Source organism: Mya arenaria, chromosome 7, assembly GCF_026914265.1.
Source record: "Mya arenaria isolate MELC-2E11 chromosome 7, ASM2691426v1".
NCBI classification, from domain to species: domain Eukaryota; kingdom Metazoa; phylum Mollusca; class Bivalvia; order Myida; family Myidae; genus Mya; species Mya arenaria.
In genome coordinates, this window is record NC_069128.1 from 49877912 (window position 1) to 49938859 (window position 60948).

A 60948-nucleotide genomic window follows, 5' to 3' on the forward strand; every position below is an offset into this window, starting at 1 on the left:
GTTTAGAGTCCCCTAAATGGCAAAATTGGTCCCAGCCTCGTCAGGTGCAGGGATGCTGAGATATCTTCGATCATGCATACCCCAGTTTTAGGCATTTTTCGCTGCATTTTAGAGTATAAAATAGCCTTATAGGCAAATGGAACCGGTGATCGAATATCATTCCAGGCACCCCGACGGGTGCTTCTTGTAGGGAATCGAGAGCCCTAAATTTCAAGACCTTAACGGACCTCATACCATTTTTGGGTACGGAGATATCTTCGAGATTAGCTCCCCCTTACAAGCTATATGGGAGCGCGTTAAAAGTACGAACAGTCGCGAAAATTGGCATACTTTGACGCGTTAGTTACCGGTGACCAAATATCATCCCAGGCACCCCCAGGGGTGCTTCTTGTAGGGTTTAGAGTCCCCTAAATGGAAAAATTGGTCCCAGCCTCGTCAGGTGCAGGGATGCTGAGATATCTTCGATCATGCATACCCCAGTTTTAGGCATTTTTCGCTGCATTTTAGAGTATAAAATAGCCTTATAGGCAAATGGAACCGGTGATCGAATATCATTCCAGGCACCCCGACGGGTGCTTCTTGTAGGGAATCGAGAGCCCTAAATTTCAAGACCTTAACGGACCTCATACCATTTTTGGGTACGGAGATATCTTCGAGATTAGCTCCCCCTTACAAGCTATATGGGAGCGCGTTAAAAGTACGAACAGTCGCGAAAATTGGCATACTTTGACGCGTTAGTTACCGGTGACCAAATATCATCCCAGGCACCCCCGGGGTGCTTCTTGTAGGGTTTAGAGTCCCCTAAATGGAAAATTGGTCCCAGCCTCGTCAGTGCAGGGATGCTGAGATATCTTCGATCATGCATACCCCAGTTTTAGGCATTTTTCGCTGCATTTTAGAGTATAAAATAGCCTTATAGGCAAATGGAACCGGTGATCGAATATCATTCCAGGCACCCCGACGGGTGCTTCTTGTAGGGAATCGAGAGCCCTAAATTTCAAGACCTTAACGGACCTCATACCATTTTTGGGTACGGAGATATCTTCGAGATTAGCTCCCCCTTACAAGCTATATGGGAGCGCGTTAAAGGTACGAACAGTCGCGAAAATTGGCATACTTTGACGCGTTAGTTACCGGTGACCAAATATCATCCCAGGCACACCCCGGGGTGCTTCTTGTAGGGTTTAGAGTCCCCTAAATGGCAAAATTGGTCCCAGCCTCGTCAAGTGCAGGGATGCTGAGATATCTTCGATCATGCATACCCCAGTTTTAGGCATTTTTCGCTGCATTTTACAGTATAAAATAACCTTATAGGCAAATGGAACCGGTGATCGAATATCATTCCAGGCACCCCGACGGGTGCTTCTTGTAGGGAATCGAGAGCCCTAAATTTCAAGACCTTAACGGACCTCATACCATTTTTGGGTACGGAGATATCTTCGAGATTAGCTCCCCCTTACAAGCTATATGGGAGCGCGTTAAAAGTACGAACAGTCGCGAAAATTGGCATACTTTGACGCGTTAGTTACCGGTGACCAAATATCATCCCAGGCACCCCCAGGGGTGCTTCTTGTAGGGTTTAGAGTCCCCTAAATGGCAAAATTGGTCCCAGCCTCGTCACGTGCAGGGATGCTGAGATATCTTCGATCATGCATACCCCAGTTTTAGGCATTTTTCGCTGCATTTTACAGTATAAAATAACCTTATAGGCAAATGGAACCGGTGATCGAATATCATTCCAGGCACCCCGACGGGTGCTTCTTGTAGGGAATCGAGAGCCCTAAATTTCAAGACCTTAACGGACCTCATACCATTTTTGGGTACGGAGATATCTTCGAGATTAGCTCCCCCTTACAAGCTATATGGGAGCGCGTTAAAAGTACGAACAGTCGCGAAAATTGGCATACTTTGACGCGTTAGTTACCGGTGACCAAATATCATCCCAGGCACCCCCGGGGTGCTTCTTGTAGGGTTTAGAGTCCCCTAAATGGCAAAATTGGTCCCAGCCTCGTCAGGTGCAGGGATGCTGAGATATCTTCGATCATGCATACCCCAGTTTTAGGCATTTTTCGCTGCATTTTAGAGTATAAAATAGCCTTATAGGCAAATGGAACCGGTGATCGAATATCATTCCAGGCACCCCGACAGGGTGCTTCTTGTAGGGAATCGAGAGCCCTAAATTTCAAGACCTTAACGGACCTCATACCATTTTTGGGTACGGAGATATCTTCGAGATTAGCTCCCCCTTACAAGCTATATGGGAGCGCGTTAAAAGTACGAACAGTCGCGAAAATTGGCATACTTTGACGCGTTAGTTACCGGTGACCAAATATCATCCCAGGCACACCCCGGGGTGCTTCTTGTAGGGTTTAGAGTCCCCTAAATGGCAAAATTGGTCCCAGCCTCGTCACGTGCAGGGATGCTGAGATATCTTCGATCATGCATACCCCAGTTTTAGGCATTTTTCGCTGCATTTTACAGTATAAACTTGCCTTATAGGCAAATGGAGACCGGTGATCGAATATCATTCCAGGCACCCCGACAGGGTGCTTCTTGTAGGGAATCGAGAGCCCTAAATTTCAAGACCTTAACGGACCTCATACCATTTTTGGGTACGGAGATATCTTCGAGATTAGCTCCCCCTTACAAGCTATATGGGAGCGCGTTAAAGGTACGAACAGTCGCGAAAATTGGCATACTTTGACGCGTTAGTTACCGGTGACCAAATATCATCCCAGGCACCCCCGGGGTGCTTCTTGTAGGGTTTAGAGTCCCCTAAATGGCAAAATTGGTCCCAGCCTCGTCACGTGCAGGGATGCTGAGATATCTTCGATCATGCATACCCCAGTTTTAGGCATTTTTCGCTGCATTTTAGAGTATAAAATAGCCTTATAGGCAAATAGAACCGGTGATCGAATATCATTCCAGGCACACCGACGGGTGCTTCTTGTAGGGAATCGAGAGCCCTATATTTCAAGACCTTAACGGACCTCATACCATTTTTGAGTACGGAGATATCTTCGAGATTAACTCACCTTACAAGCTATATGGGAGCGCGTTAAAAGTACGAAATATCGCGAAATTTGGCATACTTTGACGCGTTAGTTACCGGTGACCAAATATCATCCCAGCCACCCCCGGGGTGCTTCTTGTAGGGTTTAGAGTCCCCTAAATGGAAACATTAGTCCCAGCCTCGTCCGGTGCAGGGATTCTGAGATATCTTTGATCATGCATACCCCAGTTTTAGGCATTTTTCGCTGCATTTTAGAGTATAAAATAGCCTTATAGGCAAACAGAACCGGTGATCAAATATCATTCCAGGCACACCGACGGGTCTTATGTTAATCTATCAGTGTTTTTTCTTTTTGGCACTGCATATCAAAGCCATAGTATCATAAGGATATAAAAAGTGAGCCGATCAAATGAACAAATGCTGGACTGGATTAAATAATTTGATTATGTATCGTTAAAACCCTTAATGCATGATATTTAGAATGTAACAATGCTAACAAAGTCATAAACATGCCGTAACAGACTGTTATTAACATTTAGAGTCAAGCGGTAACATAACGCAGTTTGTAAGTGTGACAGTATTATGAATGAAACCGTTCCTACTCGGAAATAATGGTTGTAGGTACGTATTAACTAAAGGTGTGAGAGTAGTTAATTTGGAAATATAGTATACATAGGACACTACGCAATTTACATTTACAAAACATTATTATAAGTTTCTTGAGATATGTTCATGCACAACATGACCCCGAATACATGTAAACGCTATATTCCATGTATACAGTCTTCCAGGACTGGTTCTTAAAAATAAATTACAGTCAGGTTTTGATGCAGAAAAAACAAGATCAATTATCTCTTGTTATCCAACACATTGAGTGTTTGCGTAAATTTCAGTAGTACATAAAGGTACTAAATCCCTTCAAATCCGACCTAATACTCTTCTTCACCCCAACAGTTATGACATAGCAAACACAACTACAATGGACACATGGTATTATATCATACTTCAAAAATAAATCACACCATTGGTGTAGGACAGGTCACGCAGTGACCACATATGTTTCCATTTTTGGGCACCAATCTTTAAATCGTGCCAAAAGGTTGTATTTTTTCCGAGTCAAATGAAGAAATGAGATATCATAAAGATGTTTTTATTATTGTTGTCTTGAGAAATGTCGACAGGTTGTCGAAGTGAAAAATACATTTATATCTATTAATGACTTTTATCAGTCCTTTATTATTTATCAAGAGTGAACTGATCTACTGCCAAAATTGTATAACTTAAGAATGTTATGGACATCGTACACCATTTATAGACTTTCCTTGCGCTACACAAGTCGGGCCGCAATATTGATGTACACAATGCTGGTCTACACTATCTTTTCTTTACTACATATAGGGAACATTAACATTGGGAAATGTTTATATTATTTAACTTTAATAACGATGCGTTCTCATTAGCGTCAATTAATCAAGTACAGGAGCTATTCGATTTTGTTTATTTTGCCATTAATCATAATGTTAAATTGTTTGACATGATGAATCTCATTTTGGTAACATTTGAATGGGTATTGTTTGATACATTTGAAATAAACGCCAAAAAGTTTAATAAACAGATTTATTCAAGTTTTAATTTCGTTTTATCAATTAATGTAATATAGTTAACCATTTCTTTGCACATTTCGAAACAAATCGTGGCTTAGTTCCTTAGATGAAATTGACAACAAACTCGACTTACCCCTTTGCTCCTTGTATGATAATATCAACATCTGGGCCAATATCCGTTTTTCCTTGTTCATGATTGTCAAATTGCTGCTATTTTGGTGTTCCTATTATATGCATCCAAATTGATTATGCCACAATATGGACACAGATAATAAGCCAAATACTTAAGAGTTAATACAATCCATTCGTTCTTCGTATATCCTATTTTACACATTCATAGTGTACTGAAAAATAATCACGTTATGCTGAATGTTTGGCAATGCATAGAATGTTCATTTACTATGTGTTGTTAATTTAACATATCATATAAATTCTTAAATTGAATTCGAAACTTTCATTGAAATGTTTTAGGCACCTTAATTGCGTGCTTGCTTTGCAAAAAAAAATATATGGGTAACAAAGATCGACTGTCGATATATCTGAATGAAGATGCTGTTTTATTATACTAATGTATAACTAGTTCAATTTGCGTTTCACAAAATTTAAAATAGAATTAAAAGGTTCCAAATGGATGAACCAGATATGTTGTATTTATAACAATGGATTTTCAAACAGAACATTCTTTTTTGAAATAGAAAATTTTAGATATAGTTTTAATAAAAGAAAATATCTTGTCATATGTACTCACTAAGACATCCTGAAATATCATGATATTTGGGCAATCATTATTGACATGATTTTAACTTTTACTATAAAATGTTGCTGGATTAATAATCACATCCTTTAAAGAAATTAAACATTATTTTTTCCAGACCTAAACCTAAACTTAAATATTTTGCCATATGACATGCTATTATGTTTTACATCTGTTAAGCCAGTTCTGATGTCTTGCGTTAAAGCCATTTCTATTACCCAAACCCTTGGTCTAGTATTTGAAACATACAATCATTCGAATTATATTCCTTTTTATTATTCTTTAGTTTATATTGTTAAAAGATAATTCAACACGTCGTTTACATGTTATACCATCGTTCTCACAAGTAAATTATTTTTCATAAAATCCTTATATATATATGTATCCGAACTTGTAAAAATGAAACGATCTGCCTATCTGTAAAATAGTTTACTGAATTACCCATGCCGACGTTTTTTTTTTCTGAAATGAGCACGAAAATTTCGATCCTCGATGGGACTGTAATACTGGAACGCCACCTTGCGGTAACAAAGATGGTCGAAAAAGTATCAAATACCTTTATTGTACATATCGCCTAGGCAACTCTATAAATATTTAGCTATTTTAAATGCGATCATAAAGATGTGTTACCTGATATATTTGAATGACTGTGAAATAATGAGGTATGGCATAAAAAAAATTAACTGCGGTGTAATTTGAAGATGTCTGAGCAGATAGCATTTGCAGTGAACATTATAATTAATTAAACGACAAAATTGAACAATACCTGTACCACGGGCTCTTATCCCCAAGTGGAAAATTGCAGATGAATGTATTTGATGACATAAATGGAGACTGCTATCTCGTTATTTATTCACCCATTGTGAATTAATAAGCCATTCATCTGCCAGCAGGTAATGAGTTATTTGATTCTCAAGTCTATTCAAATCAAAGCTGTTTTATTTGAAACGAAGTCTGCGTGTCGCTTGTCCTGAGTATTTATTTTTGATTGCACAAAATACTATGCTCTGTTATTAAATATTGGAATATCGTTATGACTCACACCGCTGCAAACGCTTCAAATTTGTAAAGAAGGTTTTCATGCGTTCAAAATCACAATATCACCGTGTTTGTACAAGAAAAGGCTGGTATGTGATACTTCTACTCTAAATGCTTATAAGCTATTGAAATACATTTTATATTTAACAATGTCGCAATACTTAAAGTGCAGATATTAATAATATATATTTTTATTCCATTAAATAAATGTATGCAGACATGAAACACTACCACAATAATGAAATAAATAAATTTCACTTACAAAGCTTATCTCCAGTATTTTAGCGTCGTATAATGACTGTTATGTGTATTACAATTATAATATTACCAAATTGTGAGTCATCAGGTTCCACCAATAAAAAACAAACATTAAATTTGTAATTAAGTATAAACACTAATGTCTTACTTGGAAACCCTGTGATTTTATATCGACACGTCGCAATAATTACTTTAGCGACAGATAAATTATTCAATGTTCCATCCTTGATACATTATTTCAGTTCTTCTTCCAGCTTCATTCATAGTATATCAAGTAGAAAAAGATTTGTTAAATGATTATTACACTTTTGAACTATTATTACAATGTGTTATCTTTTTATTGGTATTACCAATACTGTAAACTATAAAAACAATACGTTCTGACCAGAAAATGTGATGCAAAAGAATAGCAAAAAAGAATAGTGAAGTTCGAAAAGAAGTTGAATTCGAAATAAGCTATGGCTGTTGCTTTAATATAGTATAAAATGTTTTTTGTCCAGTTGTGTCTTACTCTGAAACGAAAACGTTCACTGATGTTTTTTCCAGTGACCACATTGAATGTTTTGCCATAAAGCAATTGATACTGTCCATACTAATTAAATAGTGTCTTAGTGCATGTTGGGTAATAGAATCTGCTCCGTCAATTCAAGATTTGAACACCTCAAGCGCTAATGATTGTTTTGTAACACGAAAATGTTTTGCTATTACTTAGGTATTCATTTACGTTTATATGATAAGAAAATCGTGGTCTTTGTAAATGTATATTGTGAAGTTTTATGAAATATTTTTATTCTTGTTTATGATATGTGTTATGTGAAATAAACTTGTGAAGCAAATCGTTCTTAATGAAATGAGATGGAACCATTCTTGATATCGAATTGATCATTACAGCATAAACATCCATGCATTAAACGTAATAAACAGTAAAATAACATCCTATTTTATTTGTGAAATGTATATACAACATTTGTTGCTAAAACCGGTTCGAGATCATTTCTGTGTTACGTTAACTAGCATGTATATTTTGGTCTTATTCTTAGGGTACAGTTTTAACGCTTAAAAAATGCATTTTTTTCTGTTACGACAATTTACTAGCTGGTCGAAAGGAACACACGCGTACCTTTTATTTGTTTGTCAAGGGATATTAGTTTTGCACTGAACGACAGTGAGTTGATCCCGCGTGAATATTTTACACCAGAGGTATAAATGCCTTCTTGTGCGCGATGAACTTGGTTGAGGAAATGTTTGACATGTGCAATCTTTTGTGACATGTTAAATATTTTACCTTTGTACAATAAAATGCAATTTAAACCCACAGTCATATAGAGAAAACCTTTAAGTGTGTCTCATATTCATTTAATTCATATTTTGATAGCTTTACCTCTGATAAAGGTAGAATACCTTTTGCTTGCATCGTACACACAAGTTGCTGTTGGTGTCATATACATGAAATCATGACTTTAGTGATGTTGGTCTTTTTTTCGATATTATGTGCCAAAAAAAATCCAATGTAGTTTGGAGAAAATTACACCCTATAAACTTAAATCACCAATTGAAGGAACAGTGTTTTCAAAGGAGGTTTGAGCACATAAACTGGTTTAAGCCCCCAGTAGATTGACATTTTACTGACCGTTCCAAGGCGGTACCTAACAATCCTTGATAAACACCCCTAGTTTGTTGTTTTATTTTAAATAGTATACTGTGTACTGAGTTTGTGGAGTTTTTTGTGTTGTTCCAGGTGTCTGGTTTGTGATTGTTTGATTTTGTATTCTATGTCTTTGGCATTATTGTATACTTTGATAGGATACCATTTACGTTTTTACTTTAATCGGGATTGTTGGGACAAGAGTGAGGTTGTGCATACAAACTGGTTTAAGCATCCAGTAAATTTGCATTTTACTGACCGTTCCAAGGCGGTACCTAACAATCGTTGATAAAATACCTAATTTTTTATATATAGTATGTATGTACTGTGCTTCCATGTTTCTTGTTTGTGATTTTATGTTCTATGTCTTTGGCGTTTACCCAGTGCCATTAAACCGGGTTTATGTTGAAACGTTTTGCTACTGAGCTTGTTTCTGTAGCTTTTCGCATAAATATTGTTATATTTAGTTTTGTTTAAAGACTTGCATGATATTTAAATACATAGTCCATATCACGTATGTTTTCGTATATTTTAAAATCACTATAATCATGGTTAAAAAAATATCGCGACACATAGGCTACTTTACAATTCAAATCTACAGTATATCGTCACATGGTTTCACATGTGACTGGAGTATGCGTACCTAACTCTTTTGAATATGCCTCGTGTTGAAACATATATTGTTAAAAAACAATAAGCAAATTAAACTTCCCTTTGCGGTAGCACTAGGTCATCTCACTTGGTAATAATATCTTGGTCAGTATAATATTAAGAGGATATGAAAAAGTTCAACCATTTGAATAAGGGAATTTTGCTCGAGAAAATGCAATATTTGGTCGTTGTTTCCTTGGGATCCGACCCACCATGGGACAGAATTGCCGGAAAAAGACATAGTGAGGTTTATATTCCTTAAGTGAGTTTTATATGCGAATGTTTACTGACATGTGAATATGCAACTATAAATAGCATCAAAGTTTACGACATATTACGACCATTATATTGAAATAAGACAGATTCGTGAATTTTTCTATAAATCCTTGAAAAATAAACATACCTTTCCCTAGAACGATGAGGAATTCAAATTAAAATATAGATTGTTTCAATCTACAATAATCAGTCAAAAAAGTACAGGACAAAAATTAAACCCCAAATACTATCCAAATTGGCAAAAAAACGAAAGAAAGAAAAAAAACAGAATTAATCACAAATGCAATAAAGCGATATGATAGTTTTATTTCAGTGTTGCCCGATTTAGCAAGATTACGTTACATAACCCTTCGTTGAATGTAACCACATTCATAGCCAACAAATACAAGACAATATGCGTGAATATTATATGTGGAGTTTGGGCAAAAACGAGATCATCCTTTGGAAATACAAATTTATATTATTTCAGATACACATTCGCGCAAAAAAAGATCCATCTAATCAATAGTAATCATGATGCGTATATAATTTCAATCGACAGGGTAGTGGGTGAACGTTTTGTTGCATGTTGTCAAGGCCAACGTTAACGATAAAAGTTAATTGCTTTGTTATTTATTCGCTCGGTAGTTACGGTTACGGAAATCTTTTGGTAAACGCTCCGATATGGTAGTTAATGATCAGACGGAAACTAACGAAACACTCTCAAACAACATACAAATTAAGGATATTCCCCTATAGTGTAAAGGGTCGTATGTAATTATTAAATATTGATACTGATATTGATTGATTGAAATATTGGGACGAGAACTCCTACCTCAAAAACAACAAGTACAAATCATATTATAATGAGACCGCAAAACTTATTTTAAATAGAGGAGAGACAGTAATCTCAAGCAATACGATATTGATAATGAGTTTCATATAATAAGGAAATTGATAAATGCTCTATCACAATGCAAACACTCAACTACAATTGTTCCTGCTGAGAGTTGAACTCAGACCTCTTTTCATAACTGAAAAGTATTCTTCATTGAAATACAGGAACTGTCAACTGTTAGGATATCTGCATTGTCTTCATAAATGATCTTCTTTTCATAAAATGTAGATGAGGAATCAATATTTTCACTTATTAAAATAATAATTTACCTGGAGCCAATGCCTTCAATTGATCGACATATAAGTATATGTTAAACAATAGATACCCTACAAATGCGAACAAATCCGCAGACTTAGATTACATCATTTATTGAAGAAAATGCACAAAAATAATTAAAAAATGTACATGGTTTTTAAATAAATGTCTATGTTTTCAGGTAATATAAGATAACTGCTGTTTTAATTTAATACTTTGGTTTTGATATAAATGGAAATAAATACTCAAAATTAATCATCTTTAAAATTATTACGATAACCAGAATTTCGACGAAATCAAGATAGTTTTAGAGGATTTTTTTTCTGATTTTTGTTAATTTCATAAACCTATCTATCATTTTACCAGCTTATTTAGTTTTCAATTTATTTAAATAACTTTGTCGATTGATAGTAGTATGTTTAAATTTTAAAATAATTCATATAAATATCTATATAACTAAAGAGAATATGACAACCAACAGTATAAGCTCATGTTAATTCAATTTTACTGACATTTTCAGTTGTGCCATGTTGTTAAAACATGTCGTTAACAGCATTTCAATATTTAAATGTTAATTTGGTGCAAATTGAGTTTCGGAATATTTTTAAGGAAGTTTTTTTCTACACCGTAACCACTTATATTGGAAAATGTAAGATGTCAATTATGTAAATATATTGACCAACAGATACATTTAAAAAATAATAATGTTTATATAAGTTAACTTATGCACAAGAAAGGTTTGTTAAGTTATAAAGATATGTAAGAATTTATCATTTTCATTTCATGAGTAAGCGTTTTAGCTGCTGGTGTTGTAAATCTGTCGTATAGTATTTTGATACCATAATCCAAAAGTAAACCCAACATAATAGAGTTCAAACTAATTTTCAAATTGTTTGATTTTAAATACTCTTCGAATATTGGTACATGCTAACATTTTAGACACTGCATATTTGTCAGTGCCACATACTTTTTATACGATTGTATATAACTCCGTGTTCGTCCGTACTAATATTTCAGCATCTTTAGCGTACAGATATGTGAATTGCTTTAATTTTAGTGTACCCTAATATTTCAGATGCTTGAGTTTTTACATGCACTAAAGTTTTAGGTGCTTGATTTTTAGTGCGTCCTAAGATTTCAGCCGCTTAAATTTTCATAGACAATAAAAGTTAAGGTGCTTGAGTTTTGAGTGCGCCCTAAGATTTCAGTCGCTTGCATTATGAGAGGCATTTAATTTTTAGTGCGCACTTAAATTTTAGTCGCTTGGTATTTTTAGTGCGCGCGGAAATGTTAGGTACTTGATTTTTAGTGCGCACTTAGATTTCAGTCGCTTGGTATTTTTAGTGAGCGCGGAAATGTTAGGTACTTGATTTTTAGTGCGCACTTAAATTTCAGTCGCTTGGTATTTCTAGTGCGCGCGGAAATGTTAGGTACTTGATTTTAAGTGCGCATTTAAATTTCAGTCGCTTGAGTGTTTTTAGTGCGCTTTTAAATGTGAGGTACTTGCTTGTTTAGTGCGCACTAAGATTTCAGTCGCTTATGTTGTTTGCGTGCACTTCGATTAAAGGCACTTGCATTTTTAGTGCGCACTAAGATTTCATTGTCTTGAGTTATTTTGCATGTACTAAGATATTAGGCACTTGTTTTCTAAGTGCACTGTCACATCTCGGTAGCTTAATAATTAGTGCGTATAACCATTTCAATCGTTTGATTTTATAGTGCGAACTAACAAGTAAACTGAACAATCTGATATTTGCTGATTCAGATATTTTTATCTTAAAAAGAGAATGAAACAAACTTCTTTTTTATAAAACATCTGAATCATAAATACGTACAGATAAGTCTGAATTAATTTGACATGGGACCCAAAATTGACGATATTAGTAAAAAAGTTCGATCAACAACGTATAAAACAGTGACCAGTCCAGTAGCCTAACCTTTAGCAAAGATACTGTTAAAAACACAATATACACCAAACGCCAAACATTAACGTCTCAAAATGTTTTCCACCTACACATGAAAATGTATTTGTCTTAATTCACATAAACAATATTCGAATAAAAACATAGCAGTTTATATACGCCAAAAAGAAATATACTATTTTGGTGAACATTACATTAATATTTCTAAGTAAAATAATAATTGACGTTCTTTACTACTTCTTGTGATCTTTAAAGGTACATACGTTTATGATGAAACAGGAATTTGGCTTGATAGCATTTCTATTAGATATGCTTTAACCAAATTAAGGCAACAACATTTGGTTCATTCCTTTCTAACTTCCGATCAATGGTTTGCATTTATCCGTTCAGACACTGTGTAATAAGTTAAAAACGATTGCATTTTTTTCAATAAGAACTATATTTTTGGCAGATGTTCAAGCTTTTGATAAACGTAATGTTGGCGGCGTAGCGGTCAAGCGGTGATACGTTGCTGTCTTGGCTGTATAAAATTTGCGACCTAGCAGTCTCGCGCCGATAAGTTTGGGGCCTTTCATCGGGAAGTTTGGGACATAGCGGCTTCAAATAGGCGGTCTTGTGGCGTTAAGTTGACGGCCTTACGGCGGGAGGTTAGAGTCATAGCGGCGTTCATCGGGTGACTCATCGGCGGGAAGTTGAAAGCCTATCGCCTTGAAGTTGGCGGCCTAACGGCGGTAAATAGGCGGCCTAGCGGCATGAAGTATGGCATCTTGGCGTGAAAATGCCGGCCCAACGGCGTTATATAGGCGGTAACATACGTGAAGTTCGGGGCATAGCGACGTTGATTAGGCGCTAAAGCAACGTTAGTGTGCCGGCCTGGCGGTGGGATGTAGATAGCCCGGCTGCGGGAAGTTGGGGACCTGGTGGACGTCAAGTCGGTGGCCTCGTGCAACCTAGCGAGGTCAATATGCAAGCCTAGCGGGGTTAAGATGGCGGCCTGGCGGTGTTAAATAGGCAGCCTTGGTGAACTTAATTGGTGAACTTACGAGCTTAAGTAGGCGACCTGTCGGCGGGAAATTGGTGGCCTGGCGGTGTTTAGTTTGTGGCCTAGCGAGATTAAGTTGGCGGCCATACGGCGTCATATTGGCAGCCTAGCGGTGTAAAGTTAGCGGCCTGGCGGAGTTAAGTTAGTGGACTAACATAAGTAAGTGGTTGGCCTGATGGTGAAGTTGACGGCCTTGTGTCGTAAAAAAGGCAGCCTAGGGGCATTAAATTGGCTGCCTTTCGTTTTTAAGTTGACAACATGGCTACGTTTAATAGGCGGCCTGGTGGCATGGCGTTTGAGTCCAAGCGGCCTCGAGGCGTTAAATTTAGGGTCTAGTAGCATTGAATATGCAGTCTGGCGGCCTGAACCTAAAGGCCTCGCGGCATGACTTTTAAGGCATATTCGTTGAGTTGGAAACCTAGCGGTGTAAAACATGTGGTCAATCGGCATGAAATTGGCAACCAAACGCGCCTTGAAATGTGCAGTCTGATGACGTTTAATACGCAGTCTAGATGTGTGAAGCTGGCGGCCTAGCGGCGTAAATTACGCTAAACAGCGTTATTCAGTTGACGACCTGTCGGTGGGACTATGGCGGCCTGTCGGCGGGGAATTTGAGGTCTAATGCTAGGTAATAGGTGACGACCTTGCGGTGTTATTTTGGTGGTCATTTAGCGTTAATTTGGCAACCTGACGGTCTTGTGAGACTTAGTTTGTGGCCTGGCGTCGGGAAATTGGTGGACTGACGGTGTTAAGTTGACTGCATAGCGAGTAAAGACTGGCGGCCGTGCGGGTTAATTCGGTAGCCTTGTGGTGATAGGTTAGCGTCCTGGTAATATTACGTGGACTAACGGCATTACGCTGTCGGACTGACGGTGTAAAGTTGACGGCCTAGCGGCATTTATAGCCCAAAATAGAGGGGGTATATTGGCGGCCTGGCGGCATAAAGTACGCGACGTTGCGGTGTGGCTGCATTTTGTTGTGAAGTTGACAGTCTGATGGCATTAAAAAGGGGGACGAGTGGCAAGACGATCCGTCGGCGTGAAGTTGGCTGCCTGGCGGCGATAATTCTGTCAAGTTGACGCTACCTGACTGTCAAGTTCACGCTGCCAGACTATCAAGTTACAGCTGTCAGGCTGCAAACTTGACGATGTCAGGCTGCAAACTTTAGCTACCAATATTACGGACTTCCCACAAAGAATCTTTCAGCAAGTGTCAACAAGATATTTTTGAATACTTACAAAGAGAACAAGCGCATGACGATACCATATTTCCTACAAGCTTAACGAGCGTAACTACGTTACTGCTTAACACCCAACAAGTAACAGTGACGGAAATTTCGAGATTGCACTTTCACTGAAACAGGCAATGATTTGATATCTATAATAAATTATTTAAATTAGCGATTCATAGCATTTCTCTGAAAAGTTTAGGAACGAAACGTTTTTTTTAAAAATGACGCAGCAATTATACAACAGCCCTGTGTACGCTTACATTTGGTTATTGATAGCCAAATAGACTTGAAGTTTAAGCTCTTAACACATTTTTGTTGACATCGTTAAATCTGTTCAGACGTCATAACCGAAGAACGTTGGCAGCATTACGTTACTTGCTTTGATGCTCTACCTATTACTGCACTGCTTGTAAGTTGTAAGTTTTTACTTAATCCAATTATTATTTATGTCATGATCGGATAAGACTAGTTGAAATCATGAGCATCAAACAGATGGAATATAAACATTATTAAGTTATCGCACTTGTTATAGTTTGGATCCATAGATGACATGCCTTTAAGGTTCTATTTTTTAAACGCAGCATATTCAACTTTGTTCGCTAAAATAACACAATGTGAAACATTTTTTTCTTTTTCTATTTTAATAATTTTGTTATGCAAACATTCGTTTTGCAGTAATCCTTACGTGCGATGAAAATATGATTTAAAACCAAAACTAAACGTTTTACCTTAGGTTACAAATGTGACAGCCATAAAATGTATCCATTCACTAGAGTAGTCGTAAACTATATGATTTCACAAAGTCAAATGAGCCTGGTCCCGATACGAAATCAGAATAGTCATGTGATACCCACGTAATGCCTACGTCATAGTTAGGGGATATTTGATACCCCTGGCGAGTTTATTCTTTCCCTAATGCAAAAGTTAAGGTTTTTGTGGATCCAACCGTGTTATCAGATTATCGTTGACGCCGTCTGTTTGTTTTGACGACTTGATAACCATGGACCCTTTGAAACCACATTCTATAAGAGGCAGCACTCGGCCCTAGTACCTTGCAGTGACTTGTAGCTTCTATTTTGTTAACAAAAAAAGGACACATTAATAAATCAAGATGGATCTAAGGACGTTTGCCGCATTCTTGATCATGGCAGTCTGTTTCATTAAGCAGTCGGGCAAGTTGTTATTGTCTGTATGCTGCTAGTATGTGTTTGTTTTGATTGGTAATTGCATAATCATCTTAAAAATAGGAAAACATTTCTTTAGTATAATTACAATGTTTTTGAGGTGTTTTATTTCATACAAAATTAATAAATACCCTGCGAATAATACATCTTCATTGAAAAATGATAAAACATAATGACGCATAACGCTGCAACGCGAAAATTTTATAGACGGGCAAATATGCGGACAGACTAACGATATATGTACAAGGCACGGGCAAATAAGAAATGTGTAGAAAATACAGACAGAAAAAATGGTAAGACTGATGAACATGCAATCAAAGATACGAAAGGAGGGTAGCCAGACAACAAAAATAGACGTACGTACATATCAGCAGACAGATGAACGGACGAACACCCAGGCAGACGAACATATAGATAAATGGACGAACGCACAGACAGCGGAACATACAGATGAACGAACGAACACCCAGACAGACGAACATACATATAAACGGACGAACATCCAGGCAGACGAACATACAAATAAACGGACGAACGCACAGACAGAGGAACATGTATATGAACGGACGAACAATGTTTCCGGGATAGTTTGTTTAAGATGCTTTCGGTTATCAAATTGCCTGAAACATTATAACATATTTACTCTGTCGCGTTTTGTTTCATGTGTTTTGTCATAAATTGATGTCATACACGTTACACAATCATTATTATAAACAGTTATACAATGCATTGTATTAGTTTAATGATGTTCAATTCATGAATCATACATGCATAAAAGATGTTTATATATGACATTGCAACCGCAGTAAATGACATTTGTTCAAAATACTTCCTATTTAAAATATCAAATTTAGTATGTTCGCAACATATAGCTTAAACTCAATATGTGTCCATAGTATTGTTCTATTTTTAATTATGGAATTCATAAACTTTCCATGATACTATTTATTGTAAAGTATATATGCAGCTGAGCTGTCGTGTTTCTTTTTTTTATAAGAGACAATATTTTAAAAAGGCAGGCCAGATTCGTTATTTTGTTTTTGTTTGAGTATTGAAACACTTTATTCCATTCTGCCAGTGTCAGCATTGTTATCTAGGGAAACGTCTAGAAGTTAGGGTATATGATTTAGTTGAACTTTTGGGGATAAATTGCTATCAGTTTCGATTTTCCAAACATAACCTGTCTTTCCTACTCATTTTGTCTACATATTATTCAGAAGTTTAATAGTATTAAGTATCTTTTTATTTATATTTATTAACATGAAAGGGCCCAATATCAATTAATAAATCTGTACAGCGCATTTAAGTTTCAATTGGCAGTTTATGATAAAAAAGAACATGGTAACTTTTTTTTTTTTTCGTTCTTAAATTTTCTTAAACACAACAACAAACATAAATAATATTCATTATTCTTGAAATTAAGTAGGCTATAAAATATCAGTGAAAACAGTGATAACAAAAATGTGCGTAAAGTTACACTTCTGCTTTTTCGTTCTCTTTGTTTATATGAAGTTTGCGTGAAATCAACATGCTCAAACTCGCGCCTTCAATAAAAAAGTACAGATTTATTTACTTTTATGCAAACATGATGACATGTTTCGGAATATTAACTATATATCTAAGCCTTTGTCATTGAGCAAAAAATCCGGAGAAGGATACGAAAACGTTATATTATTACAAAATATTTATTGGTATCATAGAAACACATTAAGTGCTCACATTTCTTGTCATATATATCTCAAATGAATTACGTGAAGACTATACATGACGACAGTAAATACGTAACGGTTGAAGAAATCTTTCTAACTGTAAACGTTTCGTTTTTAACAGATGGTCAGATCACTGCATGGGCAGAAACTGGCGGTAATTCAGCAACAATCACAGGAGCATCTGGCACTATGACAGTTGCAGCCCTATCGGAAAGCGTAGCTGCGAATGGCGCACTGTTTACTGTGACTGCTACACCGACAGGCACAGACACGATAGCTTCTTATGCGTTCACAACAGGCGGGAACCCCGGCACCGCTGGTACTATTGCCACTGCTACGTCAGGTGCTGTCACCGCCACGAATGCTATTAGTGATTCTATAGCAACAAGCTATGTATTTGAAATCATGTAAGTATTATATTTCTATTTTTATTCTAAATGAAATTAATTGTATACATATTATTTCGGTATATTTCGTGTGCAACATTATTTGTATTATTACATTACTCACATGTTGTATTTTACGGAAAAAACTGATCAAAATATTCACATGAATAATACAACATGGCTTAGTCCGATTTTGCCCGTGAGCTGTGACCTTTCGGACAAGACCACTGTAAGATTCCATAACAGGCAAAGTGTGTCGTTGTGTGAGTGTGAGTAACCTTTTCAGAGTTACTTACATTAGAGTATATAGCTACTTATTAAACTCCTTAACGCAGAAGATGCTTAGGTAGAACATAAAGTGCAGGCGGTAACGGATAGTGAGGTTGTGTAAGAGGTTTGAGCTCGAATCCATTGAGGGAAATATTTAGTATTTTTTTTTTCTTTTTTTTTCTATGCTTTTCATAATTTCAATTTAGTTCGAAACAAAAGATGTTTTTTTCATTCAAAATTTATCTTTTATTTTTGTTTAATTGCTATTTGCTTTTCCATGTTAATTCATTTATATAACAATGTATTTCATCATTATCAAAACAATATTTGTAATAAATTATCAAGTACTATTATTTAAAAAAGAACAGTAAGCTTCGGTCTCGACATCTTAGCACAAATGATTTCAATTCAAATGGTCATCATTATGTTTGATGGGTACTAACTCACATTTGCACTTCTTAGATATTTTGTATAGCAACATTAAAAGATAGAGAAAAAACTTAGTTGGAGGGGGGTGGGGGGAGCTTATGAACCCTCGCCATGGGTTATACCGATTCGGCGAGAACTAAAACAAACACACTTAGTTTCGAACTCAAAACCTTTATAACCTATGACTAGAATCCACCGCGCTACCGCAACGGCTATGGCCTAATAGGTTTGAAATAAGGAAATTACCTGATATATGGATTAAATTAAATATCTTTAATACAAAAGTACAATCACGGCTCAATGCGTGAAATCAGACCATGTAAAATTTTTTAAGAAGAAATGTATACAAATCGTTCATGAAAAGATACTTAAATGATTTCAATTATTTTATACTTACAATTGAATATATATGCAAAAAGCCAAACTGTTTTTTGAAAGAAAAATGTTAATAAATTCTTTGGATCCATATGCTTAAGTGTTCGTTTTACACAATTATGTTGCAGCGCCACCGATTCAGCAGGTAATATGGGAACAGCCACGGTAACGCTGTCGGTAGCCGACCTTCCTGGTCTTTCCGATTATGAAATTCCAGTGTGTTTGGCTGACGGCGCTGCTATCGGTAGGCAACATTTTAATTTCATTGCAACGGTCGAGTTGATTGAGTAATGTGTATTTTGATAGCGGACAAAACAAAAATCTACAGGAACATGGAACGAGAAATGATATAACTCATTGAGTTTAGTCATTACCATTTAATTTGAAATGGTTTTGTAAAGGAAATATGATTATCATAAGCGAACTCATTCGTTTTACAGTTTGATGTTTAGTACATGGATACGTGTTCATGTTTCACAATTTTTACATGCCTTCTCATTCGAGGGCAAAACTGTAATTAACTAATTTATACATTTCAAATGGCATTCCTAATATCATCAAGTTGAATATTACATATAAAACTAAAAGGAACATGCCTATTAGCATAGATTTCACTAACAGCCTGTTTAATGATAAAAACAAACACTATACGAGAAATACATTTATTCCAAGACAACATGTATATTAAACAACAGCATGAACTGATAGGTTAATGTCGACGATTAAGCCTTAAGCAATATTTCAATCCAGACCGTAGATTTACATGATTGAACAGTTTGTGTTCCCTTGACTGGTTATCGTTTTAGCGAGAACACTATAGAGAATATTCATTTCAAATTAGTTTGCAAAGATTGTGTTGGCAAGGTTTTGTATTGATACACACTTATATCACAGGTCGATACATGTGGATATTTCATTGTACATAGTGTTTCTACATCATTCAGTTCTGTGGAGATAGAATTAATTGTGTGCAAAACAAGTATGTTTTACATGCATTGTATTTTCGCATCTTACTTTAGTTATTTAAAAGTTCATTTTTTACCACTCTAACATTTTGAAGATAAAAACTGATATTCATATTCACAACTTCTCATTCAATCAAACAGATTCGGGTTAAAATTATACCGAATCAATTGAGTGTCAAACTTGGTGTTTCACAAGTGACCATGAAATGAACCGTACAATAAAACTCAATTGCGATTGATCCATTCTAGGTACAGCAGTCACTACACTTTCTGCCACCAACACAGTTACCTCATGGGTCGTATCAGGTATATATACATATATACAAAAAAATTAGTAATTCTTTAAATAGTAGCCATTGCTTATGCTAAATTGTTAAAAACATAATTAATCTTCATAAAATTATTCCATAAAAACATTTTAAATTAGATAATCGACTAAAACAAACATATTCTTGCATGTGCGAAGAAATCGAAATAATGAAATAATACGAAACATACGATTTCTTTCAGACACGACCAACTTTGCCGTTAGCAACGCCGGAGCCGTGACGACAGCGGTAGCCACGAGTGCTTCAACCAAAGCAGGATACGCAATAACCGTTACCGCAACCGACGCAAACAGCAAAACATCAGTAGCAAATATCTGGATCGTAGTTGGAATCTGTAGTGGAGCCATGAAGATGACCGTCACTGCTGCCTTAGTGATGATGTCCTTTGTCAGCGCCTACCTTATCTAGTGCTACTTACACCTACATGTTATTCTTCTTTAGATTTCAAAACACACTCAAAAGAACAATTTCAGTACCAAAATCAATTATGATAAAGATCCTCATCTGACCTTAATATGATCTAAATAAAAATTATTATTAAGCCAAAAGTAAAATAACTGTGGTGGGGCATATACATGATTACTTTGAGTTGCAGTATATAACGTAAAAAGTATTATTAAAGAAGAAATAAAATGAAAATTCTAGAAATTCGAATAAAAATGCATATTGTTGCTTATGAGACTTTCAATATCATATTTTTTTATCATATCAAAGGGCTTTATTATAAATAGATTTTGAACATCGATCAAAATAATTCAACTTAAATGGAGACAAAATACAAAATGTGTGTTGCGAAACTTGTTTAGATATTTTTTTATGTCGTGTTTGTGTTTTTCGCATGTATACTACAGTACTGATGTCAACAATTGTCACCTTTGTCACATTTGACTAATATTCAGAATAAGTGTTATTGTACTATTCTGGTAATACTGTGCATGACATTAGGGAAATAGTATACTGCTCGAGAGATTGTAAACTGTCGTCTGTGTGCAAAATGGAGACGTTTTTCGTATGACTATCAATCTGATATTAATTCTGTAAATTTGATATGAAATCGAAAACTAAACCTATATACTATTGTGCATTCCTTTATGCATACAAGCGTGTATGGTCAAGACAATAAATGTACAATGTTTTCTGTTGTTCCTTTACTTTGTTCATGCGTGTCAAAACGGTTGACATCATAATATGTTATGGGTTTGGTTCGCAATGTTTCAGTCGTACTTAAGGTGATTTAACAGTTGGCAGTCAAGTAAAAACATGCTAATATATGTCAAAGAGAAACTACATGGATAGGCCTAGACCAGAAGCTCACTCTTAACTATACTCGTTTACAATGACTTACGGCGGGAAAAGACTCGAATACATTTTAAAAATGTAACTTTAGCAAAAAGCTCTTGAATTATGGCTTCGTCGCTGCATCAAATCGTCCGAACAAATTAAGCGTTCTAGAAGCAAAGTTGACATTTCTGATTAAGATTGCAATATTGTCTTGAAAACACAAAGGGAAGCCAGTCAAGTATTAGATTTACTTACAGTGTAACTGATATTATCGACGAGATTTCGGAACCACAAATCCGAAAACAACAACATATAACTCACAATACAAACTTTGTGGTAAAAGTCTCAATTTATCCAACTATATGAAGACACTGCATTAGCACATCACACGAATGCATTATACTTAAGCAATCGATAACGCAAAGTCATCGATGTGTCACGAAGGTCATTACTAAACACTAATAGCTAGAGAAAGGGGGCCATGTACAAAAGTGTCAATCCTGCCCACTTTCTAATGAATAACGTTCGTTCACTCAGTCGGTTCACATCTAGCTTCATGCTAATATGCCCTAAACGAATGTTCTCATCAATTTCAGAGTCAAATAAACAACGTTGATATCAGCGATTATGGTATACTAAGATAAATTTAGTGCTTAACCTACCTCCATCTCAAAGTCAAAGGACTGTCATGTACAGTGCAATTCTTGATAACGATCGGTAAAAAAGTCTAACTTATAACAGACTCAAACAAACATTAAAAGAATGAACGTTGGGGGTATTAATATCAGCTGAAATAAAATAGTAAAAATCAATATTTCAATGAAAAACTAATGCCAAAATAACGATATAACATCGGTCAATTAAATGAAAAAAATGAATATCTTTTTCATAATAAATGTTTCTTAATCTGTAACTTACACATCCAAGTGTTGCTATACACACGTTCAAGGGTTTAACTTGTTTGTACCATGTCCTCAAGGTCGACAATCTAATGATAGCTTGAGATATAACTGAATAGCATTGTAGTATATCCACACATCTTTGCTAATTCTACCTTACACCGTTCTGATATGGTAAATAATGTGTAGACGTAAAAACGGAAACAACACTCAAACATAGGACTAAGCTTAAAATATAACAGTAAAAGCGTGATTTATTTTCTAAAAGGTTAGACATATATGTTGTTTAATTAACTCATTTACTGGTAACTTACACTACGTTAAGTATGCTACAAACATCATTTGAAATAGAAATGATAAACTGAAGCTGCGTTTCTCTTTCAAGTATATATTTGATATAATTGAAAAGGGAGACTTTACAAATTCTGCAACGGACACTATATATTGTTAGTATACCTCACGTTACCTGCTAATGTTTTGTTCTAATATTCACGACATGAGCCATTTCGTACTATTACCCTGACAAGACGCTTTTTACCGGGCGATATTATTAATTTTACCCTCGCGTGTGTCTAACAACACTTGAAATTTTCAATAGATCGAGTCGACGTTTTGCAGAAACAACTTTTGAACCCACAAATTATCCCCTTGTGAAAAAAACTAATCAACAAACTTGTTATTAAATGTGTTATTTATTTCAAAATGAATGATGTTACTCATTATGTGTATGTTGAATTTCTTCATATTAAATTGACCAGTATAATTTTTAAATTGAAAATCCGTATGGCAAGAGCACATATCTAAAGAAAAGAAATGTCATTAAATAGGAAATAGCTAATCATATGAAATAATAATTATGCCATCCCTTCATAATTGAGTATTACTGTTTTGATGACTCCTAGTAAAGTAGCAGACGTAACTAATGCAAAATAGTTCCTGGGTATAATAAAATAAATATCAGATACCATGGGGGGTGTTGGCATATACATATACAGATATCCCTTGAAACGTTGATGTCATTTGCAGTTGATGTTTATTAATTCGTTCGTGCATTAATCTATCGAAATAGTTAAGCCTAAATAGAGTGTGATTTGAAGCCTGACGAGTTTACAATAATTATGTTATCCATATCATTGCCACAGCTTAACCTTGAGTATCAGTTAAGTCAGTGGTAGGGAAATTCTTTTGATTATTCAAGTGTTATAGATAAACACATTATAAGTGTGAAACAGATGAATGTGGTTGTCTCACAATATTATTTCAACCTTGCGGACGTCACGTTCTATATGACCGTTTGTGTACATTAGGATATGCCCTGGACGTTGTCGTGTTCATACCACCCAGCGGTAGACCTAAAATTGAATTGTCCCGGACGTTGCCATTACTCCGACCATGTGTGTTGCTTTGGAAATCGATCCAACCCGAACTTGTCATGAATGCAACGCTTGTAATATCTCCGACATCTTCATAAATATAATCCTGGGACTTGTCTTATATGTTGCAATGGATGAAGTACTGTATTACACTTTGGGTGTTGCATTAGGAACTGACCCTGACACTGCCCACTGTATATCCGTTTGCGTTCATTACAATGTATTTATTCTGTTGCGGTGCCTTTGAATTCCGTTATCAAATATATAAAGGTTGCCTTGGATTAACCACAGTCTTTACCCTCCATATGATCCTAGGCGTCGCCTAAGGAATCGCAACTGACTTAAACTTCAATAAACATAAAAGAAATGATTTGTCTATGACGTTGTCATTACCATAAATGTTGCCTTGGGAATTTATCCGGACGTAGTCCTGTATATAACCCTTGGCGTTGCCTTGCAATTCGTTTTAAGTTCCATAGACAAATAGCAATTATCGCTAGTTGAACCATACATAACTACTGAATAAATCGAAAATTGGTAAAAATATATAAACACATTAGATCACAATTGTGTGTAAGGGCTAGCACTAGTATTTATAATACGTCGTGATGCCTGACTACCTCAACATACTTGCATTTTATATCAAGGGCAGGAACTCTGTGACTTTAAAGGACAATCAGCACCAGATTTCCTAAACCTTGGTTTTTTTACATCCAAGCTTAAAGCAATAAATAAATGCAAACGAGTCTATGAACACAACTATTTTTTTTTATATGGCATAGTGGTTAAATGATACTTAGGACAATGGCACACAAAAGAAACTGACCATTGATATGTGCTTATGAGTATCAAACCTATTATCAGAGGTCAAATGTATGTAGTATCATTCCCTTTTTGGAAGTAACTCTGACTTTACTGAACACTATTGGCTTGAATAGTGGTGTCCCTTTCTTCAGCAAACAATCCACGCATTCGTTTGATTAATGACTGCCTGATTTTTATTTCACAATAATGACAAAATCTATAAAATACTTAAAATGTGTCATAAGTAAAGGAAAGTACATTCAAAGTGTAATTATATGCTAAATGTTTTTATTAAGATTGGTATACATTTCTACGTGAGGTAGAATTACATTTTACTTGTTGTGAAGTGCTCAAAATCGTTTCCAGGTTTATGTTCTTCAATGTAGAGAGGTACTGAAAAACACATTATTGCATTTAATTTTGCTTTTATTGATGGATGAGTTTACCACACGCAAATATTTTACAAAAGTATTGCTCGCTTAATTTCACAGCTTGTGCTTATCAGCAAAGCAGCCCTATAAACAATACAATATTACAGATATGTACGCTATGGTTTCTTCACTCCCTCTTCCTACACTTTGCTTTGCTGTTCGTGAGTCATGGTTAATTTCTCGCAAATTAATTGTTTAGATTTTGGTATGAACCTTTAAATAATGACAAACGCTGTATGCAATTTGATAGGAAAGGTACGATAAAACAGATGGGGTAAGTCAGAAATTAGACCTGAAGATAAAATATAGGTAAAAAGAAAATCAACAAAGTGTCATTTCACATATTCAGGTCATTCAGGCATATTATGAAAATACAAAATATGATTCTGGAGACAGAATCAACTTGGGTAATACCTCAACACTTGAAAATTATATTCGAAATGATATCACATTCAATAGAAACCACTGATTTATTTCCAAATGGGCTCAATAATAAATGTACCAAGGAAAGTAATGTTCTTCACACTTCTAGCAACAATAATATTGAGCACTTATAGAAGAAAATGACTATTCTTACGGCGCAATAAGTTCTTAATGTGAAAATGAGTCAATATTTGACACCATCATGTTCAACTTACTTGCATTTCAAATCAAGGGAAGGAACTCTAAGATCTTAAAGGCAAATCAGCTAATAAGAGTTCCAAAACTTTTGTTTATTTTCACCTACAGACTTATAATTATAAATAAATGCAACATAGACTAATAATACAACCAAAAATACACATATATATTGACCGTTAATAGTGGCAGAATAATGAACACGTAAATGACACACGGCCAAACGAAAGAGAGTATCAAACATTTCGTCAGAGGTGACATGTATGCGGTATAATTCTTTTTTTGTCCCTTACTCTGACTTCACTAAACAGTTTTGCTTGAGGTGTAGTGTCTCTTTCTTAAGATACAATCTAAGATTAGAAATTTAAAAAAAACAAACTTGGACATGATTCCAAATTAAACATATGTTATATATGTATAGTCAATGACTTTAATTGGTAGCCTTTAATGTAAATCCCTTAATACTATTCTTGAGAATTTGAGTGGTACTACCTGTTAACCGAACACATCAAGGGGAGATAAAAGTAACCGATTCAGTATTATAATTCAAATTTGTTTTATTGCCCTTTAATAACAATTCAGAACATCATTAATTGTTGCAAAAAAAAATGTTTAAATGCTAGTGTGCAGTAACTTAAAATATGAATAAAATGAATAAAATATTTTAATATCCCCTAGCAATTTGCGTCCTAACCACATCTACATTTTATACTTATATAGACAAGCACTTCCCTCCGCTTCGCATTAAAATGAAGCGACACTTTTACGGTCGAAATTTGAGTCATTAAAGGAACTCGAGTGATATGCGTCACTTAATTCTCGTTTAACAGCCGGGGTTACAACCTTAGTTACAAGGTAAGTGCCTTTACCTTGACAAATCTTATTCCAATGCAAGTTCCAACACAGACCTCTGAATACACATTTTAATCAGGATTTGCTTTAGTGGTTATTGTAAAATGTATTTCATTATAAGAGTCCCCAGTGGTCTGTTTCAAATGACGCTTTAGACTAAAATGATAATTATAATATTCAGTCTTTAATTAAAGCTTAAACAACTTTTTTGTTTTATTTTAATGACAGTCATTTCATGACAGTCACTTTGTAGTTTCTAAGTGCTACAGGTATAATTTGAAAACGAATGTCTGTTTACAAAGACACTTTATATAGTTTATTTCATCTTTCTCATTTAAGCCTACGATGCTATGTTGTATAGATGTGTAAATAATTTGCAGAAATAGGACATAAATATGAAAGTGCATAACCATGCGTTGCACTTAAATTTATTGAAATTGACTGATAATAACAAACATCATTGCAATGTAAGAATTTTTAGGAAAAAATATGTCATTGACTACTGAACAACCTCTTTCTAAGATGTTAAAACTGACACAAAACATTGTATAACATATCGCAGACTGTAAGATTTAATTGCTGTCCAAGTTTTTTTCGAGGGCAAAGTAATCCTGAAATTTACTTGTTTGTATTAGTTTATGGGATGTCCTTATTACAATATGCGACGCTACGACATTTATTATGTTTTGTGCCTACTAAACAATTAACATTCTGAAATGAAATGGGATTGATCAAATAAAACAAACTGCTGACTGTTGTTCGATCAGACTGGGATATCGTTTGATGAAATATTATACAATCACGGCACCACAGGTATTTGTATTTGTATGCAGGCAGCAATATAATACTGAATCAATAGCCAAATCGTAATGGCATAGCTAAGTCTTTTGTTTCATCCAATCGATTAATCGGTTTGATAGGTTTGTGTCAAACACACACAAGACCGTCCTCTACAAAGCAAGATGATGTATTATTTAGTACCCATTATTAATACAGATATTAATAAATGTGGTAGTCATAATTGATGAGTATGCGATACCAAATTGTTTGATGCTTTGGATCAACGGATTGGTACACTTTGTGTCGATAATCAAGATTGACCTGTGCTTGAAAATTATTGGCAATATTTAAATATAAGTAAGAAATATCGAACAAGCACAATATTTCCTTAAAACAATAGCGACATATCGTATGATTTCTTTATTGTGCGAATCAGACAAAACTTTAGAGCACTGATATTTCATACAGTCATTCAAACAATACCAAAACTCTTCTTACACGATACGAAATTCAAAATCTACAATTTTCGTGTATTTCAGGCTGTGTAGATTCCGGCATCGCAAAATGAAATGATCGTGACACAAAACGCTGGCTCATCATGATCATCGTTAAACAATTTCACAAAAGTATCGAAAACAAATTATAAACAGTAACCCAAACGCATGTATACAACAGTTTTTGATAAATATAATCGTTCTATATGTGAAAGATGTATTCTTATTAAACAGTGTTAACCTGTTATTTTTACTTCTTTTAGTTTTGAAATAAATACATTTGTTCCTTTTATAGTGTAAACAACAACATCAACAACAACAACAACAACGACAAAAACCAGCCTCCAACACCTAAACACGTCCAAGTTAACTTTTTATATCATTATAAAAGAAATAAAATAGAATAATAAAATACGACAAATATGCATATTTTCAGAATATAAATTGTTATAAAATTATTTTGGGAGTACCCCCAAGCCCCCTGCCAACATTTTAAGGCATATACAATTTGGTCCTGAGAGAGGGGCGTAAGTCAAATGGTAACTTCTTTAAGTTACGCCCCCTCTTACGTCAATTCCTGGATCCGCCCCTGACAACAAACCTGAGCTTTAATCAATTATAATATGATAGCATTCGAGGTAAGAAAGAAACAAAAACAAGCATATAAGCTCAAATTGAAGAAACAAACTCAATATTGTCAATACTTGTGAAACTATTTAGTTTAATACAATGTTTAAGTACGCATACTTATATCATTACAAGCAGCAATTAGGCTACCGTCTGATAACAACAGGAAAATATTATATGCAAGATAAGAAATGATTTAGATGGAGAACGTCAACGATCCAGCCAAATAAGATTAGTGTGTTTAATTAAGAATTGTCTTAGCAAACACATGTTTAAATACTCATATTAATGCAATCAAACTGCTCATCATTCTCTTTACATCTAACACAGATGAACAACTGGGATGCTGGTTTGGCAGAAGCCTGTCATATTTTATTGTTATGTTTTCACAACCGCCTCATAGGGCTGTCAATAAACAAAAAGTACAACTCAAACACTGTATAATGTCTACAAACAAAGTCAATAACAATTATAGATGACTTATTGTACAAAATGTAATTTTCAATCTTTAATGCCACAGAGACACTTGTTTGAAGCAATACTGTGGCTAAAATGAAATACTAAGCGTTTTTACTGTCGTTCTAATAATTGCTGGACATCACAGGATCACATCCTATCATAGAGGGCCCTTTGTAACTTCTAGATCAGGGTTATATTATAGACCGTCTGCACGTATTGACATACCTGAAAGAGAGCATTTGTACTTAGTTTTAATCGCATTCATATCATATAAAAATCATATACACTTAGTTAAATATGAAAGATGTGTAGGATAGGAATTAGAAATAGGGCATGAAACCTAACATTTAGCCTTTTGGGGTACATTTAGCAAATTGAAGATAACATTAAATATCTAAGTGCTTTTAAAACATCTACCCTTTGGTTGAAGGCATGTTCAAAGGGATACACTTCATATACGTACCGTCATGTCATTTTAGCTGCAACCAGTTCCTGCTTGTCCTTAAACTGCATAATATGACCATCACAGCGGTCAAAGGGAGACAACCACGATTAATTTTGGCATGTCGAATCTCGTCCACATTTTGATGTTGTGCGTCCAGCATATCACCTACCAGTCTGTTAAAAAGAGCAACAATACTGTGAAAACTTTCACAAATTCATTTACCATTGCCTCCAATGCGAAAAAGGCTCGTCTCCAAACTAATGAAGATATTTAGACAAAGCTGTCAGTGTATTTAAAAAAAATGTTAATGCTACGCAGCAATGAAGGTAAATGTCATAAGCCCAATACATTTGAACACTCATCAATAAGTGTGTGGATTTAATTAAATAACTTAGAAATAAATTGGCATTTACTTTAAATTGCTACACAAATGTGCATTCTTCCATCCATCCTTTACTCTTTATAAAACTTAACTGCAATAATGTATAGCAAACTATTTTAGTGATAAAGACACATACTTGAGATAGGTGTTCACAAACACATATAAAAGCAAATAAAGCAGAAAAGAAAAAAAGCAAAGTAGCTGAGTGTGACAGTTCCTGCTCTTCATTCCTTCTCCTGTCATGGCATTTGCTTACCCGACAGTTCAATATGACCTTTCCGTAAGTAATACAGCATTTCTGTAATACAAACACATCCAATCTATTGTGTACATCTGAACTCAATGATTAACCAATAAACGAAGTTAAACATGTATCTCTAATATGTCAATTGGGATAGGTATTCATCTATGGACAGATGCAATTAATGCACATGTTTTGTGATCTTATGTACATATAATTTTAATTGTCTACCTCAAATGGCAATAAAAGCTCGAAAGGTTACTGTTTGGAAATGAGTCGTTGGCCAAATGCTTCACATGTATCTAGATATCTACCTGTGATTAGGGTATTCGCCGGACAACCAAATACCATATCCTGCCGGAAAGAAACCCAATGTGACCTCCATATCAGGGATTTAGTGGGTGGTAGGGGGGAGTCATATTCCTCTATCTGGAAGAAAATAAAATACACTCACGATTATGTTTTAGTACACGATAAATTGTTCAGCCTCAATAATCTTCTAAGCTAAGTAAACTACAATGGTACTTAGGGTTAGGAAGAATATTTAAGATGAGAAACAACACATCAAGCATACAATGAAATCTACAGCCCAGTTGCGGAAATTTCAAATTTATGTTTGCCCGAATTTACCCGTTTTTAAACCTAAACAGCATAACCGGGATCAGAAAGCAATGTGCTGTTGTACTTCCTCTTAATGCAAACAAAATATCAACATTGCCAGGCAAGTAAATGTGAGCCCTTATTGTTTTGATGCTCTGAAACAGTTTCACATACCTCAAAAATAAATATCTATGAAATAGCTATGGTGCGCAGTCATGAAATTTATCTAACAAGTAGTCAGTGCCCGGACAAACTAGTTAACTAAAGGATATTCAATTATTCGATTTCTGGTCGAAGGTAGTACTTAATACGTAAAGTTGTCGAACATAGTTTTTAGGTTTCTCTGCATGCATTTTGTTTGCTAACATTTGCGGTACTGCATTAGACACAAAACGGAGTGTGGCAAGATATTTGTGGTGTTCCATGTTTCTAGTTTGTGATTTATGTTTTTGTCTTCTATGTCTTTGACGTTTACCCTGTGCCATTGAACGGGGTTTATGTTTAAACTTTTCGCTACTGAGCTTGTTTCTGTAGTTTTTCACATAAGATTTGATCAATAATCATCAGTACATGTATTATATGGTATAGTTGTCTCCCTTAGGCTGGTGTTGATGGAAGATCTAAAGGTTTAAGACAAGCAGTTGGGGTAAGATTTTTGGTGGGGATGTACAAACCAAAAAGCCTATGTTAAACTGCCAACTGGTTTAAATGAAGATTGAAACTACTTACTAAACACTTACTCGAATGAGTCACTTTTATATTTAACTATGTGTACATGACTGCTTAATTGAAAGGTTAATGTGTTTTGCGATTGAACTTTTAATGCAAATATCATCTTTCATATATGCCAATACATACGAGAAAACGACCCACATTGGATCCTTTACATTACGGTCACAAAAGGCATTTCCTGGAAGGCGCGTGTTCTAGATGGCCGTGCATTTACCAACAATGCTGATTTATGGCTATGTAGACCACAGCTTGACATCATACAGCTACATCTGAAGTAATATACATAATGTTACGAAATATGAATAATATTGGTGTTGTTAATAAATAAGACTCCTATTAGTTTGAGAATGGCATAGAACACCAGGAAATATATGTCAGAACTTGGGGGTGTTATCTATGTATTCAGACAAATCGTTGGTTTATCCATTTACAAAACAAGTGTTTATTATAACTTACTATATTCATTTGGTCACCATTTCTATGTTCCACATTTTTAAACTGTAGGAGTTAACTGTGTCACAAAACAAACTATTACAAAGCAATTGTTTTCCACTGAACAAAAAGCCTTTTTGTCATGGATTAGCCAATAGGAACCTTAAAATGCGAAGCCTACACACTATATTATAACTGTTGGTTATATCTTTAACCATTACCTGCTTTTCTGAAAATGTAGATCATTAGTTAAACAACGGCCCTAGGGAGACAACTGTGTTATAGCGAAAGCAGATTCCAGGCGTCTTGCATTGCGATCTTGTTTATCTAGCATACCACTCCATCTGTTTGTTAATCGAAAAAGATCATTTATCAAGTCATTCACCACGGCCTTCAATACGAATGTATTCTCTGCAAAGCAGTACAAGTAACTGAACACAGCTGTCAACTTCTGGGTGCACAGAATAAAGTGAAAACGCGACAATAATCATACTAATTATATTAAGAAACTTACCTCAAACATTGAGCTGTTTGATTGTTACATGAGAGAAGTAATGTTAAAATTACTCAAGACAGCAAAGACATTTATTTTACAATTCTTCCCTCCGACATTTATAGGTTATAAGCCATAACCGTCAAAATTGTCAACGAGGTGTTCAGAAAATAACTGTCAAACATCCGAATGCAATATTCTGTTTATCGTCCGATTTTTATGCAGACAAGGCATCCACATTCAATGTACAATACTATATATGATAAAGCCTTCATATAATGTTTGTATGGTAATGGAAATAAATCGGAGGGCGTCCACAACAGAGCAATTGTCGCTGTAATTTGAGTCGAAAAATATTATCGGTCAGTTGTGATTATCAGTTGAATATGCTTTTCAATTTTGATAAACCATTCTTCGGAAAACAATATCATATATCCAACTACTAAACATTATTTTCAATCTTGAAATAAATGCTCATTGGTTTCAAACGGAATTTGTTTTGTTAAACAAATTAGATTTTAAATCTTCAAACTAGGCCTAGAGCTTGCAGAATGAAGACTAATTTTTGAATATCGGTCATCTTATAGAACAGTAGTATCAAGTTTTATCTCACTCTTGCAATATTTTGCAAATATATCAGTACGTTTTAACTGCAAGCTACATCTACCTGTGCTTCAGGTTCATGCCGAACAACCCAAGACCACACACTGCCAGAAAGCGCTCCTATTACCTTCAGATCAGGAATTCAGTGTTGTCTGCTGGTTGCTATCTTCAATAGAAAGCTTTAGCTGCAAATGCAATCGAAAAACACACTAATCTTCCGAACACATATATAAACTTAGCGAAACAGAACAGTTGATATATACTGAGGAAACTATCGTAGAATTATGGATCTATTAAGGACCTGACACCCTACAAGTAGCCAATATTTGAGGGAAGCAAGCAGTATCGAGTGAAAATAAAATGTTTCGGCAAGTATATGACACTGCCAATTATGTCGTCAACTACAACCCCCTCACTGATTAATGTCGGTTCTTACTGTATTATTTTTCCTCAAGCTGGAAATATTTTTTACATGAACAGTGATGCTGGTTCCACTGATCCTTAGCTAATCGTATACCAATGCTGTGTCTTTAACGCCTTCATATATGTCTGTCAATAAAAGCAATTATTAGTTATTAATGATTATATTCGATTCAAAATCCTTTTCTTAAAAAAAAGTGCATATAGCTTAACAGATAACAGCTTTAATTGAGTTCTGGTACAACATCTTTAAATAAAGTGCATACAACAATAATATTACAGATATAAAGCTTACCTTCTTAGACCAGCCATTAAAGTGTGTATTATAACAAAAACTTAATTTAAACTTTAAAAGTCATTTGTATCAAATTACTACAGGACAACATTGGAATATATTTTTAAGCTCTTACATCAAGGGTTCACCCCTTACTTAATATTTCGTATAGAACTATTAATTATAAAAAGAATTATATAAGTCGGACAGTTCCAAATTTGTGCATAGCAATGCTGAAGTCCATATATCTTATTTAGATATCTACCTGTTGTTGTTATTGCCCACATCCTTCCAGAAATTGTGATCACAAGCCCAGAGATTCAGGGTTTTGACGTTGCTCAGCCTATCGGAAAGAAAAGTTTTCGCTCAAGCATATCTCTTAGCACTCTTAAGTGCATAAGTGATAAATACAAGCTTTAAAACACTGAACTCTTGCTTAAAATGGAATAAATAATGCTACACATTGTAGACTGCATTTTGTTTAAATTCCCAGTGCATGTTAAAAGGGGTATTTCATTTGAAATTATATTTAATGCAATAGAAACATTACAGTTTGTCATCAATGTTTTAAAATGCAAAGAACAATCCAATTGTTGATTTACTTATGTTGACACTTGATGTTTTAGTAAACATGCTGTTGACTTTATACCATCAGATGACAAAGACAGCCGTAGTCAAGGTCTGATATCTATCCAACTTGAGAGAGAACCGTCAATTTTGTTGAAAGTATTTAAATGCGTTACTGAGTTGCTAGCTAAATAGTTCAAAGACAAAACGCTCCCTTCCCCTAATAAATGTCATTTGTAACTGCGACTAATACCTGGTTGTCCTTAAGCTGCAGAATATTCTCGTTACAGCGGCACAATGGATTCAACTACGATGCCGTTTTGACATAAATGATCTGTCTTTTTCTTCTGGTTCATTCCGGACAAAAAACCGGACCACGTTCTGCCAGAAGGCGTCCCTTGTCATATTAGGATCAGGAATACAGAAAAAGCTGCTCGTATCCATCTTAAACAAAACATTTTGCTGGAAAATTAATCGAACCACACAATAATCTCCCCCATCAAATATATAAACAAAGTGAAGGAGGGAGGTAATAATATATACTGAGTAAAGCAGGATATACGCGTAATGTATTGATTATTTAAATAGTAAAAGCAGGACAACCAACGGTAAGCCATTGTTGGTAGATAGCAAGCAGTATCGATCTCAAGTAAAATGTCTACAAAATTTGTAATGACACTGTCAGATATAACAAAAGTAAAAAAAGAGTAACTGATTGAGCCAACTTAAATGTGCCAAAATGGCTACACTACACACACCTAACCCCGATAAACGTCGGTTCTTACTGTAACCAATATGATACATGAAGCTGGTGATGGTTCTCTTCACATGAGCATTGATGCAGGTCCCACTGATCCTCAGCTTGTCGTATTCCGATGCCTTGTCTTTAGTATAACGCCATAATAATCTGCTTGCCAATAACAGAAACACAACTGAGAACATTTTAAATATGTTTAACAAACTCAGTTATAAGACATTATCTTTAATTTGTAATGATTTCCTCCCAGAGAGTGCATATTGCTGAACACAGCTTTGATCTATTAATGTGGGGTTGTCAATATATTCCACTGTTTTCTGTAGTCATATTGATTCTGGTAACTGCCGGACAACCACTCAGGACACTCCATCGGAAAGTGCCTCAGGTAATCTAAGGTACAGAGATTCTAGTGCGAGACGAGTGCTCGGATTAGCCCATCTGAAAGATGTCATTCGCCTATTTAGTTTTAAGAATGCTGCAAATTGGAAAGGAAAGTGACATTTTGTTTGAAATGCAATTATGAAAAGAAGCCGTTTATCAAGCCTTTTGAATGGACAATTTTACAGGTAGATGATTAAAAAGAAAAGAAGAAAAAAAACAATACATTTGTGCAAATTAGCAAAAGAAGCCCAAATGTATCTTTATCAGTATCTGTGTATCATAAGTCTATCAATCAAAGGGAGAAAACTCCAATTCGGGTTATAAATAGCCAATGATTTTAACATCTAAATGTCGTGTCTTAAGCATGAAAAGTCCAATTTTACAAAAATCGTTTGATAGATTGAAATAATTGTTAAAAGCGGAACGAGTCATAGTTAAAATAATTCAGATTAAGAAACGCCATTACAGATTCAGATGGATATGTACATAATGTGTGTCATTTATTTAACCTTTGAGAAAAAACTACGTCCTTTAAATAAATTTGATATAAATTCAATGTTAAGGTTTGAATACACGAGGGCGCAGTAACAAGGCGTACAATGTTATATATATGGATATATGGGGAGAATCATAGTTTTGAAAGAACTATTACAATACAACTACCCCAAAATGCATTAACTTATACAAGTTCATCAGAATCATGAACGAAGTTCAATTGTTTTTTTTTGCAAATGTCGCATATTTTATACAATTCAGTACTTTCTTTGTTATGGCTAAGTTGTGTCGTAGTTATTCTCAAGTTCGCTAAATGGAAACACAAATAGTATCATTAAATGTTCGGGGCTTAGGCAACACCGGTAAACGTAAACAAGTATTTGAGTGGTTAAAAAGTAAAAACTATAATATTATAATGCTGCAAGAAGTGCATTGCTCACAAAAAGTATTTTCAAAATGGAAGGAAGAATGGAATGGACCTTGTATTTTTAGCGGGAATAGTACAAATTGTAAAGGAGTGTCAATCCTTATAAATCCAAACGCTAATATAGAAACTCAACAATATACTGAAATTAAAGAAGGTAGAATTATTGCACTAGATATTAAATTGAATGAAGATGAATTAACTTTAATAAATATTTATGGGCCTAACAAAGATGAACCGGAAATATTTAAAGCCTTACATGAGTTTCTGCTTGGAAATGACGAAAAAACGTTTATTATCGGTGGCGATTTTAATACGATTTTAGACCATACACTAGATAAAAAGAACGGCTAAATGGACACACACCAAAAATGTAGAGACGATATTAATAGTATAATCAACACTTGCCAATTAGTCGATATATGGCGATTGCTACATCCGTCAAAAATGCAATATACGTGGCACTCGAATAATAAACCTCACATACACTGTCGATTAGATTACTTTTTAATATCAGACAATCTATTAAATTACGTAAAAAGTAGTAATATAAAACCAGGATTTAAAACCGATCACTCTTTAATACAACTTACGATAGATAATTTAAAGGCGGAAAGAGGTCCGGGGTATTTTAAATTAAACAACTCTCTCCTTCTGGACAGAGAATATCAGTCCAAGATAAAAGAATGTATCCAAGAAACGATAGATTTTAATAACGATGCAAACCCAAACACATTATGGGAAATAATAAAAGGTTCGATTAGAAATGAAACAATAAAATATGCTTCATATAAAAAACATTTACTAAAAACAGAGGAGGAAAAGTTAATAAATGAAATAGAATGTATTGAATCACAACTAAATAATAACATCACTGACTCTATTGATAACCTAACGCAAGCACTAGTACAAAAGAAACAATTCCTTGATGAAATCCGAACTAGACATATAAATGGAAGTATTTTAAGATCGAAAGCAATGCATGTTGAAAATAATGAAAAAAATACCAAATATTTTGCAAGTCTTGAAAAAAAACACGCAGAGAAGAAAACTGTATACAAACTAAAAGTAAACAATGAAATGGTGGTAGGGGTTAAAAATACACTACAAGAAGAAGTCAAATTTTACAAGAAACTTTATAGTAAAAGCACAGACCTAGAAGAAGACATGAGGAACCTATTTCTTAATTCTGTTAACAATAAGCTTTCTGAAATTGATAGCAACTCATGCGAAGGCCTACTTTCAATACATGAATGCGAAAATGCATTAAAAAACATGAACAATAATAAAAGTCCCGGCTCAGATGGTCTAACTACGGAATTTTATAAAATGTTTTGGAATGACATTAAGAATGCTTTAATTAACTCCTTAATTTTTTCCTTTCATAAAGGTCATTTGACACCGCTCCAAAAACAGGGTATAATTTCCCTTATTCCAAAACCTGACAAAGATTTAGAAAACCTTTCAAATTGGAGACCAATCAGTTTACTAAACATTGACTACAAAATAGCAACGAAAGCAATATCAAATAGAATAAAACAAATTTTGCCAAAAATTATTGACCCTGAGCAAACGGGTTTTATCAAGGGAAGATACATTGGCGAAAATGTTCGACTTATTATTGAGGTCATGCAATATCTTGAAAACAATAATATGCCTGGGCTCTTATTCTTTGCCGACTTTCAAAAAGCTTTTGATAGTATTGATCACTCTTTTATATTTGATAGCCTTAAAAGTTTTAACTTTGGCACCGATATCGTACAATGGACTAAACTATTCTATAGAGATATACAAAGTATTATTATAAATAATGGTCATTTGTCGGAAGCATTTACAATTGAAAGAGGAGTACGACAAGGCTGTCCACTTTCTTCAATTTTATTTATCCTTTGCCTACAAATACTATCAAGTTATATCAAGCAAAACCCTGATATCAAGGGAATAAATGTAGATAACGTGGAAATTAAACAATCACTTTTCGCTGATGATGCAACTTATTTTAATGATGGTTCAGAACATTCTTTTGAATCCTTGATCAAATCATTAGAACATTTTTCAAAATGTTCAGGTCTAAACCTGAACACAAACAAATCCATAATTCTAAGAGTCGGTACGCTAAAAACAACAGCAAAACAATATTGCAGATCTAAACCATTTATATGGACATCAGAATGCGCAACAGCATTAGGTATTACCTTTTACAACAATAAACAACTAACAATTGACAAAAATACCAACAAAAAGCTTGTTGAGTTTCATAAAACACTGAAACAATGGGAACATAGGAAATTAACGTTACTGGGTAAAGTAGCAGTTGTGAAAACGTATGCTCTACCAAAATTAATATACCCATTTACAGTTTTATCGAATCCAAGCAAACAATGTGTTGAACAAATTATAAGAGCCATTTTCAAATTCCTGTGGGATGGTAAGCCAGAAAAAATAAAAAGAAATATTTTGTATCAAAACTATGAAAAGGGTGGACTTAAACTTACAAATATTGCAGCTTTCATTGACTCTTTAAAAGCTGTTTGGGTTAAAAGATACCTGGATGACACTAATAAAAGTCAATGGAAATTATTTTTTCACAATAAAATGAAAATGTATGGAAATAATCTTATATTTGAAAGTGAAATGGATAAGTGTTTTATTCATAAAGTGTCAGAAAACGGCACATTTTTGAATGATGTTCTCCAATCATGGAACAAAATAAAAAAAATACACGACTCTAATAAAATCAAAATTGCCAAAACAGTGATCTGGAATAACAAAAATGTTCGTAATATAGGAAACACTATATTCTATAAAAAATGGTATGAAAAAGGCATAAAGTACTTTGAGCACATTTTTGATTATAGAACGAATATATTTTACAATTTTAATCAAATTGAATATTTATACGGCATACAAAGCTCCGATTTCATAAGATACCAAACTCTCATTAAATCAATCCCGATGGAAATGAGAATACAGCTTACTAAAGATGGAATTAGCCACACTAACAACACATCATTCAAAGAAAAAGTTGTACAATCAAAGCAATCAAACAATTTTCTTTACTTAATATTACTTCAAACAACATTAACACCAACTTCAGAACTAAAATGGACAGAAACTTTAGCAAGCGAAAATGAACATATGGAATGGAAACATATCTATAGTAATATATACAAATCAACAATAGACACCACCTTACGTAGTTTTTATTACAAGTTCCTTTTGAGAATAATACCAACAAATACATTACTTTTTAAGTACAAACTTGTCGATTGTACATTATGCTCATTTTGCCATTCAGGTGTCGAATCCATAGAACATCTATATTGGGAGTGCTATGAAACACAACAGTTGTGGAACAAATTAAATAATTTTATTGCCTCAACAACAATTAACATCGTTATCAATAAACGTGAGGCTTTATTGGGAATAGTATGTAAAAACAAATATAGTAATGTTTGCAACTTCCTTATTGTTTTAATGAAATTTTATATAAACTCAACCAAGTGCAATAATAGACATCTATCTTTTAATGCATATATGATGTATCTTAAATTAAGGATTAAAATAGAAGAGCAAATTGCTTTAAAAAACGATAAGTACGAAGCCCACAATAAAAAGTGGGAAATACTGAAGCTAACATAATCAGTAAAAGACACAAATAGCCATAACGATTCTTTTTTTTCTTTTTTTCTTTTCGTAATGTATGTATTTGTTGAATTATTTAACAAATATTAAATCCCTATTGTAGTTTTTACTTGTATGCATATCTAAGTGTAGGGGACATCACTGTCGTGTGAGTGTGTGTGTGTGTGTGTGTGCGTGTGTGCGTGTGGGTTTGCACACACCGCCAGCTGAGGACAATCCTTAGAAATAACAGCAACGATTGAGACCATTACCGCCAACTGAGGACGGTCTCATTTGGCATTTTTTTAAGGTAGTCTCAAAGTTCGTTTTATGACTTGAAACGAAAAATAAAATCATAAAAATGGACTGTCCTCAGTTGGAGGTCAGAAGGGTCAAGTGTATGGGAAGTGCGTGACCGTCCGTAAATTTCCATTTTTTGCCTCTTTTTTGGTCACACTCCAGTGGTCTCGATTGGCTGTGTTACGCGCATCATCAAGTGAGTGAAACATCTTTTTTCAATTGTTAGTTAACTTTATAACAATATTTAATCGTAAAATATATGTTTAAAGGTGTTATCTTATCAGTATGATACGGTCATGACCAGACGTTGTTTACTTCGATTGATTTTTGAGAGTGTCATATGTTTTCGCGATGTCTGACCCGGAAACGGAAAATTTCATTAAAATGAAGATACAGTGATGGTTTCTACAATTATGATGTGCCCATTAGCTGTTTATATAAGAAACTATATACTTTTCTTTAAATAGAAATTTATTTCATTTTTTATGCTAATTTAAAGAATCATTATATGTCAACACGACGAGTTTTCGGAGACATTCAGTGTATCCTTGTAAAAATGAACAAAACAAGATTTATGTTGGTCAGCTGTTATGTTTAAACACCAGCTATACGCCAGTTGTTATTTTTTAATGGTTTAATTTATTAAAGCTTATGTATCTACAAAAGCAGTGCATTAAAGCATTATGCTTAGCATACATCTTAGTCCAAATAATTGTACGTTGATGAATGTTAGCTTCAGTCTTCAGAGACGGTTTTTATTTGGCGACTCTAAGCGTCCATGTCCCACCTGTTGTTTTCCTAGCCAAGAATGACAGAGCCCAGCGCTAAGTTTATTGAGCGGAAAGATAAAGGGCACCTGCTAGGTAGTTTAAATTGGTGATGCTTTGTTGACAGATCAATATGAATTAGCAACCCCTGCATTGGAAAAATGTCTTCCGGGCTTGTTAATATTCTGTATTATATATATCAGGGCTTGTTAAAAAAATTGATGCCAAGCAAAAGTTTAAGAATTCAGGCTTGTTCATCCAAAAGTCTAATATCGACGACTGGTTTCATGAAACACTTATGCACCAGCCAATTGTAACCACGTCCCCCCCCCGGTCCAAGGGAATAACCGGGACTTTGACTTTCAAACCCCGGGTAAAATCCCCGCCTTGTGGGGACGAACTGATTGTTAAACGCCGGCCAAATGCCCCCGCACCCCAGAGACTCCATATAAGGCCCAATCTCCGCTAAATTTGGCGTTATGACTAAACTATCGCGATCACCCGGCCCTGCGGGGGCACCTGGAAAATAAAAACACAGCCCTTTTCCCCGGCTATCCCCGGTATACCCCGGGGGGCCGAGGTTACAATTGACTGGTGCATTAAGTGTAATAAGAGAAAGGTATTGTCTAAAAATAATTCAAGTGTAACCTTTGTGGTTTAATTTAACAATGCATTGTTGTTAAGCTTTGCATAATTGTAGTCTGTGTTAGTCAAGTTTCGTTTTATTGCAATTTTATGCTTTTTTGTGCAAAATATATTTGCACTTACATGGTTAAATATGAATATAAACCTTTATTACCTATTTCAAACATAAAATTCTTCTCGAAATAAAATTTCAATACGTTTCAAAAACCCCCTGTTTTTGCACAAACCCGTTTAGACGTTAGGTATTGGAAGGATCCTGTATAACACGTCTATTTTTTTAGACAATCATGCTTGTAGCTAACAACCATGCATGAACTTCATCAAACACGTGATTACAAGAGCCGTCGTACCAACACATACTAGTACTACTATGAAGTCTCACCATATATATAGAGAAGTCGCCCCGCATATGGATTATATACGGTAGTACATATTATTTCTGTCAAATTTTACAATATCTTTTTTAAAGGTATTTTATTGATTAAGAATTTATGATGGTAAATTAATATAAAGTATATATGACAAGCTACTTATATATGAATCTACCCATACCGCCTATATAATACATATGTGGGGCATATCCGTATATTGCACGACTCTGCACGACTCGTATTGGTGCGAGTTTGTGTTGGTACGACTTCTGTTAGCAAACTTATAGCCCTCTGAAAAATAAACTACAATATGATTTGAATAGGTTTTCAAGACAACCAAACCCTACCGACAAAGAATCCTGACCCGATTATGTTTTTTTTATGTCAGGTGACTGTGAATGCAAAATTATTCTGTTTAGGGTACAGTGACTAACCTTAACTTTCTAATGTTAATGTTTAAGTCAAGTGTGGTCATTAGGAATTAAAACAATCAAAATCAAAAATAATATAGATCTATATGTCCAAAATTTACTGTCGCTTATGCTCAGAAGTTGTATGTAAACTGATGTGATGTTAAACACTTATCTTTAAGATACATGGTTGTTTTGCAGTCAAATTTATTGTTATTGTAGCAGAAGTCCAAAACAATATCATATTTAACGGCGTACATTTTGTTTAATTTCATCTTTATAAAAAAACTCCAAATACGATTGAATGTTACCACTAGCCGGTTGAAAGCAAGATATGATATAATGTATATTCTTTATTTCTTTTAAAAAACAATCTAAGAGTCTAAATCAGTCTTTACCATGTATATCCGATAAAATACATAAAATTCAACTTAGAGTGACTTACTGTTATATATAACAGTTAAACAGTATATAAATAGCAACAGCTTTACACGTACAGCCAATATCTAATCAATTGATTGTAACCAATAATTGACTGTAAAATAGAATACTGTTTAAAACAAGGAAGCATAAAGGAAGCATAATTAAAAAAAATGCAAAATATAACTATTATCAAAGTAGAAATGAATGTAAGTGATGATGTGCCATATAAACATTTGCATTCACATATTCTAGTGGAGGCATAATTAATTATTTTATTGCAGACAAAGTTTTTTTCTTGGCCAATTCTTACCAGATTTCTATCAAATGTTTTTTTCATAAATAGGACAATCTAAAGGAAAATATTGTCGCAGAGTTGGGGAAAATACATACTCACCTATTTTACATGTATAACAGGACATAACTTTGTTGGCAGAAAGTTATAGTTCAGGCCCCAGCATAAGGTGTTGACCAATGATTTTTTAGCTTGACTATTCAAAGAATAAGGAGAGCTATCATAGTCACCCGAGCGTCGGCAGCAGCGTCGGCGTAACCACTTATATTAAAGTTTGTGTACCACCTCAAATATTTTCAAAGACCATTGAGGTAACTTTATCAAGCATTTTGAGAAAATTATGCCCCTTTTTCTTCATAGAATTTACGTTAAAGATTACGTACCACTTCAAATATTTTCAAAGTCCATTGACATCTGGCTTTGAAACTTTGCATGCTTGTTACATGTTTTGTTTACAATTAAAATTACTAGAAAGTTTTTATTTGCCGTCAGTGCAATTGGTAAACTCCAAGGTTGCTCTGTTAAATTGTATTGAATTGTCCCCTGGTTTGAGAAAGCATAAGTGATTGAAGATTTTTGTTGTCTATGATACGCTTGAAATATGGTGTGTTTTTCTTAACTAGGAGTTGCAAAGTGTTATAATATTGGTTGTCAGTGGGTGTGCTATAAAGAACTTCCAGTAAACTTGCCTCAAGTTTTATGAGACAAAACTGGTTGAAGTGCCTAGCTTAAATGAAATTTTATACCAGAGATATTTAAGAAATAGTTTTATATGTGTTGTTCAAGGGTAATAACTTGTCCTCAATTGGAGGTGTTTTTGCTAGAATTGTCCTCAGTTGGAGGTCATTCACACTGCACTGTATTCAGTAGTTTTTTTTCCATGTTAAATACCATAATGTATAGTCTTGTTCTGTTTTTGATGCTTCTGTCACTTTCAGTGATGTGATGTTTTTGTATTGCAGCTGGTCAGTGCCATGATGTGAATACTGATGATGTGGGTGCTGATGATGTGGATGATGATAATGTGGATGCCTCCGGATTGAAATAGGTACTTTAATCTTTCTTATAATATAAGATGAATGGGTGCCTGTTATTGGAGTAAAATTGCAATTATTTTTTGTTCTAGTATAAGCCTAGAGGAATATAGTTTTTTTCTTAACTAGAAGTTGCAGTGTTTTGATATTAGTCTTCAGTGGGGTTTCTATCAAATACTTTCAGTAGAGGTCCCTCCTATCTTATGAGACAGAACTGTTTGAAGTGCCTAGAGTTAAAGGAATTAGATACTAGAGGCTTTTACGAAATAGTTTTATGTGTTGTCCAAAGGTATTAACTTGTCCTCAATTGGAGGTGTTTGTGCTAGAATTGTCCTCAGTTGGAGGTCATTCACACTGCACTGTATTCAGTAGTTTTTCTTCTATGGTAAATACCATAATGTATAATCTTGCTCTGATTTTGATGCTTTTGTCACTTTTCAGTGATGTGATTTTTTTGTATTGCAGCTGGACAGTGCCATGATGTGGATACTGTTGATACTGATGATGTGGATACTGTTCATACTGATGATATAATGCTGATAATGTGGATATTGATGATGTAGATGCCCCGGATGATCAACCAGGGACTAATAGAGGTACGCTTTTTCACTTACCTTTCTCTTATATGTGATGAATGGTTGCCTGATATTTAAGTAAAATTGCAATTTAATTTTGTTCCATTATAAGCCTTGAAATTTAGTGTGTTTTTTAAAGGTCTAACGGTTGCAAAGTGTTAAATATTGGTCGTCAGTGGGTTTGCTATAAAACACTTTAAGTAGAGGTGTCTCCAGTCTTATGAAACGGAACTGACTTTGAAGTTCCTAGCATAAAAGGAATTAAATGCTAGAGATATTTATGAAATAGTTTTATGTGTTGTCCAAAGGTATTAACTTGTCCTCAATTGGAGGTGTTTGTGCTAGAATTGTCCTCAGTTGGAGGTCATTCACACTGCACTGTATTCAGTAGTTTTTCTTCTATGGTAAATACCATAATGTATAATCTTGTTCTGTTTTTGATGCTTTTGTCACTTTTCAGTGATGTGATGTTTTTGTATTGCAGCTGGACAGTGCCATGATGTGGATACTGATGATACTGATGATGTGGATACTGATGATGTGGATGAGGATGATGATGTGGATGCCTCCGTTGATCAACCAGGGACTGAAATAGGTATTTTAATCTTTCTTATAATATAAGATGAATGGGTGCCTGTAATTAAAGTAATATTTCAATTATTTTTTGTTCTAGTATAAGCCTAGAGGAATATAGTTTTTTTCTTGACTAGAAGTTGCAGTGTTTTGATATTAGTCTTCAGTGGGGTTTCTATCAAATACTTTCAGTAGAGGTCCCTCCTATCTTATGAGACAGAACTGTTTGAAGTGCCTAGAGTTAAAGGAATTAGATACTAGAGACTTTTACGAAATAGTTTTATGTGTTGTCCAAAGGTATTAACTTGTCCTCAATTGGAGGTGTTTGTGCTAGAATTGTCCTCAGTTGGAGGTCATTCACACTGCACTGTATTCAGTAGTTTTTCATCCATTTTAAATACCATAATGTATAGTCTTGTTTTGTGTTTGATGCTTCTGTCACTTTTCAGTGATGTGATGTTTTTGTATTGCAGCTGGACAGTGCCATGATGTGGATACTGATGATGTGGATGCTGATGATGTGGATGCCTCCGTTGATCAACCAGGGACTGAAATAGGTACACTTATTTTCTTATAATATGAGATGAATTTGTGCCTGATATTTGAGCAAAATTGCAAAAAAAATTGTTTTATGATAAGCCTTGGAATACAGTTTTTAGCTCGATTATTCGAAGAATTAGGAGGGCTATACTACTCACCCCAGCGTCAGCGCCCGGTTAGAAATTGCAATTTAGGGCAAGTTGGGATTTTCACTTAGAAGTCCAATGCATTCATTCAATTGACTTAATACTTAACATAGTTGTTCATGACCATCAAACAATGAGGTTAGATAACTCCATATTATCCTTTTTACAAATTATGACCCCTGATTGACTATTGAACTTCGGTTTAAGATTTAGGACAGGTTGGGATATTTATTAATGACTTCTATACCCTTTGTTCAATTGACTTAATACTTCACACAGTTGTTCAGGACCATCACTCCTTTGAGGTTACATAACTCCATATTATCCTTAATACAAGTTATGGCCCCTGATTGACTTGGGTTAAACTTTTAGGGCAGGTTAAAGTTTTAGGGCAAGTTGGGATTTTCACTTATTAGTCCAATACCCTTCATTCAATTGACTTAATACTTCACACAATTGTTTATGACCGTCACACAATGAGGTTACATAACTCCATATTATCCTTAATACAAGTTATGGCCCCTGATTGACTTAGGTTAAAGTTTTAGGGCAGGTTAAAGTTAAAGGGCAGGTTAAAGTTGTAGGGCAAGTTGGGATTTTAATAAGAAAACGTCTATACCCTTCATTCAATGCCCTTAATACTTTGCATAATTATTGACGACCATCTTAGAACAAGGAACATAACTCCATTTTAACCCTTAATACAAATTATGGGAATGATTTTTTTTTCAATTTTTCTTTTTATATCCTTTGAAAGGCACATTTTGATATATATTCTTAACCACATTTTCATAAAGGGAAAACCAGTTATTTGAATGTCAACTTGCGTCATTGTTCGGGCGGCTGGTGGGAGGCAGCGTCAAAGTCACCTTATGAATGGAATAATTTTAGCTAGGTTTGAAATAAATAGACCAAACTTGGTATATAGGAAGAGTTTATAGAGACCTTTTCTGAGATTGTGTTTTGGGCCCCTAGAGTCATGGTCTAGGTCAATGTCACTGTTGCTAAAAATAGAAATATGCTTATACTGAATAACTCAAGTAAAGGTTGACATAGTGTGACCAAACTTGGTATATAGGACAAGATTATGCAGAGCTTTCATGGATTGACTTCGCCCCCCTAGGGTCAATGTCACTGTTACTAAAAATAGATTACTGTGTAACCGAACCTCAACAAGTGGTAGTAAGCCGCACGGGCGGTTACAAGAACCCTCAGGTTCGACACAGGGCAAAGGCAGGGAGGATGGGTGTGAAGAACAACTGAGATGTTTGCATTTTTTTATACAATCTATTCAAGAATTCAAGTTCATTAATTAAATTCAAATGGAAGTAACACTGTAAAAACCAAACTAACTATGAAACTAATAAATGCCTTAGATATACCTAGCTGCTCAGGCAAGCCATAATGCAACTTTAGGCTGTAAGTTTGAAACAATTCTGTCGAGTGTCAAAAATTGACAAACACAGTATAAAAAAATAAACTCCAAGTAATTTATTTCTAACTGTCAAAAATCAGAGAAATTTAACATCTCAGGTACAATAATCAAGTTTTTAAATTGGAAAACCTATATGAAAAAATGTGAGTGGCCCACAGGGAATCCACGCCTTACCTTACAGAGCCCAGGAAAGTAAAAATGGTGAAGGTACCGTCAGAGGACAGATAACTTACTGAAACTAATTCAGTCGGTCTTTAAGCAGTAAGAAAAACCAATCCAAATAAAAGTAATGAACTTCTGTAGCACAGGAAAATGTAGTTACAGTTATGGTTGACATACTTTGACCAAACTTAATATGTAGGAGGAGTTTATAGAGGACTTCCATTGGATTGTGTTTGGGGCCAATAGAATCAAGGTCACTGCTACTAAAAATAAAAATATGCTTAGTACTGAATATCTCAAGTAAGGGTTGACATAGTGTGACCAAACTTGGTATATAGGACAAGTTTATGCAGAGCTTTCATGGATTGCCTTTCGGCCCCCTTGGGTCAAAGTCACTGTTTCTAAAAATAGATTACTGTTTCAGTTATGGTTGACATACTTTGACCAAACTTAATATGTAGGAAGAGTTTATGGAGGACTTCCATTGGATTGTGTTTGGGGCCCATGGAATCAAGGTCACTGCTACTAAAAATAGAAATATGCTAAGTACCGGTACTGAATATCTCAAGTAAGGGTTGACATAGTGTGACCAAACTTGGAATTGATGGATTGCCTTTCAGCCCTCTTGGGTCAAAGTCACTGTTACTAAAAATAGATTACTGTTTCAGTTATGTTTGACATACTGTGACCAAACTTAATATGTAGGAAGAGTTTATGGAGGACTTCCATGGGATTGTGTTTGGGGCCCATGGGATCAAGGTCACTGCTACTAAAGATAGAAGAAAGCAGTTGAAACTGAATCTCTTCTGCCAATCATTAAAAACCTGGTTTTGTCACATCCCGCTTCTTGTTCACTTTTTTAATTTGATTGTTTTATTGTGTTTGATAGGCACATATAACATTGTTATTGTTTTCACTTCTAAGTCAAAGCGGCGTAGTCAAGCGCGCTGTCTTATAACAGCTCTTGTTTCTTAACTAGAAGTTGCAGAAGTTTTTTTTATATTGGTTGTCAGTGGGTTTTCTTTAAAATACTTTCTTTAAACGTGCCTCTTAAAGACTAAATTGTTTGAAGTGCCTAGAGTAGGATGATATTTGAAACAAGAGATATTTATGAAATAGTTTTATGTGTTGTCCAAAGGTATTAACTTGTCCTCAATTGGAGGTGTTTGTGCTAGAATTGTCCTCAGTTGGAGGTCATTCACACTGCACTGTATTCAGTAGTTTTTCTTCTATGGTAAATACCATAATGTATAATCTTGTTCTGTTTTTGATGCTTTTGTCACTTCAGTGATGTGATGTTTTTGTATTGCAGCTGGACAGTGCCATGATGTGAATACTGATGATACTGATGATGTGGATACTGATGATGTGGATGATGATGATGTGGATGTTGATAATGTAGATGCCTCCGTTGATCAACTAGGGACTGAAATAGGTACACTTATCGTTTTTATAATATAAGATGAACGGGTGCCTGATATTTGATGTTTTCATGTATAGATTTGCCCTTGTTGTAAAAGAATTAGCTTTGGAATGTAGTTTTCATAATGGGTTCAAAGTGATTGGAATGAAGTGTCTTCATTTGGACATCAATGGGTGTTCGACCAAATTCATTGTCTTTTGAGGTGATGACTACATGTAGAAATTTGCTTAACAAATAAGAAATTCAAACCACCAGAGATATTAAAATCAGTTTGACATCATTCAAGTCGTAGGTTGAAGGTCATTTCACAATCTTGGTTGTACATCATTGTATGTAAATAACATTATCATTAACCGAAATGTTTAATATATGTACCTGTATGTGCTTACAATCAGTAAAGCTGAATACTTTTTTTCAGTTATAAGCTTACCACAGAACATAATCAAAATACCAGAGGTTCAAAAGACAAAATACTATGTCATTTTGTTGCAACATGTCTCTTTTAGCCTAGTTGTGTAGAGATAGTTGTGTGTGTGTCTTTGAGATAAATTATCTCCTGTATTAAAAACACTACTCCTTCAATATTTCATAACCAGTACTGCATTTTAAATAATAGGCATCAAGGAAATTTGAAATACCTGAGATCTCAATACAGGCATGGTGTCTAATAAAAGTAACTGGCCTCCATTGGAGGTGATATTTTTAGAAGTCCTCAGAAAGAGGTTTTGTTAATGTCCATCAATTTCATTCAAATAATACTCGTCGAGAGACACCTGTTTCATTATTATAAATAGCATTAATTGTTAGCGTTAAGAAACATAGCAGACCTATTTGCGTATATAATATATATATTTTTGTCTCCATAGGTCAACTCAAAGCAGTCGTAAATGCTGGGATTGGCACAAACCATGTACGAATCATATTGAAATTTGTAGCAATTAGAAATTTCTATTCTTAAAGCAAATTTGATTTAAAAAGTGTTGTTTCTGTAAAGGAGTAAGTGCACTTTTGTGATCAGGCTTCTCTGTTGTCTTTCTTAGTATACATTTAATTTTGTGTAACAACCATACTTGTAATCTTAAAAAAAACCTATTCAGTGTTTAAATTACCAGAATGTGTGTCATGTTACTGATCAGTGTAAAAAGTTACAGTGAAAATATCTAATTGTATTTAACAGAAAGGCCTTGAATTGAATTTCTACATATCAAATAAAATCCTGAAGTCAAACATGTTTAACATGGACAACAATGTATATTATATAGCACTGTAAGACATGTTGCTCAGGTCAGTGCTACAGAAAAATGAGTTTGCTTACCGTGCCCATTTTATGGTACAAATTCAGAAATCAAATAATATAAAGGTTATCAGTGAAAACACATCATCTTGAATACAGGTCATATTTATATATTGACTTGCAGAGGCACTGTTGCTAATTCCTAGACAACTTCAATTGATAAAACATGTTTTAATGTAGGATTATATGTTTTATGGTTATTTGTCCTATAGAGGACTATCAAGAAAACACTTTCATATTTTAGTGCTCAAAATAGATGAAAATATAGTGATTTTTTTGTCTATAAAATAGCCTTATTTCTGTGTTTTAGGAAAAACGAACAGCCACAGTCAGAACACCTTGGGGCTAGGCTGAAGAAGACGTGGTAGAAAATGGCCTTAAAAAGTGTTTTAAGCTTAATACTCTTACCAAAAATAATTTAGAATGTCTTGAACTTATAAAGAAGTATCCAATTTTTGCCAGGCGATCAAGGACAATGGTGAAAGGGTACATTAGAAAAATGCAACTGGCCTTGCAATAGGCTCATCAAAAAGCAAACAAACAAATAGATACTTTAAATTATAGAATAGACTAGATTGCATTTTGATTTAAGCTTTATATCTGAATACCATCAGTGATTGACATGTTCTTTGGATATTGTTCTATTATTATTTATTTTTTAACAATTAAAATTTTGAAATTGAATATGGTAATAACTTGTCCTCAATTGGAGGTGATTTTGCTAGAATTGTCCATGATGTTTGTGGTCATTTACACTGCAGTGTATTCAATTGTTTTTTTGTTCCATGGTAAATAATGGTGTGTGGTATTGTTTTGTATTGAATGCTTCTGTCATTTCTCAGTGATGTGATGTTTTTTGTGTTGTTGGATAAATTGATGAAATGCAAATGAAATATCATCATGTATGAACATGTCAAACAACAATGTATTAACTTTCTTCTGTTTGCTATCAAAACGTTAAGTATTTGTTTGGCTGAATTGTATCTAGAGTCAATGAATGAAGATTTGTTTATTACTGAAAATTGATATGCATTATTTTTTGTAAAAGAAAATTTTTCAGAAAAAAGTATCTTGGTATTGTGATATGCCTTGGCACCTGTCAGGGCTGTGGGCATCATGCAGTCTTTTACCTAGGACAGTAACTAAATCTTTTCATATTTAAATAAAACTTGGTTAGGATGTTGCCAGGGACAATATGCATGTGTACATCAAGGAGCATAACTCTGGCTTTAGTTTGTATTGAGTTATGCCTCATTTTCGAAGGAGAAAAAAACAGACGAGCGCTGGTGTTTTCTTCATGGCGCTCTTGTTGACCTTGGCGAGATCAAGGTTCAATGTTGAAATAAGATATGCCTTGTAAGTTATTTTAACTAACAGGGGAAAGTTTGACAATCAAGTTTAGACTTTAATAGCTTTAATAGTGATTGTTGTGTAAAGTGGACTTTCAACATATTTTATCATATAAATAGAAGTATGAATTCTGCTCTTTGGAGCTAAAAATTATCTACTTTCCGGCTATTGATAATTATGTACTTATTTCACATATCCGAGCATGTTTTTGTATCCATTTGTCTACATTATACTGATTACTTAGTATTGATATTTTCGTATTTAATACCTGTCTTGTAATGATCAGCTATATAAATAGATCCATCCATCTGAAGTTTCTGTTAATTGACACTTAACTATTACAGTATTACAATCGGACCAATAAAATACTTCTGAAAACTTTACTGACTTGCTGACATTATCCTTGATGTATATGCAAACAGATATTAGTGTCACATCCTTAAAGTGCAAAGGAGTCATTTTAGTTCCACAAGATGATGCGTTGTTCGCATTACATTATAGTATTAGTCCCATGTAACACACTGGGTGATTCAGTTTTTTCAACGCAGTCGTTATCACACGCTGAAATAGCCATTGAAATTAAGGGCAGTTAGTAATACTATCTGTTTTACTTCCATATAAGAGTTACAATATGCAGAGGTGTCATTTTTTTAGAAAAGAAACAGTGAGAAAGATTTTACCAGCTTGACCTATAAACGCACCGACAACATTTCTGTTCTGTAGTACCGTACGAATTCGCTGGATTGATACCCTTCGGCGTCGCTAAATTAGGCATTTTTCATGCATCAAAAATGCAAAAAGTATGGTCTGATCATATATTCAATGAATAGCAACAACAACATAATAAAAGCATTTCACAAATACATTCAAACACCCTTTCCAAGTTCCATCCATTTGAAGGCAGCCAGAGCCTACTCGCCGAAGACAAAAAATATTTCAAGCAGCAAAGAGCCTCAACATTGCTCAACACTGGTGGATTGAATTTCGTTTATGGACCAGAACTAAGATACATGAAGGGCTCCGCATGGTGGAAATTAACTGACGAGTCCGGATGGAAGGGCGTGGTGGGGGGGGGGGGGGGGGGGGTTGAGTAGGGGCCGAACAAATCAATCCATGTGTTCTTCTTACGATCATATCTAGGAACAAAAATAGAAATAAAGTTTACAGTTAGGAAGATACCAAGCGGGGTATCTTTCGAAACAAACACATCAGGCGCAAAGGACTTCAAATGACATTTGGTCCGCGGAAGGGTTGGGCTCGTGTCACGCCCGTGTGTCCCCTCCGGTCGATATTTTTTTTCAATTGTAAGCATTGAAAGACTCGATTTCCAGTGAGTTCAGGTTTTGTTTTCATGTTTTTTTCTCTAAACCTTTTTACGTTTCAAATAGTTGTGAAATCTAAAACTAATATCGTTTGGTAACATTTATTCACTGAGAAAAAATTGCTAATATGATAAAACAGTAATACACATGTTATGGACACGTTTGTAAGCACACATTTAATACTAGTATTTTCTATTTCTGTACCAAATACAAACAGTCACAAAAATTAATAAATCACACACATTAACTTCATTTTAATCAATTAGAGTAATCATGCCATGGTGACCTGTATATTCAATATCGTGTCAGACATGTATTAATCTATATGCGCGTAGCTTCTTTTGAAATACAATTTGAAAAAAAAATTGGTATCAAATTTTGCGGCCCAATTGCCGTTACTAGCTAGAATATTGGGACCGCGGCCACGGCCCCTGTGGTACCAGCTCCTACGCGCCTGAACAAACTGAGAAAATCTCGAACAAACATTACATGATTTTTCGAATAAGTGTAGAGCACTCGAACAATGGATTTTTGAAAGTAAAAAATGGGTAATTTATCTGCCTATAGTCGAGGCTGATATTTCTTAGCATTAAAGCGTCTGCAACCCTGCTATTACAATGAAGAGAACTGGTTATTAATTTGCATTATTTTAATAATCATAAATAATTATATGCATGAATTTACATTACATGCACCCTGACGATGATTTACCAAGATATCGCTCCATTAAATAAAGTAACCCTTTGCCATGACACTGATATACATTGGAGGATTGTACATAGTTTTATTAAACATTTATGCTTGGGTTCACCATAAGTAGAACACTGAAGTATTTTAGGCTTTAGATAATGTCAAAGATTCTAATGCTGGAATTTCTGATGTTTTAAAGCACAGAATCTATGGTTTTGGGTCACAAAGGGTAAATTTTGGTAATAAAAATAATAACTTAAAAAAGATTTGCCGTCAAACATACCCTTTTTTAAAGATGCACTCTTATACCCATGTAAGATTTACCATAACTAATACGATTGTTTAAAAATACCAAAAAGGATGAATAAATGTCAAAACAATGGTTCTTATGAAGGATACCGAGTTATATTTGAAAGAAAGTTGCAGAAAACACGGTATTCCAACCTGATACGACTATTGTTAATCACAGGAAATCTTTTAGCATTCACCAATCATTTAATATTTTTTGCGTTTTTAACCATTAAATACACGATAACAATCGTGCTATCAGTAAGTTATACTTTCCATATATGTATTATTTAGTAAGTAGTTAAAGATTTATCGCTTAAAATGTATGTTTCTTATACATGGGTATGAGTTGATTTTGAATAAGAGTGTCACTTTAAGGCAGTTGACCAGAGAAAGAGCTTGTTTGCCTACCTAAAACTTATACCTTTTAAGTTATTATTATGGTGTAAATATTTGCAATAAATACACATGTATCGACTTCGTATATAAACACAAATCAATCGCGGTACTCGATAAATATGGTATAAGCCAACCATCACAAATTTCGTGCAACGCAACCTTTTACAGTAATCAATCGGAACACCTCGGCCGTCGTTTTATGGCGGAGATGGTCAGGGTGTTCCGATTGTAAACTAGTGTAAAATGCGGCCCAAGTAAGGCCCTATGATATTTGTATACGGAAAACACGGTCCTTTCGGGGGTCCTGTATAATGTTAATTATTTTTTAATTCATTGTTAAATTTCGTTCGAGCATTCCGACTGTAAACTTATTTGGTAATAGTGTGAATAACTGTATAGGGTAAAACACCGCCCTATTGGGTGATATACGACTCTATAGATATATTGAAAAAAATCTTTATTCATTGAAGTTCGGCTTATGAAAAAGAAAACAAAATGCATAAGAAATTCCCTACCAATACAGCTATCAAAGTACAGTATTAAAATGCTTTAAAATATGCAAGTTTGAAAAATGACCGTAGATTTCACAGTCTTTGGCGACAAAGTTTTTCAAATGAATATCCCATGGTCCTATTTGTTTTATCTAAATTTATTTTCGAAATTAAGAAAAAGTTAAGGAAATATATTATTCAAAATCGTAGAATGCTGGCGAAGTCAACCATAAAGAAGAATATTTATAAAGTTGTCATGGATCACGGCTATATTTATGCTAGCTATTCTTATGCCTTGGCCTAAAATGATAATGTTTCTATTTGTGTGAATCAATTCCTAATCACCCACTATTTAGGAATCAACTTTATGATTGCCTTTGTGTCGTTCTATTTTCGGCATTAAATTGAATATCTTGTATTTCTTTCCCGCTGTGCACTTTTTTATGATATTGCTTATTATGATGTTAAACGTGTTGGAAAATAGCTCATTTGTTAATACACGTGTATTACAAATAAACATTTCTTGCCTTGTTCTGGTGATACAAAGGAAAGTGCCGGTGCTTTAAAGAACCAAGCGGTTGCATGCTTCGCACACGGATCTCTTGTCACGGATCACTCTGTTTCTTCAAATGTTCATATAAATTGACTGAGAAGTGCAGTCACTGCTATCTCATCTTACTAAGTTCATTAACCACAACACATGTAGTGATAGCATCATGGCAGTTCAAAGTCATAATGCAGCTAATGATTACGGGCAGAACTTGATTAAATAAAAATAAACATAAGCGAAATCTAGCGAAATTCCATTGAACTGTTTGATTTATATACGTACAACGCCTTATCTGGTCAATTACCTAATTGATTTACTAAGAATAAGTGTCCGCCCAGTGTTATCTTGTATATTGACAGCATAGTCTGACCAAGCGCTTCAAAGACCACGACCTCAACCAGTGATACAGCTCTTCAACGACCAAGTCTGTCTTCACACGACCAGGCGCTGGAACGAACATGACTCAAACACCGCGAGCCTATGTTTCAACGACCATGACTCCAATCCCGCGACCTAGCGCTGCAACAACGTCACTCATCACACGACCAAACGTTTCCACGACCATGACTACATTTCCGGATCCTAGCGCTCCAACGACCACGTCTCTCATCACACGACCCGGCGTTTCAACGACCATGACTCCAATCCCGCGATCTTATGTTTTAAAGACAATGTCTCTCTTCACACGACCCAGCATTTCAACGACCATGACTCCATTCCCACGTCCTAGCGCTCCAACGACCACGTCTCTCATTACACGATCCAGTGTTTCAACGACCATGACTCCAATTTCGCAACCTAGCGCTCTAACGACCACGTCTTCCATCACACGACCCGGCGTTTCAACAACCATGACTCCATTCCAGTGTCCTAGCGCTCCAACGACCACGTCTCTAAATGCACGACCCAGCGTTTCAACGACCATGACTCCATTCCCGCGACCTAGCGCTCTAACGACCACGTCTCTCATCACACGACTCAGCGTTTCAACAACCATGACTCCATTCCCGCGACCTAGCGCTCTAACGACCACGTCTCTCAATGCACGACCCAGCATTTCAACGACCATGACACCATTCCCGCGACCTAGCGCTCTAACGACCACGTCTCTCAATGCACGACACAGCATTTCAACGACCATGACTCCATTCCCGCGACCTAGCGCTCTAACGACCACGTCTATCATCACACGACTCAGCGTTTCAACAACCATGACTTCATTCCTGCGACCTAGCGCTCTAACGAACACGTGTCTCATCACAAGCCGATGGTTTCAACGACATTGACTCCTATCCCGCGACCTAGCGCTCTAATGACCACGTCTCTCATCAAACAACCCAGCGCTGTAACGACTCTGACTCTAACCCCGCAACCTAGCGCTCAAACGACTACGTGTCTCGTCACGCGAACCAGCGCCGGAACTACCATGACTCCAAGCCCGCGAGCCTGTGTTTCAACGTCCATGACACCAACTCTGCAATCTAGCGCTCCAACGGCCACGAAACGAGTCCCATGGACCAGTGAAAAAAAAACACAACGGAGAAACAATGTCGACTTTGACAGAATAATGAAATCGAAATCGAAGGTCCATCTAGAATGAACATACTTGATAATGTGCATCCTGAACAGATTCTGGGATTTAGAAGTTGTTATTTGTCATAAACAAAGAATATCGAGGGATATATGTGGATCATGGAAGCAAACATGTAAGAATGACAGACGGAATCTGTTAAAAAAACGCCATGCAGAATGTTAAACAAATGAACCAATGAGGTCGGTGTGACCCCCGTTGGGTTCTTCGTTGTCCGAGTATATTTTTTTTCTTAAATGAGGGTTTACAGTCAAATCACACAACGAACAGGTTGACGTATAACGTTTCCCGAACAACCGCTTTGTTTTTTTCTTCAAATTTGCCTGGTAATAAATTGTCCTCATTTGGAGGTCGGAGGCAGAATGTCCTTGGTTGGAGGTGTTTCGTTCGCATTTTTTGGGTGTGTCAATGTCCCTGGTTGGCGGTGTTTTGTTAAAAAATGTTTACGTATTTAAACCTCTACCCAGATAGCTTTAAGTCCGTTTAACACATTGACGTAATTATTTTTCAAAATTACACCCTGGAAAATGGTGTCCTCATTTGGATGTGAAATGTTGCGTGTCCTCAGTTGGCGGTGCTTGCAAGTACGTGCGTGCGTGCGTGTGTGTGCGTGCGTGCGTGTGTGTGCGTGTGTCTGCGTGTGTGTGTGTGCGTGTGCGTGTGTGTATGTGTGTGTATGTGTGTGTGTGTGTGTGAGCTTAACCATACTGATAGAAAATGCATAGAAGGTTATATTATATAAAGATGAAGATAATGTGTTATTACTACTCTATGTGAAAATAAATGAGAAAAAAAAACAATACAACTACCCAAAAGCATTTCGTTTCCAATATAAGTTTGCTATTTTTCAAAGACTAATGAGACATTTTGAAAGGCGTGAACCCTTTTTTTTGTTCCAACAAAATAGTAAGAAATAGGCAGGTGGATAGGAATATCAATTCTTTCACTTATCTTACGTTTTTAACCACGACACGTTTTCTCCTCATCATTTGTGGAATGTCAGTCGACCTAAAGACTGTTGTCGGAACAATTTTAATAAACCTGTATACTATTGAAATCCGTTTGTTATTCATTCATCTGCCAATTAGCAAAAAATAATTGCAAATAAATTCCTCACGGGTTCTCAAAATGTTGTTTTTATTTCTATGCATTTTGCATTAATTCCAATCAACATTTTTAGTGTTTAATATAATTATCGAATTCAAAATAAAATGTTCTTTTAAATACCTTTTCCAATGCACATTGAAAATAATACACTTATTGACAAAACGTAACACTCGACTCAATCTAAATGTGGGTCAGTGATGTATTACTCATTTATAAATACTTCAGCAAATGTTTGTTTTGACGGGGATCCCTTACACGGATGGTTTGTAATGTTTGCATGCTGTACCGATAATAACATATCAGGTATCATGCTAATCATGGCGATGCATGATTAGCAATTGAATGAAAATAAATAAACACCGTCATGCAGTAGTGTGTAATACGACGTTTTAACAGATAAATTAATTTTGAGGGAGTGCACACTATGACTAAATAGGTAAGGGATTTAACGTCTTTTGAGCATGGACCCATTTAATAGGCGTAGATTTCAGCCACCCATACACATATCTACATAAGTAAATGTTGTGATCATTTTCAGGAGTCTTATAAAGTTTTTATTGTCGTTAATGCTCTCCGTCATTAATGAAAACGCAAAACGACAGACAAACCCAATATTCCGTTACTCATTCATCCTGTGGATGGAAATTCATCGGGAATTTTATTCAAGTACAGATGTTATGCTCAATTGATATCGTATATTTCCTTCTATGACGCACGCGTTCCTGTCTAAATGAAACAGCTATTTATTTTTCTTTTGTTGGAAACGTTTAAATTTTCTAACTCTGTAAACAACTTAATCTAATTGAACTTTATTTATTTTAAATTACATATTATATAAATACGTGTCAGAACAGCTCGATCTAAGCTGTTTCGTATCCGGGGGTATTTAAATAAGCTGTGCTCTTCCAGGGAGATCACTGCGTAGGTAAATTTTATGGGTACGGCCATGTTTATCGTTGATTTGGATTCCCTTCGCCTTGTATGACTAGAGTTTGAATTATTTATAATGTCGACATTAGATCCTTTTGTTGTTAGCGGATTGCAGGAGCTATATTAAAACTGCAAATTAAGGAGCATTAACACTTGGATTAACACTGCTTCCTATAGTTCATACTGGAAAAAGTAAAATAATAATAAAATTAGTATTAACTTATATGCTCGCAGAATCCTTACATGAAATCGTTTTTAACCAATATACCAAGTATATGTGTTCACCATGCAATGCAACCTTGCTATTTATTTGCTTGTTACCTACTTATTCAGAATGTATATAGTTCAATTTCAAGGTCAAGCCAAGCCTTCTTAAATCCTTCTAACTTTTATCCGGACAGTAGACCAGCCAAACATAATAAATAATAAAAAATATAACTTCCCAGTCCTTCATTATCAGTATCAGTTCCTTTTAATCACAGCCTGGATCATGTTCTTCATCATTTCAGGAAGCCCACATATGTTGTTGAGAAGGTGGACACATCGACTCGCGTCAAGTAGGATCACTTCGCATTTGTGTTGTGTACACAATTAGAATAATTGACTATTTTAGATTTTCTTAAATTCTACAAACTCTCAAATAATGATATCTTATATATATGTTCCGTTATAGATCTGTCATATTCGTAGTATATTATACTACCCTTAAATGTCAACCAACATTTCGCAAGGACAATATATGTTCTGAAGATCGGGTAAGGTTGTGAAATAACTTTTATTGCACTAAGACAAAAAAGTTTTGAACTAACACTACCACGACTTGTTAAAATGTAAGCTTAATCAGATTTGAGATGAGTCTTTTACTTACTGATGATATAGGCATTTGCATCAGAACGATCTTTTTATACATAGATTTGAACGTTCTAGCTCAAGATTTGCATTGCCGCCAAATATAAACAATCCGGGTTTTCTCATAATTGACATACTTTTACGCTCATGTACAATAGCAACAGGTGTCACTATGCTACACTAGTAAGTCACATGGTGGTGAAAGTATCCTCGGTTTGAAAGTTCGATTACTAGCCATTTGACTTTCATCCGACTAAACCCGACAGCATTCAGTCACCTTATACAGTGTATCAACGGTTTGCGTTCATACCCCTGACATCAGGGATCAATTAACAGATTTATTGAATGAATACGCAAATGTATGTGCAATAACTACCCTTAACACCATCACCACCCAACAACAGAAGGCAAGGCCAAAGGTTTTTCTCGACAATATATTTCTATACTTAGATTCGTGTGTAAAACTTAATACATACATACATTGAAATAAAACCTGGTGCTTTAAATTTGGTTGGGTGGTTAATAGTAACCCTTTCACGTTTCATTGAACACAACTTTTCTAAAAGTTACGCTTCTTCTGAACTAATAATAGGAAATGCATTCATTTGAGCAACACATTATATCAAGAAAGTATTATAATATTGACGACAGTGTTTTGCAATTAAAGTTAGAACTGTTCATCTGCCAATAAATGTGGGCATATAATATGTATTTATTGTTCTTTCTTGCAATGAAATGATGAGTGTTTTGCGCCCACTGATACGCTCTACTGGTATTTGTTGTCCGGGAACATGGCCGGATCATGACTGTGTGTTTCCGTGGTTACTGCATTGTTGATGTCATCTAAACGTAAAGGGGGGCCGCCCTCATTGTCCTATTTTTGAAGATAACCGGCGGTGAATGATTTAATAATCATACATGTACACTCGGAGTTTAAAACTTGTTTCAACTTCTCTTGGACCTCAGGTATATTTTCTATGATGGTCAGCTGTAGCATATTCAAATAAGTACTACATGCAACGTCACCTGCATGTGTTATGTCACAGATGTTTAAAGTCGTCTTTAAGTCGTCATATATATATGTATGTACATTCTTAAACTGTACCGTTATTATTATTGACTGCCTTCCTGATGCGGCTCTCTCACAATGATATAAAGAATGGATTTAGCAAAATCTACAGTTTTTAGCTCAGTGTTAAAACATTCCTCAATTACTACACAAGCTATATTTAAGCAAAATCTAGACTTTAAGTTTATATTAATTATGCAGCTCTTGATGAAAGCTAACTT

General features: G+C 35.0%; 1 protein-coding gene and 2 long non-coding RNA genes across 4 annotated transcripts; 2 read left to right on the forward strand and 1 right to left on the reverse strand.

The window, feature by feature from the left end:
- Positions 1–15579: 15579 nt before the first annotated feature.
- Positions 15580–21348, forward strand: LOC128240646 (endoglucanase D-like). Its single transcript, XM_052957360.1, has 5 exons — positions 15580–15738; positions 17581–17866; positions 19048–19163; positions 20134–20190; positions 20395–21348. The coding sequence occupies exons 1-5, from the start codon at positions 15678–15680 to the stop codon at positions 20619–20621; spliced, it is 747 nt and encodes a 248-aa protein (XP_052813320.1). The 5' UTR covers positions 15580–15677; the 3' UTR covers positions 20622–21348.
- Positions 21349–31302: 9954 nt separating this feature from the next.
- On the reverse strand, positions 31303–32904 carry LOC128240655 (uncharacterized). Its single transcript, XR_008262256.1, has 3 exons — positions 32824–32904; positions 31885–32007; positions 31303–31500 (listed from the first exon to the last, which is right to left on the reverse strand). It is a non-coding gene; the product is annotated as an uncharacterized LOC128240655 (long non-coding RNA).
- Positions 32905–39877: 6973 nt separating this feature from the next.
- LOC128240651 (uncharacterized) lies at positions 39878–51666 on the forward strand. Of its 2 annotated transcripts, XR_008262250.1 has the most exons (8): positions 39878–40197; positions 43872–43957; positions 44409–44539; positions 45003–45113; positions 45565–45648; positions 48687–48809; positions 49664–49707; positions 50402–51666. It is a non-coding gene; the product is annotated as an uncharacterized LOC128240651 (long non-coding RNA). The 2 variants fall into 2 exon arrangements; XR_008262251.1 differs by lacking the exon at positions 45565–45648.
- Positions 51667–60948: the final 9282 nt, after the last annotated feature.

What these genes read in the sequence shown, in the direction of transcription:
- LOC128240646 (XM_052957360.1), top strand. Translation starts at nt 15,678, where the DNA reads ATGGATCTAAGGACGTTTGCCGCATTCTTGATCATGGCAGTCTGTTTC. An exon ending in CTGTTTCATTAAGCAGTCGG is followed by an intron (nt 15,739 to 17,580) that starts GCAAGTTGTTAT and finishes CGTTTTTAACAG; the next exon opens with ATGGTCAGATCACTGCATGG. An exon ending in TACCTCATGGGTCGTATCAG is followed by an intron (nt 20,191 to 20,394) that starts GTATATATACAT and finishes GATTTCTTTCAG; the next exon opens with ACACGACCAACTTTGCCGTT.